This window comes from Oppia nitens, unplaced genomic scaffold (genome assembly GCF_028296485.1).
Source record: "Oppia nitens isolate AA-2021 unplaced genomic scaffold, nextdenovo-longstitch-racon4-pilon3 scaffold17_pilon_pilon_pilon, whole genome shotgun sequence".
In the NCBI taxonomy this organism is placed as follows: domain Eukaryota; kingdom Metazoa; phylum Arthropoda; class Arachnida; order Sarcoptiformes; family Oppiidae; genus Oppia; species Oppia nitens.
The window spans coordinates 305,145-367,107 of record NW_026533196.1 but is presented as its reverse complement, the minus strand read 5'-3'; the positions used below and the strand labels follow the sequence as shown (position 1 = coordinate 367,107).

At 28.0% G+C, this 61,963-nt stretch overlaps 8 protein-coding genes across 14 annotated transcripts in view; 2 read left to right on the top strand and 6 right to left on the bottom strand.

Moving 5' to 3' along the window:
- LOC128965621 (transcription factor Sp9-like) overlaps positions 1-7,162 on the top strand; it is a 9,349-nt gene extending 2,187 nt beyond the window's left edge. The window contains exons 2-3 of the mRNA XM_054312353.1: positions 5,460-6,814; positions 7,077-7,162. Coding sequence (XP_054168328.1) covers positions 5,460-6,814; positions 7,077-7,098 — 1,377 coding nt within the window. The 3' untranslated portion in view covers positions 7,099-7,162. The remainder of the gene's footprint in view (positions 1-5,459; positions 6,815-7,076) is intronic.
- Positions 7,163-21,122: 13,960 nt separating this feature from the next.
- On the bottom strand, positions 21,123-26,672 carry LOC128965632 (DNA topoisomerase 2-alpha-like). Its single transcript, XM_054312370.1, has 4 exons — positions 26,101-26,672; positions 25,873-26,027; positions 21,411-25,791; positions 21,123-21,337 (listed from the first exon to the last, which is right to left on the bottom strand). Exons 1-4 carry the CDS (start codon positions 26,290-26,292, stop codon positions 21,221-21,223), a joined length of 4,845 nt encoding a protein of 1,614 aa, XP_054168345.1. The 5' UTR covers positions 26,293-26,672; the 3' UTR covers positions 21,123-21,220.
- An 826-nt stretch (positions 26,673-27,498) lies between these two features.
- Positions 27,499-31,933, bottom strand: LOC128965446 (homeobox protein 2-like). Of its 3 annotated transcripts, XM_054312147.1 has the most exons (7): positions 31,873-31,933; positions 30,038-31,403; positions 29,792-29,935; positions 29,334-29,729; positions 28,955-29,269; positions 27,959-28,134; positions 27,499-27,895 (listed from the first exon to the last, which is right to left on the bottom strand). In XM_054312147.1, the coding sequence occupies exons 2-7, from the start codon at positions 31,151-31,153 to the stop codon at positions 27,649-27,651; spliced, it is 2,394 nt and encodes a 797-aa protein (XP_054168122.1). In that variant the 5' UTR covers positions 31,154-31,403; positions 31,873-31,933; the 3' UTR covers positions 27,499-27,648. The 3 variants fall into 3 exon arrangements, with proteins under 3 accessions (XP_054168122.1, XP_054168121.1, XP_054168123.1); XM_054312146.1 differs by lacking the exon at positions 31,873-31,933 and having other exon boundaries at positions 30,038-31,549; XM_054312148.1 differs by lacking the exons at positions 29,792-29,935; positions 31,873-31,933 and having other exon boundaries at positions 30,038-31,549.
- Positions 31,934-35,696: 3,763 nt separating this feature from the next.
- Positions 35,697-36,568, bottom strand: LOC128965448 (mitochondrial import inner membrane translocase subunit TIM14-like). The gene is made up of 5 exons (XM_054312149.1): positions 36,403-36,568; positions 36,285-36,333; positions 36,110-36,177; positions 35,882-36,035; positions 35,697-35,824 (listed from the first exon to the last, which is right to left on the bottom strand). The coding sequence occupies exons 1-5, from the start codon at positions 36,403-36,405 to the stop codon at positions 35,751-35,753; spliced, it is 348 nt and encodes a 115-aa protein (XP_054168124.1). The 5' UTR covers positions 36,406-36,568; the 3' UTR covers positions 35,697-35,750.
- A 990-nt stretch (positions 36,569-37,558) lies between these two features.
- On the bottom strand, positions 37,559-45,648 carry LOC128965445 (sodium bicarbonate cotransporter 3-like). 5 transcript variants are annotated; one of them, XM_054312144.1, is made up of 22 exons: positions 45,590-45,648; positions 44,217-44,320; positions 42,940-43,116; positions 42,755-42,881; positions 42,522-42,682; positions 42,201-42,401; positions 41,982-42,086; positions 41,572-41,717; positions 41,317-41,504; positions 41,179-41,236; positions 40,932-41,009; positions 40,683-40,852; positions 40,444-40,618; positions 40,195-40,328; positions 39,952-40,129; positions 39,477-39,884; positions 39,237-39,401; positions 38,811-39,131; positions 38,566-38,742; positions 38,139-38,500; positions 37,866-38,052; positions 37,559-37,603 (listed from the first exon to the last, which is right to left on the bottom strand). In XM_054312144.1, exons 2-22 carry the CDS (start codon positions 44,311-44,313, stop codon positions 37,592-37,594), a joined length of 3,627 nt encoding a protein of 1,208 aa, XP_054168119.1. In that variant the 5' UTR covers positions 44,314-44,320; positions 45,590-45,648; the 3' UTR covers positions 37,559-37,591. The 5 variants fall into 5 exon arrangements, with proteins under 5 accessions (XP_054168119.1, XP_054168115.1, XP_054168116.1 ...); XM_054312140.1 differs by lacking the exon at positions 45,590-45,648 and adding an exon at positions 44,884-45,230; XM_054312141.1 differs by lacking the exon at positions 45,590-45,648 and adding an exon at positions 44,575-44,877.
- Positions 45,649-46,726: 1,078 nt separating this feature from the next.
- On the bottom strand, positions 46,727-49,704 carry LOC128965359 (putative uncharacterized protein DDB_G0282133). The gene is made up of 3 exons (XM_054312033.1): positions 47,571-49,704; positions 47,423-47,512; positions 46,727-47,352 (listed from the first exon to the last, which is right to left on the bottom strand). Exons 1-3 carry the CDS (start codon positions 49,652-49,654, stop codon positions 46,758-46,760), a joined length of 2,769 nt encoding a protein of 922 aa, XP_054168008.1. The 5' UTR covers positions 49,655-49,704; the 3' UTR covers positions 46,727-46,757.
- A 1,822-nt stretch (positions 49,705-51,526) lies between these two features.
- LOC128965480 (chitin synthase chs-2-like) lies at positions 51,527-57,345 on the top strand. Its single transcript, XM_054312186.1, has 9 exons — positions 51,527-51,599; positions 52,201-52,621; positions 52,695-54,048; positions 54,142-54,404; positions 54,461-54,684; positions 54,756-54,857; positions 54,930-55,054; positions 55,124-56,647; positions 56,714-57,345. The coding sequence occupies exons 2-9, from the start codon at positions 52,385-52,387 to the stop codon at positions 57,343-57,345; spliced, it is 4,461 nt and encodes a 1,486-aa protein (XP_054168161.1). The 5' UTR covers positions 51,527-51,599; positions 52,201-52,384.
- A 69-nt stretch (positions 57,346-57,414) lies between these two features.
- Positions 57,415-59,020, bottom strand: LOC128965626 (zinc finger CCCH domain-containing protein 15-like). Its single transcript, XM_054312360.1, has 4 exons — positions 58,769-59,020; positions 58,608-58,703; positions 58,186-58,549; positions 57,415-58,114 (listed from the first exon to the last, which is right to left on the bottom strand). The coding sequence occupies exons 1-4, from the start codon at positions 58,841-58,843 to the stop codon at positions 57,447-57,449; spliced, it is 1,203 nt and encodes a 400-aa protein (XP_054168335.1). The 5' UTR covers positions 58,844-59,020; the 3' UTR covers positions 57,415-57,446.
- Positions 59,021-61,963: the final 2,943 nt, after the last annotated feature.

Sequence of the window (61,963 nt, the reverse complement as noted above, 5' to 3'; positions counted from 1 at the left end):
TGGCACTTCATAACCAAATTGTAATCAGATATGAGACGATTGTGTTAAAAGAGATGTAATTCAAAACCAAATGGTTTGATGGTTTGACTCTCTTTTGGTTATATCGTTCAAAGTTTTTATTGAACATAAAATGCATTGCTTTATGTTATGGTACTATATATTGATATTAATACAGATTAAATGCATTACACGTCGACTATTAATAGATAATGAAGAATTGTTTGATAATTTGATAATTTATTAATAATTTATTAATTGTGTGTCACATGAGTTAACATGTATTACAATGATGTGAATTCATGTTTAATGTAAGTGATGTACACATGAAATGACTCTTTCACTAGAAATAGAGGGCTTGTGGTCGCTCACAGAGAGGCCTGTCGTCACAGTCGAGTGATTCCCTACAGTCCGGGGCTCAGGCATCCCATCCATCCTGAGACCAACAAGCCTTACATTGCTCTACACTGTCCTCCAATGCTAACTATATTAGTAAATGTTTTCAAATGTCTTAACGATATGTTGTCTAAAATACTTTACGATTATAAGCAATGAGTGAATACTAGAATTATGAAGTTTAAGGCCAACTCATAACAGTGTGAACATCACAACAGCTGCTCATATGTTGCCGTCAAACATGATTTTTCTTCAATTATCAACATTTACTAGAAATGTGCCATTTTTTACACCATTATATGTTTTAATACACTTTACTATTAAATATGAATAATTTATCATTGACTCAACGGTTGCCTCAAATGTTTAACTCAGGAATTAAAATAGCAATTGATGTGAATTTTTTATCATAAGCTTTATATTGAAAATTTCAAGAAATAAGGGGTCAGTCGTGTAAACAATTTGCATATAAGGTGTATATACTTTGTATATATATTGTTTGGATGTATTGACCATTTTATGGAATTCATTGACAACACATTCACACGATTTAACAGTGAAATAGTTGTGTATACAAGACATTTAAGGTCTGTAACTATTGTAAGCACTGGTAGTAAGTAGTGGTCATTTTTGGTGATCGAGGGGTAGTCACATAGTATTTGGTTATTTATGAAACAAACTAACAATTGATGTTAAAGACAAATCTTAAACCTATAGCCATTGGTAACACGTTTAATGTTTAATGCTTAACATCAATACTAAAGTCAGTGAAAAGGTTTAGGAAATGGGAGACCAGTATTGAGGGGATTCCGACTTCGAAGAATACCAGTGCTGGCAATAGGCTTGACGTGTGTGTGAAAAATGCTTGCTTTTCATATGATGTATACATAGATGAGTGTATATCATAGCAAATGATGGTTTTGTTCGCAGCCGAGCCTAAAGACGGCTTCTTTGCCTCCCTTTTCAACTACAGTACCAATACATAGCTTTATGCGAGTCATACACAATGTATTGCTGTACAGTATGTATGCATATATACTCACTTTATGTGATTATATGAGAGAATACAAGAAAGTTTAGGCAAGACTTTCCTGTTGTTATTCAGTGAGTGTTAGTGTTGGTTATGGTAGAGAACAACTGCTGTGCAATGGTTTGGTTAGATTGTAGTGTAGTATAGCATAGTATAGTGTACAGTAGTGTCCAAAGCCGAAAACGGGACAATCACTGCACTCACTGCAGGGGACGGCGTATGCTTACAAATGCTTAAACTACGGCTAAGCCATAGCCGGCTAAAGAGCTAAAAAGGATAAAAAGAAATCATTGAATAGACAATACATGTTCTCACTGTTAGCACATTTATAGCACTACACAAACCATTAGTCTATAAGACTGAAAAACGAGAGAAAAGTACAGATTTGGTGCACTGTTTGCAGTGTTTGCATCAAAATCTCTCAGTCTTTCACTATTTACAGTCATTCATAGTGTTGTACTCTTTATTGGTTTGTCCCTCAATGCCAGTCCTGCAGAGGCAACACATTTCAATAGATGAGGTGTTTAGCCGTTTTGATGCTTTTGGATGTGCGGTGTTGTCGTACATATGTTTGGCCCTAAGGAGGCAATCAATGATCATTGAATCACTTCTATCACCTGTACTATACTTAATGCCAAATGTAGTCCACAATTCATAGCAACCACTATATTGTGCAATGAATGCCAAGTATACAAATCTATTGACAATTCATTGCTATACATTGTAAAGCCATTCAAATGATTTACTAAATTTTTACGACTTTTTTGCCACTATTTTGCATTGAATTTTATATTTTATGTCAAAACTTGTTTTTATTTCTGACGCAAACAATTAATTTTTGTGAATAATAGATAATTTGTTATTTCTAATATATATATATATATATATATATATATATATATATATATATATATATATACGAACCATAGAATTAATGGTAATCAAGATAATGATAGATGTGTTCAGCGAATATAGTCAAGTAATTTTTGGACAAATGTTTGAGTAACGCCCGTCCATTTGGGAACTGGACGTCCAAACAATGTAATATATGAGCTCTTTGTAGTAGGAGATGATCACTATATGGCACCGATTCACTGCAAACCGTGTCTTCAATCAGTTTAAAAGTTTGAAACTAAGAACTAATGTTAAGCACTGATAGATGAGCTCTCAAAATATTGTTAGTGACCTTCATATTGACAGATGGCTTATATGGCTTACGGGTTAACTCCAAATAATTGGATTCACTTTTTTTTGACTTATATTATAGTAAACCAAACATCACTCTATTATATCCCACTTTCATAGCATTCATACTCTTAAACTTATTATTTGTCAGTGACTTTGTTATAGATTAATATAAAGTCGACTTATATATTAATATTAATATTTACTATTTCGTAATTTAATTTTTAATCTAAACATTTATCAGTGATAATCAAAAATAAATTGTTTGAGTTATATTGATATAACTTATATATTTATTACTGTATGATTAGTATTACTATCATTGACAATATTATAAGGAGCAAAATCTGATAAATATTGATGACAATTATTGTAAAAATGTATGCCTATTATCAATAGCTGGTGATTGGTATCAATTTAGTGGTACTGTAGTATTGAATATATGCTTACAATGTTTGCAGTTATGCTAAGCTCGTCAATAGGGCTTGACTTTGGCCTAAAGGCAGAGAAACAATAGGTGTAAAAGTGAAAGCGTTTCAAACTATCCTTTCTTGTGGTGATAAATCTGATAATCCTCTGACCCGTCGTTTAAGTCAATAATACAAGTATTGGTTAAACATTTGCCGTAAATTTGGATGAATGACTTTAAGTGACACCCAATGGTGAAAATGCTAGACATGTTAGCTATCAGTGGTTAAGATCTTAGATGTGAAGTAGGATGAAGTCAACACTTAAAGTAGTGAAAGCAATGATCAAAATGCAGATTTACTTAGTATGATATGCTATGCAATACTATAACAATTGACAACAAAGCCATACATGTCATGCATAGCACAGTTAGGCCCTCGTCTTTTGAATCCATTGATCTCTTTTTGGCGTTCAAAGTAAAGAAGGCGGTTATGGGTGTTGTCGTTGTGACCATCCATATGATGGGATGGACGGGGATGTACTGCTGTACTGCTCTACTCTATTCGCTTCTGTATCTAATTTCAGCGCTTTTACACATCATTTCATATTTTCCATAATATATATATATATATATATTTCAATTTGCTTTTCATTCAGATTTCATTATCAATTTTTTTTATTGTTATTATTTTTGTAACATTTTAAAAACATTTCACTTTTAATATATTTATAAATACAGACTTTCATACAAATATCTCTTAAATTTTAAAACACGAACAGACCTCACATGAAGTGATTCCCTATTTTTTTATACAAATAGTTAAATATTTGATATATAATATAATGTTTAGCAACTCTGATCCCTAAGGCTCTGAAAATTCACTCAAACTATGAGTTAATTATTTCTATATTTACAAGTTTAACATTACCACTAAATTTACTAAATATAATACAATTTAATTAATTGAAAATGTTTTTTATATTAATTTTTTGTTATACTAAATTCACTACAAGGTTTTATTTATTTCTAATAACGTAATATTTTATAATTATATATTATACTATATTTTAATTTTTGTAATTTATAACATATCATATTGTATAATAAATACACTGTACTATATTATACAATTTGTGTAATTTATACTGTACTGTACAAATGTATGTTTACATTTATACTATATTATATTTACAGTGTAAACATCTAAACAAATATTTGAGAAATTAATTTTATTTATTTTATCAATTGATATTATCTATATTTTGATATTTAAAAAATTAAATTACTAATTGATTCACTTGTTTAAAATTATTGTTTAACTTTTCAAAAATGAAGCAAATTTTCTAAAGAGAGTCACAATTATTACATACAATAAAGCAGTGGTTAATTAAGAAATATTTATTCATATAAATGTTATTTTTAAAATAGTAGATTTTAAAATAGTAGATTTTAAAATAGTAGGTAATCCATAAGCGATTCATAAAAAATGAATTCAAAATAAAGTAATTAAAAACATTAATTAAAGAAATATCTAATTTTGATTTCACTTTCTTTATAAGCATTAAAATAGTTTTTGTTAAATTTATATACAAATACAAAATGTATATAATATACTGTATAAACTATATTCATGAAATTATATCAATTATTATGAAAATTTATTTACTTTACATTCATTTATGCCATAAGTGAAACTAATGATGAAATTATGCAAAAAAGATAATAAAATAGATTTCCATAAGAAAAGTAAAAGACATTATTTCACTAGAATTTGTGAAATATAATAAAAATAGAAAATATGTGTAAAAGTATAGCATAATTGTCACAATATATGTTTTATTGAGTGGCGGCACTCCACCCGAAAACTTGATCTCATTTGGGGTGTGGTATTTCAGGTACTGTTGGCTAATATATAAAATATAACATAATATAAAACTATAGAAACATAGATTGAGTGCAACAAACAGTTGGTGATCTCCTCCCAAACTAAAACATTGTATTATATATGACTTATGATTCTACTTTATGATTCATTTATTGAATATACAGTATATATATACTGTACTTATAGTATATGATATACAATACATTTGTAACATATTTGAGTTTTATCAATATTATACAAAAATTGTTATTACTTTAGTCTTCTAAAAGATACAGTCGGAGCTTATTTTAAATATGAAGTTAGCATTGACACCATGTGTACAATACATTATTATTTTGATTATAAATAACATTAAATACTTGATTTCACCATTTGTTTGTCATACAAATATTCTTTGTCAGTATATTTATAAACAATAAACACATAATATATATAAATAGAAATAATTTGTAGTACTAATAGAAAAGCTATGATATTTTAGTGAAAGTAATGACCAAAAGTGCAATTTGCGGACATTTGGCTAATTCTAGAGTTTGGTTTGTTTGATGTATTATTAGGAACACCCGCGACTTGGAGGCAACCCATTGGCAATGTTAACAGCACAGTGTAACAAATTGGCCAGTAAGACACCCCCACCTCTGGCTGATGCCGCTGTAGGCAAAGGGTTTCATCCCTGGAAAAAGGGTAGTTCTGGTGGCGCTTTAGGTACTTCTGGTTCACCACCGAACTCGACGACGCCGGCATCGACTCTACCTCAAAGAGTTCCTACAATAGCTAATAATACTACGACAACCAGTCTGACGAGTTATACACACCAGCGCCCGGTTGCCGTCACCACCAACTGTGGCAACACCTCATATTCAAGTGACAACCTTTTCTATCCTGGAACTGCTGTTACGTCATGTGCCGAAAGTGGACAAACAGCCTTCTTGGGAAAAATGCATAGCGAGTCAACTCATTTGGGCTCAATGTATCCAAGAGTTGGTGTCAGTGCTCATCCATATGAGAACTGGCCATTCAATATGAATTCTGGTCATCCAACTATCAAACCAGAAGTCACATCAGTGAATACACTTAACTCAAGCACGTGGTGGGATGTGCACGCACAGGCCGCCAGTGCTGCCGTAGCCGGTAATTGGCTTCATGACATGTCTGGTGCTACACCAGCTCTTCACTCTCAACTTCAAACCAATTACGCGGGTTCTGCTGATTATGGACTCGGATCGTCATTAGCAGCGGCCACAACTCCAGCACATTTGTTGTCTTCAGGACAGCACTTACTACAGGACACATACAAAATGTTGCCATCAGCACAAAGTGTGGGCGCCTCACCATTTGGTCTTTCGCAACCAGCTCTTCCTCAGGTGCCATCTCCTCGATCGCAACGCCGCTATACGGGTCGCGCCACATGTGACTGTCCCAACTGTCAAGAAGCGGAACGATTAGGTCCCGCCGGTGCACATCTTCGCAAGAAAAATATTCACAGTTGTCATATACCTGGTTGTGGTAAAGTATATGGCAAAACATCCCATCTGAAAGCACATCTTCGCTGGCATACTGGGGAACGACCTTTTGTTTGCAATTGGCTTTTTTGTGGCAAACGATTTACACGTTCTGATGAACTTCAACGACATCTAAGAACTCATACGGGAGAGAAACGATTTGCTTGTCCCGTATGTAACAAAAGATTCATGAGATCAGACCATCTAAGCAAACACGTCAAGACTCATAATGGCAACGCACCCGACGGTAAAAAAGGTAGTAGTAGTGACTCTGAAAACAGTCAAAGCGAACCTTCTGTCAACTCTAATAGCAATGGACCGCAGGGTAACACTCAACCATTGGGTCCGCCGCAGACTAACCACAACCAGCACATGACTGGTCACGACAACGCTCAACAACACGACACTAAGTATGACTTTTCATAGTTATCTATCACTACATGATTTCAATAGATTTTTTAAATAGTAAAAAATTAGATTAACTAAATAATATTAGAAATCAATTATGATAGTACTGTATAAAATTTTATCATCAAAATAGTTTAGCAAAAAATTATTTCAACTTGTTTTAAGCAATTTAGTAATTAAAAAAATATTATAGTGTTTCATTAAATTATGTGATTTATAATTAGTTAAATGATTACTAATAATTATCATTTATTTTCTACATAGAGTTGCCAAACTATGGACTTAAAGTCATCAAAACATTAGATCGAATTAATTTTAACTCATCTAAAAACTCATGAAATCATTGAAATCATGCAAATACTCAAAACATATTATTATTATTATAAGTATATTTTAAAAATTTATATCTTTTATTTTAAAAACATTAATTGTAAATTCATTTTTAGATCATTTTTTTGGTCAAATGTGAAATTATTGTATTAAATGTTTGTTTGCATAATATGTTTAATTTAATGATTTTTTAAAAATAAATAAAATTGTAAATAATGTCCTTTTTCACAATAATTATATAATTAATATAATACAATATGTGTCGCGTTTTATTATTGTGGCCAAACAAACAAATAATTGTGTTATCATTTGTTTGCTGTTAAGGGTCTATTTGTACATATTTTGCTTTATTCAAATATTAATAAATTATATAAAATATTATTTCAAGTGTGTACTTATTTAATCTATATTTCAATTAATAAGATTTTAGATTATTTATCAACTTTATGTAAATTAAGTGAAAATAAATATTTAATAACTATTTAAAGGTAAGTAAAAATAATTAAGTAATTACTATTAAAAAACATTAGATAACAAAAACAAAAAATTAATATATTTAAAGTATTATAAAATTACTTTAAATATTTATATAAAGTATTATATTTAAAAGTGATTTATAAATTTACTTCTTAACATTATATATAATTTATATATACAGTATATATATAAAGTTTAGAGTATAATATTATGTATAAAATATTAGTGTATATTAAAATATAGAGTTGAAAATTAAACAAAAATAAAATCCTTGAAATGTTGCTTAAAATTAGATAAAACCTAAAAAACAATTTGTGTCCATTTTTATCAACAAAATTGAGTGTATATTGAGTTTAAAATGAATTTTTATAAAATTATTTTTTCAGTGTAACACATTTATTAATATTTATAAATTATAATATATTATAGTAGAGTAGAAGTTACTTTATTTTTTAAACAAAAATTTTAAATTACGCTAAAATCATATTTATTATTATAGTAACAAAAATTTTTACCAAAAGAAATAGAATTTTTAATAAAATAATAATCAAAATAAATTCAAACATTGCTTTTAATTGAATTGTGAATTCATGAGTAAAATTTTTAAAATTAATTCTTCAAAATATAAACATTAATAGTTTGATCATAAAAAACATAAATATTTATATATAAATAAATATATATTTATATATATTTATTTAATTACAAAAATAATAAGTTTAAAATTAAAAATAACTATATCTACAACTTTTCAATAATATTGACTAAAAATCTGGTAAAATATATATTTTTTGATTAATGAACAATAAAATTTTGAGAACATAATTTGTATTTGATATACAATTGAATATTCAAATGCAAAAAAATGTCATTTATTAAAACAATGCCATACATAAGGAAACATTATTTTTTAGATATACAGTACTCCTGACTATATCTTAAAACTAATGACACGTTTAATAAGCCGGGTCTGTAGTACCTGTGTTACGGTGTTATGCTATGCTTAGCTTGTATTTAAGCAGAAAGAGGAAAACTAAAGGGAACGGGCATTAAGACAACTACCTCCCGGATACCTACTATTGTTTGCATGCAATCCAATCATCAGCGGCAACGTCGACGACATTTTATGTTTAGCGCATAGTTTAGTTCAATTTCGTCCATCATTTTGCAGATTTTTCTGCTGATTATGTGTTCATTTTGTGTACATTTCAAATATATTTATATAGAAATGTTGCACTTTTTATGCAAACCAATGGCAAACATATAATACAGACAAAGAATATGATATATGTTTAGTGAAATATACAGATATTGTGGCACACAATACAATTCAATACAATTTTTTTTATTTATAATTCATATATACATAACATCTACAATAGTATAGGTTTTATTTTTGTCAGTATATTTAAAAATACAGAGAGAGAGAGAGAGAGAGAGAGAGAGAGAGAGAGAGAAAGAGAGAGAGAGCAGTCATATAATTTGCTTTTTGATCATTAGATGCGGCAGACAATAGACATTTGGTCGCCAATCCATTGCCTGTGAATTCGTTCAATTGTTTCAACACATTATACCCTAATAATACAGTACACTATTGAATGTGCCATTCAATTACTACCAAATAATACAATATAATACAATATAATACGATATATAGATTATATAGAGTAATATATAGCCAATTGTATGACCAATTGCGAGACATTTGCAGTCAAAATCAACTTTTATATACCATTACTGACTCAATAACATCTATTGAGGTAAACATAAAACTTAAATAACACACATATTATAACATTTCATATCATATCATAGCTTTCATTTTGTATGTCATTTGTTTTGTTAACTATTTTTATCACAAAGAATATATAATTTATATTATCATATACTGGATAAATATATTTAAAAACAATTTATTGATTTAGAGATTTTAAAAAAATAATGTACTTAAACATTATTAAAGTATTGACATTTATAACCTGTATTATATATATATATACAGTAATATACTGAATATAGTATATGTGTAAATAAAGTTATATAAATTTTGTTTGTTTAAAAATTTGTTTAAGACATAAATTGATTATATAAACAAAACTATCAAAAATATTGTGCATACATTACATATACAATATAATCAAATTATTATATAGTTTTGCACTAATTATTAGCAACAATGAGACGGATCCGCGTCAATGATGTTTGTGATGTCAATGTTATTGAACATTAAAATAGCATAAAAGCAAATATAGACACAAAATTGTATTACCTGTGAATTTTGTATATAATTTAAATTAATTTTCACACAACATAATCATAATCATAATGTAAATTCTTAGCATTCAATTGAAAATTAAATTGAAAGTAAATTTTTGATGCATAAAATTGTAACAAAAATGATGCATTCAAAAAATCATTTAATAAATGTGACGTTTATATGAAATTATTATTATTTTTACTTAGAGTCAATTGGCGTCTAAATAATAATTGTTTGAAAAGTGGCAGAAATATTGTATTTAAAGAAATATTTTAATGACAAAACATTATAGTCCGCCCCCACACACCCCCACACACCCTGTCCTCCTCCACACACCCTTTAGTCCATCATTTGAATAGATGTCAGTTCTAGTGAATCGTTTTTTTATTTTCTTTGCTGTTAAGCAACTTATGAGTAGATAACTCATTGAAAGTCATATATATATATATTGGAGAGGAATATGCGCTCAGAAAAGTCGTTAATATCAATATACAAGTGTTTGTGTTGTGTTTGGTCTCCAAATCGTAAAACGCCTTAATAATAGTTATAAAAATTCATCAAAACTGCTTCACTTACATTACTATCAGTACTACAAAATTTACTACTACTACTACTACTACTACCTGTACCTCAACATTATATAATGGCAACATTATTATACATCACTAATCTTATTTTTGACTAAACATTATTCATTCATTATACCAAAAAGTCACACAATATACTTACAGACAAATTTTAATTAAATATATAACTTTCCAATATTTTACGTTTTATTATACAATAAATAATTACATTAATTATCAATACAAATGTACAAATGACAAATTATATATTTTGTATTATTATTTAAGGCAATATTGATTTTTTAAATATAACTACAATTTTCATATAATTACAATATTGTGTTATTCTCGATATAAAGTTTATATTGCTTATTATAAACTTATTACAGTAAATATATTTGTTAAGAAAATATATTGATAAATATTTGTTATCATAAATTAAATATAATTAAAAATTAAAAACATTCTATCATTATTTTCATCAAACATAAAACTTACTGAAAAATATATTAATAGTATAATATACCCTATATGCTAAAATAAAAATTAATTATATTTAGATACATTGTTGTTATTATTATTATTAGTGTCAATTTAAAGTAGTATCATATAAGTTAAGGGCATATATTATGTTTTTTTTTTATAAATGACTTTTAAACAAAGTTAGCATTTTGACTGACTTTATATATACTGTAATATGAAATGTCTAAACATGAACTCCAATATAAGATATACTGTAAGTAAGAAAACTGAGAAATTCTTGAAAAATCTTAACTATTGTTTGTCTTAATAAAGTCTGGAAGTGATTACATGTAAATATGGCACTAATACTGGTATTTGACGCCTTCTCCTCTCATAAGATGTTTAATATGACATTTGTTTTGAGTTGACTGTTCATACCGTTCATTGTCTTCACATTCCAGTCTCTCATCACATGTATATCTGATCCAACATTTGAATTGCAGCCGTTTTTTTACTCAACAATCAGTATTTGCTTGGTTTGTGTTAAAGATAGAGAACTGTTTGCTGTGACACACGGCTGACACAACTTTCATGACTTGATGTCTTAGCATCACATCATCACACCATCAAATGGAGACATCCCTTCACTCGACTTACAAGAGCGGAGTTCCGCATTTGCACCGACACTATCTGTCTCACACTTTCACAGTTTTGGTCTACTTTTATGACAAAAACAGACTTTTGTCATATATATAATACATAAAACAATTTCACACTATATTTCTAAGCTATCGTTGAAACTCATTTACATCTGCTTTTAATTTAGAGAAAAAATAACTGAAATGCAAATCAAAATAAAAGCTACGCTAATATGCAATGAGTTTATTATATATGAAAACCAATAATTGAGATCTAAAAATAAAACGCTTAAAATAAAATATATTTTGGATCTAATTTAAAATACAATAAAATTTTAAATCTTGTTGAAGTTTAAAAATATTTTGTAATTTATTGTCATATGTATGGCTCGGGTGGCTGTAAACACATTGTCTATAAAATTTCAAATGTATTACAAAATGAGTTGAATTTCAAATGAATTCCCAATACTCTGGTGTGAAGTTAGTGTGAATTTAATGTAAATTTAAAACGCGGTTTGCCTTTGATCTCAACAGTATATTATAGATGAGATGATCACTCAGTTTTTATGCCCTTTATTTCATTTAATTTCAATTTTTATTTGAAAAGCTCTTTGAAATCAACTACTCTTCTATCGCTTCAATTGCCATAACATTGGCTTTAAAAGTGTTACTCATATGTCTCGTAAAGCAAACATTGGGTAATATCATACATATAACTCTCACTTTCAGTTCACTCATACAATACTGTATTCAATTCAATTCAATATAAATAAAATAAAGTTTAAAATTAAGAGAGAATTTTCAATAGAGTTGATAAAATAACAGTAATCATTGATAATAATCAAAATTATTATTTGCAAAGTGTGTCCATAATATTGTGTAAAAAGGCTTTGGGTATAAAAATTAATTTTTATTTTATTTGTTAGAAATGACAGCACAGGCAGTAAAGGTCAGACACGATGCCATCCCTCTCACTATCGCATCCACGCCTCAATCTTTTAAAATCATCAAATGTTACTTTTATATGATTTGTTTAAAAAGAGGTTTAATTGTAAAGTTAACAAAAGTCTAGCACTGGTAAACAAAACATAGAAAACATATAATATATATATAAACTGTATTAACATATATTCTGCGAACTATAATAATAATATCCATTAATGGGAAAAGTTTTTTGTTTTTCACTTTTATTATTATTATTTACAAGAATAATATTTTAAAAATATTTTAAATGAGTTTATGTTTGTGTTGGCTATAAATTTATAACTCAAATATTAATTATAAAGATAAGTGTTATTGTGTTGACTCAACAATTCATTTATAATTTTTAAATTTTTTGTTTATTTTTCTGTAAGATAATATTAATTGTATAGTACTACTATATATTTCCACTAAAATATCTTAACTAATTTGCCAATAAAATTAATTGTTTGTTTTTTGTATAAACTCGCTTACCTTAAAATTTAAAAATAATTGTTAGTTTATAATCCAAATACTTATATTTGAAAATAACTTAATTTACTATTAGATGTAATGCTACCTGGAGCATTTGAAAACATTGACATTTATTTATAACTTTTACATAAAACACTTATTGAATGATAAAAATATAGTGAAAAAGTCATTGTTATGAAGCGATTGCAAGTAAATCATCAAATGGTATGAATTGAATTATTTGGTAAAATCTTTGAAACACATGGAGAAAGATATGTATTGACTATGTATTGGACTATTGGGACAGTCAGACACATACTGTATAAGGTTTGTTCAATAGTGGGATATATTGATGCAAAAAATTGGTTGTATTTTGCAATCGCACCGTAAATGATATATTACAACAAAATATTTGTTCTGACATATTATTGAAAAAACTTGAGGTCCAACACCATTGCAACCTATTCTTCAATATAATGGTTTGAAGGCTAACCCTCCTATTGAAAGTTAGTCATGTATTAACACTGTTTTGCAACACACAGTTAAATAAGAGACCAAATATATTGAACAAAAATATGCCAAAAACTGACTCCTAATACGTTTGGCTGACTTAGTCTACTCGAGACTTTGTCCCCACTATTGATAAAAAGACAAAATTTCAGGTAAATTAGCTCTCTATGAGTGCCGCTGAAAGTGATGGAGTGTTACTGTGGAACACACTGTGAGAGCACAGCTGCCCTTCCGTATCAACTAATGGTGCGCCCAATACTTCATCACTGATCCACATGATAGACAACCTCTATATCACTATATATTTTACTTATTTGATTTTAAATGCACTGTATATAACTATGTTTAAGAAACAAACTTAATGTTTGGATCACTCTTTTAGATTTTAATCATGTTATGCAAACAGCATGCGGTCCATCACTTATTGTCACATAATATGATATACCACTACTATATAGTATAAGTACATTCATATATCACTGACTAATACATACATTACATCAAATGATTCGTAGCTTAGAAACCAAACATTGCAATCAATATCCAAATTAATGTCCAATTAATGTCCAAATTGGCTCAATTCAGTTGTCCCTACATTTGCATGATTTACAATAATTCACTAAATAACTATTCAATTTAAAAAATAGGAATATATTATACTATCACTAAAAATCATTTGAATATATAGTATTAACAAACTAATCATAAGATTATTTTTTCATTTTAAATTTGCTATCATTAATGTATTGATGTTTATATTGGATTTGTTTTACCAATGAATTTTAATTGAGATTTAATATAATGCTTATATCATTGCATTATTCAATGACTCATAAATATATCATTTTTATTAAACACACGACCAATTTGTTAGAAAACAGCAAATATTGTTTAATAATAACAAATAAAGTATAGTTTAAATGATAATTTTACAACTTTGCTATATTTACATTATATTATTGATAAAAATTGTTATACTAAGTTAGCATTGCTAACCCATTTTTAGATAAATATTAGTTATATTTAAAAATTCAAAAGTAAATCCATTTGTATAATAATTCTACTCTTAAATTATTGTTATTATAAACTTAAAGTTCTGATAATAAAAATAAACGTAGGGTTTGTTTGTATGAGAGATGTCATCAAAATGATTGCTTTTATGAACTGAAGGGTCGGTATATTTGAAGTAATACTGATATTAAAATAATGATGAGTCAAGAAATGGAGTCTGAATGACATCTCAAGTGAAATACCAAAAAGAGCCGGATCTTTGTCTGGTATTCAAAATGAAAATCACATTTGTTTGTATGCATAGTAAGTGTGTTTGGATTAGTGTCGCAGAACGTGATCTAAAGGAGGGTTAGATTTTTGGCTTCTCTATCATTTTCCTTAACTTTACTATACAATTGACTTAATGCCCAAAAAATATTGTTTAAATGACCAAAAAGTATATATATATATATATATATGAAAAGTACAGTATATGAACCCCAAAGTCAAGATAACCTGTCATTAGAAGTGAAACCTCAAAAACCACGAATATATATAGTCATTCATTACAGCGCTAAAAGTGCTTCTATTGGACTACCCGTCCCGTCTCTATCCAGTCCTCTCTATATTCATCCTGTTTTCATAGATTTTCTTTTAGAGTCAAACCACTGATATCAACACAAATATAATTTTCTATTGCTATTCATTGAAAAATCGTGTTATTTATAAAAGCGAGAAACGTCTCAAACAGTATTTGAAGTAAATTTTATTTTTAGTATTAATAACATATGCATAATAGGACAGCACCTCATAATATGCAAATGCCAACCAAATCATGCCTTAGAGCTAGAAATTAGATTATTTCAAGTTTGGCGTCATTTGTATCATTGGTTTGCCTAAAGTTTGTCTCAATTTAGTGCCGCTCTTCGCTCGTCATTTCAATTGATGTTAATTGTGGCCAAAAGTATAGCCCAAAGTCGACATCAGTGAACATCACTGGCATATAATGCATACACTAATGAAGGCCTACTGTATATTCAACTTATAAATCGGTTGCCAAAGAGCCCCAAATTGGTCAGACGTCGCCAACACGGGATTCAACCACTCATTTGCAGAAACAACACTCACACCAACCATTCAACTGATATTTTCTAACCTAATCTATTGATTTAATATCTTTTTATGCAGATATTAGTCATTAAAAAGACGAATAATATTCAAATTTGTAACAAAAATGTCTAAATTATTGCTCTAAGCTGTGATTTTTATACAAATAATAATTTATAGATATATCTATGTTTTTTAGCATTTGATTTAATTATTTTTGTATATTTCATTTACATTTTATAAATTATCTTTAAAAACACTTTTGAAAATTACAAAAACAAAATACTTACATAAATATATACATATGCTATAAATTTATGATAATTAACTGTAATGAAAAACATGAAATAAAAGTTATATAACTATTGAAATAAATGTGTAAACAAAGATAACATGTAATCTTATGTCAGAAATTACTAGATTTGATAATATTTGTGATGAAAAATACATTTATTTAAAACGATAAACATTTTCAGATATTATATTTTAGTATATTTTATATGCCATGATGTTATAAAATCTATAGTACAGGTATATACAGTATAATGTAAGTGTGTTTTACTACTCCATTATTATAATTAACTGACTGTCCCTTTAATTTGTTTTATTTCAATACTATGGGAAAAGTAGTTTCGTTTTTTTAGTTCTCAACTTTAAAATTAGTGGTTTCTTTCATAGCATTTATTTTCAACACAATATATATATATAAATATAATATACATTATATGTGGAACTGTAGACCAGCACAGCTCAGCATCCAAGGCCTCTCCGGTGTCTCTCTTTTGACAACAATTTGAGGAAAAACCAAAAAATCATTCAATTGTCTGATATATGTAGTCAATGGTTGAGCGAACCCTCAAAACTCCATTATTATCCTCCAATGCATTACATTTACATTCAATATATTATATCAGTTTTTTGCCTCTAAATTCACTGTTATTATTATTAAACCACAAACTGATATCTCAGCTATAGGTTAGTTATTTTTTATTTAATATTATATATTTTGTTACTTTATAAAAGATACTCAAATAAAAGTATGATATTTTGTACAATTATTTTATATTTTTAATATTACTGCACTTTCTGTCAAATTTTTTATTTTTAATATTAATTTAAAATATATATATATATATATATATACCGGTAGACTTTATAATATATAATATAAAGTTTTTGAATCATGAAAATTTTGAATTAATAATATGTAGACAAAATTATTTCAAATATTGTATATTTGTTTTTTTACATTTATAGTTTTTGTTTTTCTATATATGAAATAAAAACTAAATAGTTTTATAAAAAGCTTAAAGCTTTCAAATATGTTTGATATGAAATATTTATATACTATTATACCATATATTTAGTCAAACATTGTTTCACTAATGAGAAATGTGATGTAATAGTGATTTATAAAGTAATGGTCGTTAAAAATGGTATACAATTATGAGAAACCAACGGCTTATGTCTTTCCTAATCAAACTCTAGAGTAGTATTGCCATCAAATTAAGCACATATTCTGCTTGACTTTCATTTCCTTAAATATCATTTCAAGTGTTTTTTATTAAAGCAATTATTTTCGCATTTATTTTGGGACAACTTTGAACTGAAATCAAAGAATTCAAAGTTTCAAATGAGTTATTATATGCCGATTATCTCATATCTGAATATGTTTTTTCTTAAACCAACTTTTGTCTAATTCATTGTTCGCGTTATTTGTTTGTCACACAATTATATGCTTCCACACCATTGTCTGCAACCAATTAAATCTCATTCAAAAATTAATTACTTCTTCAAAAAATGTCTTTAAACTCATGTCTTTACAGATCAGTTGTTTATCAAACATAAATCAGTCAAATCTATAGCATCACAACAAATAAATAAAAAAATATCATATTAAACAATAAGTCAATATAATTTATATACTGTATTATAGCAATGTAAATACAATAGCAATAATATATCTTAGAATTTATAGTATTATAATATAAATTTATATAACAATTTCAAATGATAGGAATAATATGTTTTATATGTTATATAAATCTCAAATATTTGTCTCCAATGATTGTGTGTTTGGTCTGCAAACTCAATAACTAACGAATGGAAGCAGTATTTGAATATTTTGTGTAAATTTTATTTATTTAAATGAGAATTATATGCAAATCAATGAATGGTTTTGTATAGTAATGTAAAGGCAATGCAGAGGTGCGCCCATTATTTTAATGAGACTCTCCGTACTGTTACACAACTGAATATAAATTATTACATTTTATTAAATTTATTATTAAACTAAAGTTTTTTAATCTCAATTGATTTTGAATTTAATTGCATATAATATTCAAAAATTATTGATTAGTTTTTTAATATCATTGTATGGAATGTCACTTAACATGATATCAAATATAGCAATATTTCTTATATATGTTTATCTTAATTATATTTATTTTATTATTAGTTATTTTAATCACAACTAAATGCATAATAATATTTTTCTATTTAAATTTATTTTATTATTTTAATATTATATTTTTTATTTGTGAGCTATAAATAATATGTATAATATTATATTATAACTTGATATTTTAAAAAGATTAATAGAAAATCATTATAGCAATTATATAATGTTATCTAATTGTTATTATTTATTTAATATATGATAAGCATATAATAAATAAAACAAAGAATATACTTTGTTATATAATAAACTATAAATTTAATGTTATGTTTATATAATTAGTACTGAATTTTATAAAAATGTAATATTTTGTATTTCATTATATTTATTATTTAAATTGTTTTATTGTTAATTTAATTTTAAAAATTATATACCTTATGTGTGCATTGAAATTGTTGCTATTATTGTTTTCAAACATATAATAAATTTATTTTTTGTTTAATTTTGCAATTCATAACTTATTCAGAAATAAAAATATTTATTATTTTTAACATTTTTGCTCATAAAACTAAAAAATAATGATCTTAATTGATTTATTTATCTCATAAATTAACATGATATAAATTATTAATTTAATTATCTTACTTAAAGTATAGTTTAAATAATAGATTTATAAAGACATATATGCTTTAATAAATGTGTAAATAATAATTATCATAAATGTACAATAATTGTCATTAAGCTTAATATTTATGCAATAATCTAGATAATCATCTAAATATTCTAAATTAAAATTTTTAAATATATAATTTAATATATAATTTAATATATAATTTAATATATAATTTAATATATAATTTAATATATAATTTAATATATAATTTAATATATAATTTAATATATAATTTAATATACAATTTAATATACAATATTATAATTTGCAGTATTTGTTGAATATTTTTTTTAAAGGTTTGAATTAATTTGTAAAATGTTAAATAAAGTTAAAATGACAATAAAAAAAATAATTTTAGTCATAGATTATATTAAAATTGTTAAGGAATGTGGATTATGTAATCATTTAAGGTTTATAACAAATTATCAAAAATATTCATTATTTATGTTGTTATCTATTTTAAAAAAATTGTAAGTAAAGTAAAATTGTATACTTTATATAGTATTAAAAGCCATATTTTACCATAAATTGAATAATAAAGAGTTGATTAATAGAGTAAAGCATAAGAAAATAATAGTATCTTTTCTAATATTAAATTATTATGAATTTGATACATAAATTTGTAGTATTATATTGATTAGCATTAGTGAACACCTCCTTAATTACGAGTGGTGTCTACTTTGTAATGATCGATGGCATCACTCGGGGTCTACCATTGGGAGCGTGTATGCAATGGGCGGCAAAATGGGTAGAGTATGCAGACATTGAGTGCACCTCAATATCACTATTATTGCTATTATTATTATTATTAGCTCATAATTGACTGCAAAAATTGAATACAACTCTCAACGTTATATCAAATTTTTTATAGCAATATCACAAACATATAAAGTTTACATAATTTGACAGAAAGTTAAAATAATTAAAGATATGTTACACTAATAACAGATTGATTATGCTATCTGTCATATATTATACTTAAAAACTCTACTAATTTGAATAAAATTGTTTTGAAACTTATATAAACAATATATAATAATATTTATATGTTATTTGTTATTAAATACATTGAACTACTATATAAATTTCCTACTGAATATTATTTGATAATAAAATTTAAATTATAGACATACAAAAATAGTCAATATATTGCATAATAATGTATATAAGAAAAATAGTTTACAATAACAAATGTAATTCAAATAATTAATCTATAAAAAATGCAAATCAAATTAATGCAAATTTATAAATAATTAAAAACAAAAAAATAAGTTTCAAAATAATTCAATTGAAAACATTTCACATGCACTTTGAATATGAATTATATATTATATATTATGTATAGTTTATTAGTATAAGTAGTTTTCTTAATCATAATACTGTATCATAAAAGTAATGACCAACAAAAAAATTATATTGACTTCAAATCAGTTAAGCATAACAGCAATTAACACTATCTTTTTAAATAATAATTGTTTGTTTTATTTTCTTATATCATATTAACTTTGTTTGGATTCAGTTTTTTATGTGAAAATCTAAGTTATAATTTTCAAAATTTTATTTATATTACAATTTTCAAATTAGTTCATACTTTTTTAGCAATTTAGTCATCAAACTTGTTAGAAAAACAAAACAATAAAAACTTTTGTTTGCCAATAAAATATTTTAATAAATTAACAATTCTTGAATTATGAGTTTACAAATATGTATAAAACATTAAAAACAAAATAACAATATAAAAGCTGATAAAAAATTGTGAGCAATCAAAATGTACTTAAGTGTTAATACATATACTGTACATAAAAAATAAAATAAATGCTCAAAGAGTTGTATAATTATTAAAATCATTAGCATTTTTGTTGTTTATTGACTTAAAATAATCAAAAGAGAGATGAGTTAGTGTAAGGGTTAGTGTATGTAATGAATTGAGTGAATGTAGTGATTGTCATCTTATTGATGGATTTGCTGGCAATTAATTGAGCGAATAGTTAGTAATAGTGTTTCAACGCATCGATGGCACAGACCTTATCTGTCTGTCTGTCAATTCATAACTCAATGATTGTCTAAAATAACACTTTTAAAGCTTAAATGAGCTCTAATTCTAGCAATAATTAGTAGTTATAACTTGACTCCAATAATAAGCTTAAATATCTTATAATTTGTTAGTTTTAACTTTTAAATGTTTATAAACTTTTTTTTAGATCATTTATGTTGTTATTAACAATATATTATTTGGTTTTTATACACAAAAACAATTTTATTGAATTTAATTTATACATAAAATGTCAAAATGTGATTAATTAATAATAAGCAAAAAATAATAAGTTATTTATAATAATTAACAAATATAGGAAATAAATATGATTTTTATTTTGTCAGAAAAAAATGAATGTAAATTATAAATAAGTCAATTAAATAAAAGAAATGATTGTATTTATATTACAAAATGTTTTTTTGAGATTACGCTAAAAATGAATAAAAATAAACTTAAAATTTTTTAAAAAGTAGTATTTGCAGTACAAAAGTTTATATTAAAAGAATTATTAATATATTATTATTGTATGGTTTAATCATCGGAGTCGTCACCGAAATTATATTTAACGGGTTGTCGCACTCGACCTGACTTTTCTCTTAATTCGGGAGGTATTTCAAAACCATCTATCATTTCGACACCCTTTTTGGACTAAATAATAATACAATTTATTATTAAATACTGATATAAAACAAATATAATTATTTGTAATTAATTTAAATACCTTTTTCTTTTTCGGTTTCTCTTCTTCCGATTCTTCAGTATCTGTTGTTTTCTTCTTCTTTTTAGATTTTGACGCCTTTTTATTGTTTTTTGGCTTAGATTTTGACGAATCGTTATCAGAATCATAAGCTTTTTTCGAAGCTTTCGTGGCTTTTAGTTTAGGTTTGGTTTCCAAATCTAATTCAAACTCTTTATCTGAATCAGAATCAAAAGCTTTCTTCGACGCCTTCGTCGGTTTATTTTCAAATATTGTCTCCAATTCTTGTTTTTTGTCATTTTCTCTCTCATAGCTATCATCGCTATCGATATGATTGTTATTAATTCCATTTTTAGATTCTTTAATACCATTTTGATTATCATTTAATTTATCATTTTTGGTAAAAAGTGAGTCAAAGAGTTCTTCACTCGTCCTTTTGTTAGAAACTGTTTTAGTGGTTGAAGTGCTAAACAAGTCGTCATCGCTGTCCACAAAAGCACTCTTCTTAATGATTGTATTTTTTAACTCTTCTTTCTTTTGATCACTGATTGAATTCAATGAAACAAAATCTTCTTTATTTATGTCTTCGGTTATTGTTTTTGGTTTAGAGACAATGCGAGTACTAGTATTAGAAGGTATGTATTCACTTTTATCTTCATCATCACTGTCTTCATGGAAATCATAATCTTGTTCGTCATCAGACTCTGAGTCAGACCACGGACTCTTCTTTTTCTTTTTCTTGTCTTCTCCTTTCTTCTTCTTCTTATTTGTCTCACTCTTCTCATTCTTCTCACTCTTTTTCGTTTGTTTCTTCTTAATCGGCTTTTCATTGTTGAGATCTTCACTTAAATCAGTAATAAGTGATGATTTAATGGTTTTACTTTTACCTCTCTTTTCATCAATAATTTGTGGCGAAACGCCGATTCTCTCTGATAGGGATCGTCCCAAGTCGTCATCACTTTCGCTGTCTTTTTCATTGTTTGTCTTTTTCTTTTCAATTGCTTTTTTAATTGCTTTATCACTTTTCTTATAGATCTCGAAATCAATTTTTGGTTCAATTCTTTCGGCAAAATCTGAAGGTTTGGCTTCATAGCTGAGTCTTGAGGTTGATTTTGTGGTACCACCTCTTGACTTATTTGTTCCCGATTTGGCCGACTTTATAGGTTTCGACGAGACCTGTCGTTCATTGTCTTCGACTCGATCTAATTCTTCTAAAAAGTCTGTCAAATCTTTTTCCCAAAGCATTTCAGCAGTCATTCTCTTTAAATCTTCTAATTCTTGTTTTTTGGTATCTCTTTCTTTAAGTAGTCGTTCTATGTTTTCCCTCAACATTGAACTCATTTTCATATCAAACAAGTAGTCGTAGTTATACTTCTTTAATGTGTCATCATTTCTGTCATCATATGAAAAATAGTCGTTTTCATCATCACTTGGTTCGGCGTCGTCGCCGTCTTTGTATTTCTTTTCCCAGCTTTTCACTGGATCTGAATCATATCGTTTATCAATTAATTGTCGAATAAAATCTTTTTTCTTAATGTTTTCTAATCGAATGGTTCCATCATTCTTCTCGAGTATAAATTTGGCCATATTTTCCAACTTTAGAGCTTCGGCTTCGAGTTTTCCTTCATAATAAGCTTTTCGTTTTGCATAAAATTCAAGTCTAACCGGAAAGTATTCTTCAATTATCTCTTCTGGTGAATCGTAACGCTTAAGACATCCATTGTGATCAAACAACACCATTGATGTAGTAGATAGTGTTGATTGTAATTTAAATGTCTTGTGAATTCCGGTGTCCAATGATTTTTTAAGATTCGCTTCCAAAAGATTGACTATAAATTTAACAGTCGATTCCGTGTGATATTCTTTGTATTCATTTATAAATGATGGAGTTTTCTCAGTTCCGTGAAGTAATACCTCTAAAGTCGATTCTTTATATGTTTGAGTCCATACCCTAACCGGAAGCTCTGTTATCTCAAATGATTTATCATTCAAAATGCCAACCTCTCCATTAATAACATATTTTTGTGAATCAATTTGAATAATATTTCCGCGAAAATTTTTAAACCACGGCTGCATTGTTTCAGTTGATTCTCCTCTAATCATTCTTCTTAAGTTTTGAACAATTTCTCTTGGATTGTAATTCGGAATCTTAGTGCTCCAACCCGTTCCGATACCTTCAGCGCCATTCACTAAAACCATTGGCAAAATCGGTACATAATATTCGGGTTCAATCTTAAGATTGTCATCCATAAGAGTATTAAGTAGCGGATCGTCTAATGCTGGGAATATTTTACGAGCCAATGGACTCAACATTGTAAAGATATATCGAGGACTGGCGGCATCTTTGCCTCCCTGCAGACGAGTACCAAATTGTCCAATTGGTTGCAAAAGATTAATGTTATTACTGCCGACAAAGTTTTGCGCTAAGTTTATAATGGTTGACATGAGTGATGCTTCTCCGTGATGATAGGCACTGTGCTCACCAACACTACCGGCCAGTTGTGCCACTTTAACCTCTCGTTTGTCATTTCTTTTAAAACATGTAAACAACACTTTTCTTTGTCCTGGTTTAAGGCCATCCATTAATGAAGGAATGGATCGCTCGTTATCCATATTACTAAATAAAATCAGCTCTTTGTTGACGAAGTCTTTATATGAAACACTTCTAGTATTGCTCTCATATAAGTAAACTTCGGGTAAACCTAACTCTCGTCTCTTTTTTCTCTCTTCCATACTATTTGTTAGCCAATCCTTTCGCTGTTCAACCAATTTCTTACTGAATGCCAACTTAACTGCTAAGTCATCATCAGTACCGGAATATTTGAATTTAATTCTATGTCTTATCATATCTGAAAAGTATTCTTTAGCCTCATTGGCAGTGGAAGTGCCCAAACCCTTATAGTATTTGATTTTCCAATTATTCCAATTAGACGTTTCTTTCTTCCATTCTTCAAATTCTGGTAAACTATAAAAAGACTTGACTTCACTACCTTTTGACACTTTGACAATTGGAGTAATAAATTCCTCTAAAAAGTTTAGCTCAAGAAGTTTTGGCCAATTGTGATGAATAAAATTAATGAGTAGACCTTTAATATGTGACCCGTCTTGATCCTGATCAGTCATTATCATCAATTTGCCGTAACGTAATGTTTTCAAATCATCAATACTTGCGTATTGTTTTTTATACTGAAGACCTAAAATCTTAATCAAATTATTGATTTCTTGATTCTCCAGAATTTGTTTATGAGTCGCTTCTCTAACATTAAGCATTTTTCCTCTTAGAGGAAATACACCGTATTTGTCGCGACCTATAACTCCCAGACCTGCGACAACTAAAGATTTTGCTGAATCTCCTTCAGTGAGAATTAATGTACAATCAATTGAGTGTTTAGTTCCGGCATCGTTGGCGTCTTCCAGTTTGGGAATACCTTTCAATTTTGACTGTTTTTTTGAGTGACATTGTTTGGAAAGTTCAGTCTGTGCTTTGAATCGAACCCAAGTCATCACTGACTCAACGATTCCTGTTTTATTGACAGCATTAAAGAATTTATCTGAAGGAACACATTTGGAACCAAAACTCTTTTGTTGTAAAGTCATTGTCTCTTTGGTTTGCGAATCAAATGTCGGGTTTTCAATGAGACAATTGACAAAAATCCACAAATGATTTTTAATTTGAAACGGTTTGATATTAATTCCGGCTTTGTTTTTCTTTTTAATAATATCAACCATTTTGTGCACAATTTGATCGGCAATATAATCAATATGTTTACCACCTCTTGTGGTGGCAATACTGTTGACAAAACTAATTTGTTGTAATCCTTTATCGCTGACAGTGCAGGCAATCTCCCATCGGTCGCTCACCTGTTCGTACGCCATCTTCAATGGATTTCCAGTATCATCTTCTTTGTCTTTAATGAACTGTTCGACATAGTCTTTAAAGCCCATAACTGGAAGTCGTTTACCATTTAAAAATACTTTAACACCTTTAGTACTGCCGGCCACGTCATAAGCCCGTCGAGAGAACAAAGCAACGATATCTTTGTCGAGTTGAGTCATTCCGAACTTTGAGAGATCCGGAGAAAATGTGATTCGTGTGAAATCTTCTCCCGAAGACGTCGTTATTTTTGGGTCTTTTGTGTTCATCATGTTATCCGTCCAGATCTGAGAGAATGCCTTCTTATACTCTTTAAAACTCGTTTCCACTTTAAATTTGGTACTAAATATATTGCACAGTTTGGCTCCATAACCGTTGCGACCGCCGACCACTTTCTTTTCGTTGTCATCATAGTTGGATGAGGTCAGCAAATGACCGAATATAAGGGTCGGAACAAACATTTTCTCTTCTTTGTGTTCAATCACAGGAATGCCTTTTCCGTTATTGAAAATTGTTATTTCATTTTTCTCACTATTTTGGGTCACAATTAGTATCAATCAATACATTAATAAATTGATTCATATTTTAGGATCCAATTTGTTGAACACTTACGGATCAATATCAACGCGAATGCAATTCATGCCTTTGTCTCGTTGTTTATTATCGGCCGCATTGACCAACACTTCATCAAATATCTTGTAAATTCCGGGAACGTATGAAATCTCTTTCAATTGCATCCCTTGTTCTTCATCAAAGACCCACATTTGCTGTTGTTGTCAAAGACATTGATTATTATAATTTAATTTTAATACAAATTCAATATAAAACTAATGTTAAAACCTTTGTCTCCTTCTCGACGGAACCGATGTAAGTATCAGGTCTGAGAAGGATGTGTTCCAACTGAGTCTTCTTCTGGTATATCCTTTCAATGGATAACTTTCCGCAATCCTTCTTCTTCTTTGTTTTAGCCGATGGTTTTATTTTCGTCTCAAACGAGTCGTCTGTATCACTGCTGTTCTCGTCTGAAGACATGACTACTGATTATGTGATAACCAAAGTCAACAGTCAGTAATAGTTGAAGAGTTAAGTGATGTCCAGAATCAGTGATTCATTGAAGTGTCCGATCGGTTGCCGGCGTTTCACACGTCGGCCACAATTTGTGGCAAAAGTACCGCCATTTTTATCACAATCGCTGTCAACACAATGGCATCACTTGTGAACACATCCAATAGCACGTCATCTGTCATCAACTTTGTTAACTATAAGCACCGGTAGTTTTCATCATATTTTAGTTTTTTGTATACAGTTTGAAGACTACTGTGTCCACCACTTCCACGCTTTGACCACTCATTCAAGTAATAGATGTCTTTTGTATACCTAATGCAGACAAATGTCAATATATTGACATTATTTCAGTTATGACATCAAAAAGTCATTTACTGTATAATTATCAATGAAATAATTAAAATGTTAATTAAATTATTTATTGATTCAATAATTAGTTAAATAATAATTTTGTTTAATTTTAACAAATATAAAAATATAGTTTATTTTTTGTATATATTTTTTATAATTTATAGAAATTTAAATAAAATATTATTATTATTAACGATATACTAAAATAGTGCAAAATTTAAACTCAATTATTCATATCAAATAAAATATGAATTAGAGTTAAAATTAAGTGCAAAAATTGTTTGTCAAATATATAATCAAATATATTAAATGACTATTAAAATCATATGTTTTAATAATTACTAATAATCTCATTTATAATGTAATATAAAATATTTTGGTTCAGCTCTTTTGCTATAATTTTAATTTATATAATAATAGTATTTCATCAAATTATTTTATTTAAGTTAATTTAAGATAGTTGATTGATTTTTATTATTCAATTTTATATTTTTACTATTTTTATAGAAATCAGTATTATAGCAAAAAACTGAACTTGTTAATATAATTAATAAATATAAATTTTATATAAATTATATTTTATCCAAAATAGAATATATTAATTAAAATATATAAATATATTAATTAAAACAATAAAATCAATTTTGGTGCAAAAATACCCTTAAAATAACAATTTGTGTAACAATTAACAAAACTTTTTTTTATATACGACTATAAAATAGTTTCAGATCTTTTGTGCAATCAATCTATTAATGATTTAAATTAAGTGAAAACTGTGTTTAAAATTATAATTACAGTCAAATGCCAATTATGGCACTCATGTGATGGCAATTATTATGCATTAATGGATATTATGGCAAAAATGAAGCCTTAATACAATTTAATACTGTAATTAAGTTAACAACTATATAATGATATCTCTTGAATAAATTTAATAAATAAGGCGTTTATATATTAAAAACATTTAACAGTTTAATCGACAAATGACTCCATTGGAGGAAACTCTTCAGCGACTGAATAATCGGAAAGCAATCCATTTTCACATCTCTTTTGCCAATAAGTGGCTCTCTTTAGTATCGATGGACTATATTTTCGATCATTATTTGCATGAATGAGATTATTCTTATGACATGCGATACCATTACCAGTGGTATCGTTGACCACATTTGAAGACAAATTTCCATTACTCGATATAATACTACTGTCATCTGAAGTATATCTGATACCAAATTATAATAGATATTAAAATGAATACATCTATTAAACTATTGATTAAACAAACCCATCATTAGTAGGACTGCAAGGAGTTGAAGGACTACTGGATTCGCTTTCAACGAAATTAACATTTCTGTTATTATGGCTATTGATATCCATTCTGTTGAGTTGACTTCGCGGGACATTCAACTGTGACCGCTGACGGAACTCTCTGGTCATACTTCTTGCGGTAAGACTGTGTACCTATTAGTCAGGAAATTAACATTTATTATAATTTATAAATAAAACATTCATTTAATAATATGATTATTGCATTCAAATATATATATATTTTAACTCTAATTAATACTAATATTTTTATAGCATTTATTTTTATAAAATCAAGAATTCGTTAATGAAAACAACAAAACATAATTAACTATATGTTTGTAAATATATAGCTATTTTTAACTTATATTTCGGTTAAAGTTAATTAAAAATAAAATAAAATACTTGTGGTGTCAAATGAAATATTTAATTGATTAGCTTTAACACCTGTAATTGTTTTTGTTTGTTAGTTAATTCATGTATTACAGTAATTGTTTTCTATGTATATTGTAATTATGTAATTAACTGTTTCTTGTTATATAAATAAACAAATTTAACATTCCTTAAGATTATTTTTAAGATAAATATTTAGATATGGATATACTTTAATTATGTTATGCTATGCTTTTATATTAACTTATTAAGTGCGATATCACGGCATGCAATTAATTTTTGGACAAATGTTTTTATATTAAAATTATTACCGTATTATACATTATATTAATGTTTACTAAGTTATCAAAATATATGAAATTATTAAAAATTAATTGAATCGTAAAATTATGTAAATTTAAATACAGTAGATATACTGTACAACAAAATATTTAACCTAAAATACGTAAATAATTTGATACTTTTTTAATTATATGGCAATTTAATTATGCAGCAAATATTTAAAATTTAAATATTTGAGGCATATTTTTAAAAGCCTTGCGGTAATTGTTAAAAAACATAAATAGAAAAAATAAATACAAACCGTGAAATTATTAGATTGTGAAGTATTTTTAGAGATGTGGTTGAGTTTAATATCTGTGAAACTGTTTTTTCTTTTAATATCAAACAGTTTTGGTGTCCTATGATTTCGTTGGTCACTAAACGAGAACTTGTTGACCAAATCTTTAACCGACGGTATGTTTTTTTGATCACAATCTGAATAAATGAGTTCACTCTCCGTTTCTGCCGATGTCTTGCCATTTGATGTGATTGAAGACATCTGTGATGACATATCTTCAGATGATTTTCTAGTTTGTTGTTTTGCAGGTAATTCAAAATATTTTGAATTTGAATATTCCTAATAAAAAATATAAACATTTTGGTAAAACTTTTAAAGATTCAAAATTAAAAATATTTCATACATTTTCATCAAATGATCTCAAAGTTTCTTCTTTATTATTATTATTATTTAATTGTTTCACATAATAGTCTTTCTTATATCGATTTACATCCTTAGAAGTAGAAGACAAAAAAGAAATGTTGTCTTCATTTTCATCTAAGTTATCATTATTATTATTATCTTCATTATTATCATCTGATTTTTCAATGGATGACTCGTTTGCTAAACTTAATGATATACTTCTTTGTTGAATTCGAGAATTAAGATTTTCAATTGAATACGGATTGTCCTTCCAATCGATGTCTGGATTTTCCCATTTTTTATGTTCCCTCTCAGCAATAGCACAAGACATTTGTGGTGCCAATGGCTCAGGTATGTCACCGGTCTCATCATTATTGGGTTGATTATCGTGATTATCCTAAAAGATATACATTAAATATAAATGATATAAATAGATGGTATTTGTTTGGAGTGAAGTACCTGAGCTCTTGAGAAGTAATGTCTAATATTTTGCAATTCAGCGACTCTTTCACTCCAAGTTCGCTGAATAACTTTTGGACGCGATTTTTGTTTGTCATGCTTTGGATTAGTAGTTATTTTATTGGCGTCTGATTTAATAACAGCCTTTAAATCATGCATTTAGTTAAACACCAAAACCGTTAATTGGTTTAGATTTCAGGCAAAACATCACAAAATAATTAAAATATAACTGAAATCACTGCTTACCTCACAATTAACAATATTTTGTTGTCTAATATTTTTCAATTTAATCGGCATTTTATTAGTTAAAAAATTAATATTTTTGACTTCAAGAACAAAGTCACACCATTGATAGCCAAAGCTGTTGTATGCAACACATGAATACTGATCACTGAAGTTGGGACTGGTATTCATAATTTCGAGGATAGACTCCTCTCCGCTCTGAAAAATATGAAAATCTTTGTCTGAATTTAGAATAACGTCGTTTTTAAACCACGAATAAAGCAGAGGTTTGGACCCTTTGGCGCGACAGCAGAATTGCACAGTTATTCCCGAGTGAACACTGGCGTCACCGGGTCTTAGCACCAGATATGGGTCACTCTTATCATCGCTTGAAGTATTTCTTAACTCTTTTGGCAGATAATTAGGCACTTTTGTAACCGTTTTCACGATTGGCTTCTCCTCCTTATTGACTGTTGTTTCGGTGGGTTTTGTGTTATTATTATACTCTTTAGTAGTAGTGTTGACTACTTTGCAAATGACAACTATTTTTCTTTCATTACATTCATTATCAAATGATTTGGTTTGCGATTCACTTTTGTTGGTATCATTGGTGTCAATGGTTGTCACGTCGTTGTTAACATTACTTTCATTAATCACATCGTCTTCAGTATCACTTTCGTCGTCAGAAAACTCAAGAGATCCGACAGAATTGTGTTCCGACAGATCCGACAATTCGTCGATATCTTTATTGCCAACCAATGTTCGCAACTTATCGATTGGATTCGGGACTAACATACAAACGGGTAGTTCGGCTAAAATCATAGCCATATATCCATACATTATATTTGACTTATTATCATATCGTTTGCCTTTCTTGAAAAGCCAGTTCTCCTCCCAGTTCTGGCATTCAATACATTTGATACCACTTTCATGTGTCAGATCGCTATCATTATTGAGCAAAAGGTCTTCATAGTTGATATCAATGATATCGACACCGGCCTCAGGAAATGGCACTTTAATAGGTTTATCATTGAAGTTGAGTGACCGATAAGGATGATAGTGTTGGTCGTCATCGTCTTCATCGGAATAGGACTCAGTGGTTGTGGTAGTGATTTCTTCGACTGAATTGATTCGCCACATATCGTGTCGATGTTTGGCATCTAATTGATGGCTTCGGGAGTATTAGGAAACAGTGGTTAAAATGTGTAATCATATGACTGATCCCTCATAACATTGTTCAGCTCATGGATCTAAAAGACATCGTTGTTCGGACTGTTCTTTTGATACAACAACTCATAGCTCGCAGCCATTTATTTACAGTTAATGAGAGCCAGTCCTACCTGTGCCTCAGCCACCAGTCCCTCATAAACTCCAACCCAGTGTTCAATACCTGTTAGTAATACATATAATACTAATAATACTTGAAATATAAGGCTTAATATTAAACCCTAAACTCAAATAAAATATTGAAAAAACTTTTCAAAACAAGTCTTTTACAGGAATTGAAAGGTATTGTAGTTTTACTACCAAACCAAAGGTTATCCTAATTTTATATAATACATGTATTATACAGTATATATATATATATATTATATACCGGTATGTTATATACAGTAAATAAGTTACTGTATTATCATATTATAGATATTAATGTATAATAATTTGAAATTCACTCTAAATGTCAAACATTTAAACATTTTATACGATATGTCTTTAGGGATCAAAAAATTAATGTAAAGAATGTGACGTTCAGTTAGACCTCCAATGAAATTGTCATAAATTATCGCAAACTTGCATTAAATTTACATTACTGTGTAGTCACTTATAGTTACTATAATTAAAGCAATTAAAAACCTTACCATAAAATTGTTATTTATTATAAAACAGAAAAAACAAAGTTTATAAAGTACTTTATTAATACTACAATAAAAAATGAATTAATTTTTTTATAGTATTATAATGTACTTAACGTATGAATATATTTCAAATGACAATAACTTATGGCATATACAGTACTTTTTAAGTCATTTGTTATAAATTTGGATTATTTGGATAAATTCAAACACATTTATATTAATAAAATGATAGCACAGCTTAATAATAACATGTGGATATAAAGTACAGTATTATGCATTACATATTTAATTCATAAAATTATTTTTAAAATAATTAATATTATAAGTATACACACATTAAAAGTTTGAAATACTTATATTTAGTAGTATATTGTTATTCTGTTATAATAATAGATGTTCTATAATAACACTTACTATAAGGAAACTAATTATATATAAACGTAGTCAACAAATAATTAGTAAAAAATTTCCTTCAATGAAAATATTACAAAATAAGATTATACAGGTATTAATACAATAACAATTGATTAATTTAGATATTCACAGACAATACCAGTATAGGGGTATCTAAAAATAATAATAACTTAAGTTTTTTTATCATTTATTTGAATAGTTGATAATTGTAACAATATATAATGATAAATTAGTCAAATTAAAATACAGTAATCACTAAATATAAAAAACAAATACTGGATTATAAATAAAACAAAACAAAATATAAGCAAACGTATTATTTAATTATTAATGTGTTTTATAATATTTAAACGCAATTAACGTTGAATCATAAAATAAAAATACATTATATATATAACAATGTCGTGAAATTGTGTTATTTAATAAAAATATCGTTTATCATGTACTGTATGCTATAAAATATGTACAGTACTGTATAAATATTTATTTATAAAAGTTAAAACTTATCACATTATTAATTTATAATACCTGTAGTTATTAAATGTTAATATAATGTTAGTAATATAATTTTTATAAAAATAATTATAAAAATAATGATTAGAAATATTGTTTGATGTAAATAATAAAATTGATAATCAGTAATAAAACTATTAATATTTGAATTATTTTTTGATAACTTAAAATATAATAAATAAACTAAAATACAGTGTTGTACAATGTCTTTCATAAGTAGCGTTATAATTGAAAAGCTATGAGTTAATCATCAAATAATTTTAATATTGTTCTAATGCTTTATTATTTGATAATTTAATATAAATATATTTTAATTATAATATAATTATTTTTAAGTCAATTGTTATTATATTTAAAATCATTAATTAATAAAAATAAAATTATGAAAAGTAATTTATAATTATTATAAATATTTATATTTTGTCTTATGTACAGTATATACACTGTATATACAGTAGTTTTTAAGATTATTAACAAAAATAAATAATGCAATTACTTGAATATGAAAATTTTGATATAGTTTTTAAAATCATATTATGTTAAATGTTTGTTTAGTTATTTATTATGTAATAATAAGTCAAAATTTAATTTTGACTCACTTATATAAACAACATATATTGAATAATATCTATAATTTATTGTCTTTATTAGTAAATTTGTAATTTAATATTAAAAAGTAAAAGTGAAATTTATTTTAAAAAGTTATAAAATTTAGTCTTTTTAAGAAAGAATTTGTGAAAAACTCTGTATTTGATTGTAAATATATTATATAAACTTTTGTTTGATATTGTGTTTTAAATTGAATAATAGTCACGAAAGTAATGCATCAATGATTTGTTTGATGAATATATAAAGCAATTTATTCACGAAATACTTTTACGGCTAAAACAATATTGAATTTTCCTTTTGTTTATTTTACTGTATATCCCGACCAAACAATTGTGTATTATTTTATTAAAAAAATAATATTTGACAGACAGATAATAGTCCGATAATTAATAATTTTACATATTTATACAGTATATAAAATTTGAATTATAATACAGTATAATATAATCCATACTTAACTATTGTGAACTAAACCAAATACTACAGTATTTAATAAACATTATTATCATTAAAGATGATATCATAATATCAAAACAAATTATACTAATTACTAAAATAATAAATAGTAATCATTACACAGATTTTTAAGATTTTTGTAATTAGGTTTTTCACGAAATCAATGATAACAACTTAAAACAAGGTTTTAACTATAAATCAAATTTGAAAATAGTGTTAGAAATTCCTGAAATATATAAAAATTGTTAAATGAAATTAAAGTACAGTTTGTTATAAAATTTAAAACTCATTTCGTGCTGACATTCATTTAACTTCTTCCTGAGATTTCAAAGTTTTATATTAAGTATAAAATATTTTTTAAAATTTATTTCATTTATTATATATTTAAAATACAGTATATACGTATTTATATTATACAATATAATGAATATTATTTCTATTAAACTAACAATAAATATCAATATATTGTATGATATTAAATGAAATAATATTTAAGATTGTCTAAAATATAAATTTAATAATTTTACAAATTATAAATTGTTATTATACTCTACGGTTTAATAATTATCATCTGAACAATAATTTATAATTTCGTTTTAAATAATCATATTATTTATATAAATGTTATATAGATTTTATTCAGACTAAACTACTATAATGTATTGTATATTATATAAATATATACAATATTTCAATAATAATCTCTATTATTATAAAAACAAAATCTTTAAATAGACTTTTAATTTAAATGCTTAATACGTGCTCTTTATTGAAATCTGTTTGATAATAAATTATCCTTGAAATTGAATTATTTAAATGATTTTCAAATAACTTATTTTTATAAAATAAATTGCTTATGAATTTTTCCAGTATCTAATGTAAATGATTTATCAAATAAAACATCAAATATTTGTCATTTATATTTTGAAAATAATTACAGTAAGTTTTTAAATTAAACTATTGTATTTGTAAAATTTCAATTAACATGAATGACATTTAAAAAAAATTTATCATAATTTACATCAAATGTTATAAATGCAATTCATATAATTTTGAGTCGTATAGTTTGAATGCAAATCCAGTATAAAATATATGATTATTAAAATTTAATTTTTTAATTATTATATCAATATTTAATACAGTATTAATAAATAGCTGAAATCTACCGGTAATGATGTTAATGACTAATTAAATACCGTAAATGTCAAATACAACGTTAATGGGGAAAAAAATAATAATTTAACTTTACTATTTGTACTTTACTAATTAATTTAAGCTTAATTTTATAATTAATATTATATCAATTGTCAATTTAGTACATCTCTGTATTTTTATTTAATTAGGTTTAGCTTTCGTTAGCAAACATTAGCTTAGAATAGGTAACACTTTTCACACTATTATACGGCAAATATATTTAAGTCAATAACCATACATCAGGTAATTAATACATCTAATAAATTTTTTAATTATAAAACTAAGTTTTAATTAACTAACTAAGTAAACAAAATTTAATTTTATAATTTTTTGTTGTTTTTCAGTTATGATAGTATTTTAATAAACATTTACCGTTACATACCGTAACTCTGTAGTAAATAATGTTCAAATAATACCTACCGGTAAAATATATTTGAATTTATTTTTCATTATACTTAATCAATGGATATTTAAATTAATAACATTTTAAACAATCAGTATTTCTAATATAAACACATTTTCTTTGAATAATTATTAAAAGCAAACTAAACAGTATTACTGTAGTTATAAAAATTTATTTTATTTAATAAAAGCGCCTAAATTAATATATATATGATATATATATATATATATATTATAATTTATATACAATGATATCTAAATAATAATTTATAAACTCAATGATAATAATGTCCTCATTTTACGGATCGGTTGGATTCAAGCAGATCTTTTGCTTCGTTAATCTTGGCGGCTAAATATGGTGATCCACCTGAAGATAATCAATAATAGTATAGATCTGACAAATAAGACAATTAAGTGGTAATACCTTTGTCGGGATGATTCAAAAGCATAATCCGTTTGTGAGCCTCTTTTATCTTTGTCTTAGTAGCCGACGGACTGATTCCCAGCACAAGACCGGCCTCTCGTCGACTCATTTTGGATTCAAAGCCTCCCTTATAGTACTTACTATTTGTAAACGACTGAACACATCAATCAATATATATATCAAAAACAATTAATAAATCATTTTGTAATCAAAAGTGTCTTCACTGACTCCAGAAGTAGGCAAAGATTTGTTCAACATTTCAGTCAAACCTCGTGATCGCCGTAATATCGCTCTTCCTTTTAGTTAATAATTTATTACAACAAATAGCAATTAAATTAATCATTAAAATAATAATTAAAATAAATGTAATAATGATCTTTGGATCAAATAATGTGATTATTACCTCCAAAGCCTATGGCGGCCAAAGCCAGACCAGCCGTAATGTATGTCGACTGAAGATAAACAATATCATTGTTTACATACAGTTTATGTAAATATCATGTATTAATATATATATATACCATTTAATTGGTGATAATCTTAATTATCTCCTCAATGGTTATGGAAAATGTGTTTCAAAACAAACATTGATAAGAAAAGTGATGTAATTATTAATACACTGTTTGTTAGTACAGTATTACAAAACAATTACTATTAATATATTTCAATACAATGTTTGTAATCAATGTTTATCCCAATAGTTGGCGTCAATAGTGTTGAGATCAACATAACAAACGTAATCACAATATGTCTAATGTTTGTAACATTGAATACAAAGTTTGAAATTTTTTAAACTATCAAATAATGTAAAAAAAGTTTAATAAAATACAATTTTATTGGATTTTTTTTTTTGGAAATAATAAATACAATACAATAGAAATAAATAAACTTGATAACTTTTTAATTTTTATCTTGGATTATATATATTTAATTGAATGAAAAATACCTATGGATTAGATTATATTTTTGGAAAAAAAACATTATTTTAATTCATTTATTGAGCGATACATTTAATGATTTCCAATAATTACTATTTTAAATACAAATTTTGTAATCAAAAACTTATGTCAAGACTTGATTACAAATAATCATCGATTATATCATTGATATTTGTGATGACCATCACAACAGTCACATCATAATATCACTTGATTTGATGACATATCATCATTGTCTCTACAATTATCAACATTTGAAATATAAGCATTTAATTATGTGAATAAATAAATTGAAATTTTAAAATATCATTGATATTTATATCAAACAACTAATGGTTTGATTTGGCAATTGATGTGACAATGATTTGAATTTAATTTAGACAATGATTTAATGATTTATTATGACAATAAAATAAATGATATACTAATTATTATCATTTTAGTTAATTAATTAATTTAACTAAAATGAAATCTAAAATAAATGAATTCAATGAATGAGTGGTCAGACCAGTGAAGAGTTGGACACTTGTCTGCCATTTGATGTCAAAAGTAGTGATGATTTTTGTTGATTGCGATGAATGTCTTAATGTCTTTCAAATCTATATCTAAGATGAGTTGAGATAACCATTAAAGCGTTGAATTACTTGATTTAAAATTGATTTTTTTTAATGATTTTTTTAGATTTTTAAAAACTATTATTAATTTTTTTAAGAAAAGATTCATTTTTTATAAATTATTTTCTAATTATTTGTTTCGAAAGATTGTTTCATATTTACTGAAATATCTAAAAATGAATGAAAAAATTGATTATTAAATAATTAATTGAATTAATAAAAAATATTTGATTTATCATTTATAATGCTTTCATAAAATGAATTGTAATTTATTAAAAACTATTTATCAATAATAAAATTTTTATACTAATAATTGATGTATTTTTTAAATATTTTGCTTAACTAATTGATTATATTATTGTTTTATTATTTGGTAATTTAAAATACGATAATATAATCATTGGTTTACTGTATGTCATATTGAATTCATACAGAGGTTTCATTTCTATCATCTTTCGGTGAATTATGATTTGAGGCCACAATCGACGGTACGGGTGTCGGAGCGTCCACTCTAATGGTTATTCCGCAGTCCTCTTCGTCGTCCTCTTCTCTCATTGTGGACAGTCTTTTCTGTTCCTCTTCTGTTTTCGCATCCTTTTTGTTTCCTCTTTTCTTATTTCTTATATGTAATCAAATTAAACAAATTCTCGTATTTTAATTGCATTGAAATTATGTGAATATAATTAAATTAAAGTCAATACATACCCGCTGTTACTTTTAGTACTTTTGCTTAGTTTTTGCAAACTTTGGTCGACAATTGACTTCCAGGCACCGCTTTTAGCCAACTGTTCAGTAATATTGATAGTACACGGCTTATCCTCTTCATCGTTAAAGTTTTCCATAGGAATCTTCAATATATTTCCATTAGCCAAAGGTATGGCTACATTACCAGAGCTGGCATTAGGTATGAGTGCTCCGCTTCTCATCTCTTTTTCGGCCTCTTTTTCTCTTTTTTCTTCTTCTCTCTTTTGTTTTGTGTGTTCTGGCATTATATCATCCAAAAGTTTTAACTCATTTCTTGTAAAAAACAGATCCAATAGTTTGCGAATGAATATTATAACGACCAGCTGTTGACATAATATTATGTTATTAATTAAAATTATAAAAATAAAAAATATTGTTAAAAACAAACCATAAGAGGGAATCCAATGGCTGTCTTCTTGTATGACTTGACGCACCACAAGATTACAAAGCATATCAATTGTATAACCGTAAAGACATGAACTTTGAATGTCGGGACGTGTCTCAAGAATGTATAGTCTGGTTGATACTTCTGTGGCATAAACATTATGAGAATCCGGTCGAAAAACTGTCAATTAATAAATCATAAATTAATTATTGTTATCAAAACTTTAAAAATCTTTTTATTAAAATTACTTGTGAACCCTTTAGAGATGACGTTCCCATATAGAAGAAGACACCAAAGAGGACAGGCATCGGAATCTTTTGTAAAACTTTGGTGAAAAACACTGACATACCAATCAAAGTGAAGATACAAATATGAGTGACACGATTCTCGCGAACGCCCAAAAACTGTGGTTTTTCTCCCGGAGCCGAGCACTCGGACTCCATTTTTAAAGAGTTGACATGGGTCATTGACAATACAGTTGCCGCTACAAACCAGGGCAAACCCATTATTGAACAAATTGCTATTAATATACACAATACAAACAGATCCAAATGATAACCGCCTCCTTTCTATATAAAAGATCAAAAGTTTACATTTAATATACATTTGATTTTATTATAAATACAAAATTATTAAATATATTGTTTATATTAAATCAATTAAATTTCTTATACTTTAAGCTTATATTCCTTTCTATTGATTATAACAGCTGTGATCTGTTGATCCATAAATATAAGGATTGTCGCCAAAAGCGCTGGTAATGGTGTTAATACAAGTATATACCAGGGATTCTTGTGGTGAATCCACGGTACTATCCAACCTCTGTCATCACGAGTGGGCTATTTTGACAATCATTTCAGTGAATTAGTCATATATTATATGTTTTTGTAAATGATATAAAAATTAAGACATACATTGAATTTGTCCGGAACAAACAGTTTTGGTGTATTTACTCCAATCATAAAATCAATGGATGTCATCGCACCGATAGCTATGGGAACTGAAAAATCACTAACAATTTGGCGCAATTTAGTCGGGAAGAATGTGGACGTCTTAAACTCCTTAAGCATAAATGAGATGACATAAGTGCCCGCAAACAATATGGCCGACAGCAGGAAGACATCGGGAACATAGTTAGGTACCGAACAGCCAATGCCTATCGGCTCTCCTCCACTAGACTTACACTTCTTGATCTCAGTCTCATTGTGTGACACTTCTTGAATCAAATACTCGGTTTGATTGTTAAACGAACAAAAACACGAATAGTTTAATATTTGATTAGGATTTGGATTTATAGGATATTCGTTGCGTATTTGGATGAGCTTTTAATTTATATGAATAAAGATTATAATAATCACTAATTTTATCATTATTTTATATTTATCTTACGTTGTCTATGGCTTTATAGATGAATATAACGCTTATAAGTGTTGCAAAGTTTTCTTCAGTGAAACGGGTTATGTAACAGACGAGAGCACTGGCGTCGACGGCTACCATCACCAGAAGGATTACAGCCATCGATAGACCGATCCATAAGCGGATGTTTAGGTAATGGAAATCATGTGTTCTATACATTTAAGTTAATTATAAATTAAATTTATACAACAATTAATTGAATGATGAGTTAATTGCCTGCAAAAATCGTAAAGAATTGTCTCAAATATAAGCACCGGACCAGTGCTTCCCAATATAGTAAGCGGTTGTCCACTGAAAAAGCCGTATAAAAGACCGCAAATCAGTCCACTCATCAAACTTTCCATTGTTGCCTTATTTGAGTTAAACAATTTGTTTTTAAGCATTTGAATCATTGGGTTTTTAAAAGCTATTTTGTTGAGTGTCTGAGACAATGTATTTTGTTTTTTAGTTCAATCAATCGCTTACAATATTATTTCCAGTCGCATCTCCTAACAGACCACCAAATGTTATAATAGGCGTCAAACACGCGAAGTATAAGAAAAATATTGATGCGATTGATTGTAGAACTAAGGCATCTCTAAAATCGGACCAATACCACGGAAGTTTGCGACGGACATCGTTAATCAAACCACCAAATAATCTATATATATATATATATATAACAATCAATGTTAATATAAATTATGAAAATATAATTACCATACCTTCCGGTTCGCTTAAGACCCATAGCCTCCCGTTCGCGTTCCTCTTCGTCTTCTTCATCGAGTTTGTGCTCCTGTTGTCCGTCGTGTTTCTTACGTGATTCTTGTGATGGCAATTGTTGTGGCGGCTCTATCCTAATGTTTGGGTCCCAAGCACCGGGAGGTAATATTGTCTATATTTTTTTGTAAAAGATTTAATGTATTAATTGTAATCATCTTATGTATATACTGTATATTAATGAGACAACTGACCACTGCGTCTAAAAACTCGTCGACTCCGGCTAACAAGTCTTCTCTATTTTTTGCTTTGTAAGCCACGTCATGGAAAACCTATAGATAATTATAATTTAGGAAAAACATTGCTTTAAATAAATAAAATAACTTAAAGTAAGCAAAAATAATTAGAATTGATTTTATTTATAAAATTAAAATCTTATTTATAGTAAAATACAAATTGTAAACGCAATCTATTAAATAAAATTAATATAAAAATAATTACTTCATCAGACATTAGAGTAGCCATAGCTCGACCCACTTCATGATATCGACCCGGAATGCTATCATTAAAGTTTAATTAATGTTTTCTAAGTTTTGTAAATTTTTTTTATTACTTATAAAGACAATAAACAACATATACCTGTGCGGTCCAAGAAGTATAAACAGAAACCTTGTTGGCACCGGTACTTCAGTTAAATCGCCCAAATGACAGGCTTGACTGAGCCGAACAAACCCCGATATCGTGTGTTCGAGAAAATCAATTTCTCCGACAAGAATATTGTCCGCTTCAGAACCGGGAGGTATTTTACGCATAAATGCCTGATTGAGCTATCAATCAAATGCAATCATCAATTATTGTCAATTAAATTAAAATGTTTAATAAATTAATTTATACTTTGTGTTGCAAATCAGTACTGGAACTGGCATTTGTATCAGCTAACAACTGTCCCGTTGAAGCTGAGTTGCCGGCCTGATTGCCGGCGTGAAGGTGTAGGGATGTGACACTTGGACTGGTGGGTATACCATCATGATTGTTGCCCGCTATATAACAATATATAATCATTATTATCTAAATTAAACTAAATATTTCAATTTCAACTCATTTTCCTACAAGTTAATAATCAACTACAGGTAATCAATTGTTATTTTATTACAGCCATTGGCAATGTTTGTCAAATTAGTTAAATATTATAACATTGCTATTATTTTAATGAGTGGATAAAAATTTTATATAATTAGTTTGTAATCGTTGGGACACTAATTCATTCAAACAGCCATAGAGTAACTGATTTGTATTTTCAAGACCTGGTTTATCCAAATTAAGTCCTAAAGTACTTTGAAATGAGAACTTCCTGAATGGGTTCCACTCAGATGGTGGTGAAGAACTTTCACCCACTTTGTCCAATAAATCTATTATTTCCAACATTTTGTTATTTTTGTTATTATTACCTCTCAAATATTGTTTATTATATTAACCCATAAAATGTTTTTCCCAAAAATAAATTGTAATAATATGTGACTTACTGTGAGAGCCGAACATACTTTTGCTGGAATTACGGCCGATGTCTGCGAGGGATCTGATTAACGGAAGTCTGTTCTTACTATCACTTTTGTCGTGTCTTTTCTCGTGTTGGTGTCGATGACGACGAAGTAATGCTTCCTTTACTTTATTTTTAATATCAATCGACAGTTGACCACAATTTACCATATTTTCTAAAACTAAGTCTATTTTTATAAAAAAAATCATGAATTCAATATTAATACTTTATATAATAGTAGTATAGTATTAATATAAGTACTTTTAGCAAATTATAAAATTAATTAATTAATTAAATGAATTCATGCCTGCTATTTGATCTAAACTGCTTCCCTCTAAATCAAGCATAACTGTGCCATTTAATATACAGCTCCTGAGTTCAAATAGTGAATGCAATGATATAGTGGCCACATGTGGTTTAGACCATCTATCGCCACCTTCTTCTACATCTTCTTCAAATTTAATCCATCTTTTAATTAATTTAATTAAAAATTATAATTTAGTAAATAATAATAATAATAATAATAATTCAATTTAAAACCTGGCCGTCTCTCTCCATTCCACATCTTCGCCATTAATGCATAGTTCCTCTAATTCACTGAATAGTGGATGTGATTCATGAGTGCCATCCATGTCGTCTTCACCCAATATAAACTGAACCCTATCCGCTAATATAAGACAATCAAAATCAATTTAATCCAACAAAATAAGACTTTTTATTAATACCCGGTCTTATATGCTTCAAGTTGTCATCATTAGGGGTACCATCATTTGGTTCATCCCTTTCATCTTTCTTTTTATTGCCATTTTTGTGATGTTTGTGTCGCCGATGGTGTCCTCTTCGGCGATATGTAGTTGGCATTTGAAAACCATACGTACAATAGACTGTAAGTGCTCTGTGACCTACAGGTTCATAGTTTGTCGGTTAAGAGTTTTATGTTACTATTATATTCAATATCTTCTATTCTAAGCTAATATATTATTATATTGTATTAATATATCTCACTCTCTAAATATATGAAACTATTAATATATGTAAACATTTGATATTTTTGGATCAAATATAAGCTCATAATTGTTTGCTAAATATAAATATAACGTCTTATTTAATGAAAATTTATTTATTATTTAATATATTTATTCAGAAAAAATTAAATGTAAATAACTAAATCATACTTTTAATAATAAAATTTATTTATTCATTTTTCTTAAATATTAGTTTTGTTTTACATATTGTTTGTATATATACTGTATATATTTATATTGTTGTTTAACTTAATATAAATTAAAATTTATCAATAAATCACTTAAAATTTTAAGAGTTAGATGTAAATGAAATACAGTTGTAATGAATTACAGGAAAAATGATTCTTATATTTAATGTTTTATAAGCTTTGTTAAACATTTCTAACAGTAAAACCTCTAATATTTCAACAATTATTATAAACTAAGATAAATGGCTCAAAATGCAAAAAAAATAAATCTAAAAAATATGTTTCCTTTAATTTAAATAAATAAGTTGTTATTTTTGTTATGTTAAGTCATAAAATAAATTAAAACTCTTATGTTTTGCTATATTATGAAATAAGTCTAATTTTTAAAATGTTTTGTCATCACTATATTAGGACTCGTTTATGTTTGTGACTTAATGTGTTAAATATTATAAAATATTTTAATAGTTTAATATACTGAATAAAATATATTTACAAAAAATATGATTTACAATTATATTGATTTGTAATGCAAGTGATGTTAAAGTATATGTTGTAATACATGTAAGTGCTTGTGATATATGTTGTATGACTTTAGATATAGAAAGCTTGAAATTAATGTAATATAAAAAATCAATAATCGATCAATTCTTGCCATTTATTCTGGACTAATAAATCTTAATTAAAATATTTCAAATAATTCATTCAGATCTATAAATTAATACTAATTATTTTACTGTAAATCAAGTATTTTAATTTTCAATATTATAAATCAATATAAAAGTATCAAACCTTCGAAATCTTTGTCAGTATAGCTGGGATGTGATGTAAGAGCACCGGGATCTTTGGCCACCTCATCACTATCGGGTCCGCGTTGTTTAGATTCCATCAATGAACTATATGTTAGACATTAGTGAGTTAAACAGTCAATAAATAGATGAAATAAATGAATTGAAATCATTGATAATATTGTAAATATGGTATTAAATAGTGATGTGTTGTGACAGCACATCATATGAAAGGAAAGGACGCAACGCTACCCAAAGCTAATGTAAACTCATATATCAATCCTTTTGATTTGATGGCCCAAAGCATTGGAAAAACAGGTGTGAATGTCACTAACATTGCTTATATACATATGTGAGCTCACATTTAACATAACATAGATTTATATGTGATATAAATCCAGTCAATTCCCAATCATATGCCAAACCAGTGTTCAAGTCATATAACCGGAGCTCCATTTCATGTGTTTCTCAATAACGAGTGTTTTTTAAATGTAATGTTTGGCCATATTCTCAATAAATAGTCATATTCTGGCAGAGAATGTATGAAATAATTTTGGGATTCATATCATAGGATAAACGTCTAGCGCTTAGCTTAGGGTTGGCATCAAATGCGTCCTCTCATTGATTACTATTTGAAAACCGCTTTTATTTCAATACAAAACTTATCATACATTTCAATGAGTTTTATAAGTCGTTCACTAAATATTAACAGTTATTGACATTTTCACTAAATGTACAGTACTTCTAATGGGAGACATGGCTTGTAATGGTTTGGATCAAATCCACTTAACAATCAAAAGAATATCAATGACAATAACAACTAAATGCTGTAAAATTGTCATAAAATTAATTGTCATTAACGGTAATCATTAATATTTGGTTCACTCAATGATCGGCGCAAAACACTTACACATACTGTACATACAGTGCTATAGATTTGAGTGAATCAATGATTCAGTGAAACAGTGTTAGCAATGATGTGATGCTTCGTCTAAAGCATTCAATTGACGCAAACATTGCACTCAATGAATGGCATCTCAGCATCAAAACTAAGTCAACCTCTCATTGTCTGCTATGGCTGTCCTGCGCTCAACCCATCCCTTATATCTCAGCATCTCTGGCGCATACATTGCCTCTACTACTGCACCGGCATATTATATACCAAGTTATATACAATACATATAACTGTATTTTCAATTCAATTATTCAATCATTTATCAACTACTTTGACCTTTTCATGCATTCACACAAATTAGTTGTCATTTATATGGTTTAAATCAATTGGACTCATTTTTTAGACCCAAATTAATTATCATTTATTTAATTATTAATATTTCAATAAATTATAAACAAATCAAAATAAATATAAATACATACAATTTAGTTAATGTCTTTAATTGCAATCCATATTTTGTTCATTTAAAATTAAATACATTATTACATTAACTTAATATATAAATCGACAATAGTGTTACTAAAATTTTTGGCCACAAATATAACCACTTTTATTATAAATAAAATTAATTTATTATTGAAATCTTTTTTTAAATAAATAATTATTTTGGTCAATAAAATAAAAATCTAATTTCAATTATAATTGATAGATATTTTAAATAATCAAAAATTGTTTCTTTTTTGTTAATAATTTGTTGGTTAATAATTGTATTAAATAATGACCAAAATTTGAAGTAACACTATCTCGATTGGCACATAAGTAAAAAATACTATAAAATCAATTATGATTTCGCTTATATAGCAAACAAATTCAATGATATAAAAATTATATTATAAATTAATAAAATCTATTTTAAATCACAGACAATAAAGTTTTGTTGTGTTACAGAATAAGAATTACTTGATTAATAAGTAATACAATTGTTTGAATAGTTTAGATTTTGGGTCATAAAATACAGCTTAAAGTAAATGTCAAAATTGTGAAATTGTATTTTATATATACTTTATATTGTATATCAAGAAATATCAATCCATTTAATTTATAATTTATAAAATATATTTAAAATGTTGTCAAAACAACACATTTATGTTATAAGTGAGATATGCATAAGAAATATATGTAAAAATTGAGAGCACATAATTAAAAATAATAATACAGTAATACTAAGTTATACACCAAACCGACATTATTTTATGTTTGAAAAAACTTGTAGACTAGATGTACTTTAGCTTAATAACGATTATCATCATTAATGATTCATTAATTATGCAAATATTAGATATAAAAGTACGCTTTAAAAAAGGTTTGTATATAAAATTGAAGCAAAAAATAGATTAATCATTAGAAAATTTGTTGAATTGTATAAAATATACATATAAATGAAAATACTAATATATAAACTCATATAAAAAAATATTCTTAAAAAATTAGAAAACATGGCTTATTATATTATTAGACATGCATTACTGTAATTAAAATTATTGTAAATAGTAATACTATGTAATGTAATTTTTAAATACAATTAAATCAATGTATATATATATTTGTGTGTAAAGGATAGCATATATTATTATTATTATTTAATCGTATTTATAGACGATTATACTGTCCGACCTCTTTTCGGGAACTATTGATTGCACATTCATTTTGTTTCAACAGAACCAATGCTTCCTCCAATTGTTTTTGTAATTCACATATTTTCTGTTCATATTTTTGTTTAAGTTTTATGAGTTCTTTATTAAGACATGAATTCTTTGATTCATAATCTTGTAATTTGTTTCTTAAAATAATAATTTCAGTCAAATCTTCAGCTTTGGATGCATTTGTATCATCTGTTGTCGGATAAATTGATTCATTAAGTAAATCACTGCATTGAAAGTTTGAATCAAATGCTGAGTCAAATTCATTTGAATTTAACTCTTCATCGTCTTTGGCTTCAATGGTTGGCGAATCAGAAGAGTTGTACGAATCCTTTTGCGAGTCAAATCCATTTTCAGTGCAATGATCTGATTGTAGTGATTGTGATATCAATTGGGCGATTTCACTGTTGGCATTGTCCCTTTCGCGACCAATGAGAAACCTAACGAGACCACTGGTTGACCGCAAAACTGACGCCGCATAAGACTGAGTGACGCCAACCAAAGAATTTCCATCCACTTCTATAATCTGATCGTTAACTTTGATGCTAACAAAACAAATATTTATATACAATTACGGTAATATAAAAATTTATTTTTAATTTAATGTTTAACTACCGTTTGTCCAGATCTGCGGCACCAGTTTCGGTGATTGTTTTGACAAAAATTCCTAACTTTTCAATGCCTGCATCCGCGCCAACTCCCATACTGTCGTATTAAACAAAAGTTGTCTCAAAAAAAGTCTAATTTAATAATTAAAACAAACCCAATAATACTAAGTCCAAGACCGTCGGGTCCTTTCATAAGTTCTACCGGAAAGACATCCATTCTTTCGATACGTTTTTCTAATTCATATTCAGCTGATGCTACCACAGGATCCACGTCTTCATTACGTCGGTCATAGTCTTCAACGGAATGTGTAGAATAGACTCTCATAGGACCGGAACTAAAGCGGACTTTTGCCTTCTTTCGCGGCGGAACCGGACATAACAGCATTGAAACACAGTCTTCATTCTCATCGTCGCTATTTTCGGGCAGACCGGGTGTTTCAAAGTAAAAGTGGCCGTCAGATAATAAATGGTATTCTACTTCACCCAAAGTAATACTGGTTTCACTAATATTAGTCATTAAACTGCTGTGACTGTCGGCGGTCACTGATATATCGGCACTACTAATACTTTCAATAGATTGGTCTCCATTTATATTAGTTTTACAATCCATGGGCCTTCCATTTGTTACTTCAATGTGTCCAACATTTGGATGTCTATTGTTTTTTATATCACTTGAATTGTCACATTCGATATCTTCTACTTTATTTGATTTCAGTTGAGACTCATCCGTCTCAGAGCTTAATACGGACTCCATTTCTCTTTGGAGCTGTTCATCGGTAAACAAGTCTTGCCATGACTTTCTGCTCAATAGTTTTTGTGCCTCTTCATCGGTCATCATTTCGACGTCATTAAAACATTCATCAAAATTCAAAATGTCGGGAATGCCTGATGTGTCACAACTATTTAGATCTGGAAGACTGTGACAACTGAGTTGCATGTGATCCACTTTACTCTGATTGTCCGATATCTCCAAAATAATTTTGTCAATCAATTCCTCTCTCGACTCTTTTGTAAATAAATTATTGCTTAGCTTTTCAAATGAATCAGTGGTTTTGGCATTGCATGCATTGTTCGGGTAAGTCCTACGTTTCGGTACGTTATCGTGTTGTTTGACATATTCCGGTACAGATTGTTGTGATGTTATTGAACGTCTCAGTGGAACGGGAGGCGCATCTTTGCATACTTCTATTTGATCGACACTTCGCGATAAATTGGATGATCTTTTCATACCATTGTCTGTCACTCGACCATTGCTTGTATTATTATCTTTCAACTCTTTTTTGTATTGATTATCAATTAATGATTGATTATCAATCAACTCATGAGAATTTATAGTGTTAACAGAAGAAACTCGGTTACGATTATTATAGATTTCATTGACAGACTTACAACTATTAACTTTGTTATTTGTCACACCATTTGATTCAATTGTCTTATCAGTATTATAAGACTGGCATAAACTTTTGGCACTAACTAAACCATCATTTGTATTAATTGTCGGTTCTTTGTCTTTAGTCTTGATCTCAAGTTTTTCGAAAATTGCTTTCGCGTTATTAAATCTCAAGACTCGGCTTTCTGTACGACGAATGGCTGGACCGACGACCCCTTTATGAGCCGTAGAGGTTGTGTCCATTTTTGTAACATTATTATTATTATTATTATTATTATTGGACTCAATCTTTTTGGACACGACTGATGTTTTTGAAGTATTTATTGCATTGTTTTGATGAACGGATTCACCGTTGCTTTTGTGAAATTGATTTCCATTATTGAGTTTTTCATTATTTCCATTAGTTATTAATTGAGTTTTATTTTGAAGACATTTTTGATTTGAGTTTAGATTTAAATTATTAGATTTGACTATTGATTCAGTGATTAGTAATGAGTTGTTTGACTTAAGATCCACTGTCTGAATGTGATTATTATTATTACCATTATTGTTGCCATTTGTTGATACATTGCTTTTTGTAGTCGCAGGTGATAATGATTGAAAAAGATTTGCAATTTGACTCACTTTTGAACCCAATTTGCGACCACTCTTCAGATCATTTGCAACACTATTGGCCACCGATGAAGTCATAGTCTCTTTACGTGTATCGGCACTGGACTTGTCCTCGAAATTCATTTTTAAAGAGTCGATTACTGGTCGCCGATCAGGTGGTGGTGGCCTCACATCCTGCCAACCCGTGCGGGTACGACTGGCCGCCAATATCTCTGCCCTTACGTTAGACATTGTCATCAATTGTCAGCAAATATTGTGCAAAAAAATTGTATTATTTGTTGAGTTATTATGTCATATAAGTTATATAATAATTTTACATTAAATGTAAGCTAATTAATAAAATATTAATATATGTATAATATTACTGTAAAATATGATATCTTTGATAATTATAATAATAAATATATTAAATAAATTAAATACATTAAATACATGCAATTAATGCTTAAATAAATACACAATTAATTTTAAAGCACTTTAATAGCACCACAACTACAGTATATTGTATTGAAATCACTGCTTAAACACTCACTCACTCATTGTTATTATAATTATTAATTTTATTGTATTATTATTATTATTATTATTATTATTATTATTATTATTATTATTATTATTATATACTATATTAATATAAATATAATTTAATATAATTTTTCCTCAAACATAACGGATTGTATTTGATATGATATATGCATTGATTGAAGTGATGCTCAATATATGATGACATCAATTATGATATATTGATGCGAGTGATGACAATTGGGATGTAATTGTTGTGACAGTTAGTGTTTGTCATACAATGTTGTCAATCGATGGCATCAATTGATGACAACAATTATAATTTCTTGGGTATCACTTGTTGTGGACATCCGTTTTGGTGACCGAAAGGGTCAATGAATTATGTGTTGAAAAGCATTAGAAACACAATGAGTGAAGAGATTGTGTTTTGCATTCAATTCAATCAATACATTGCAAGTCATATATCGTGGGCTCACAAGTGCTCACAACCTCTCAATCACTGCTAATCCAAGCTATGGTCGCATCTATTCATTGGATAACAACAATGTAGTGCACAGTTGTCTCCAATGGTGTCGACACCTAAGCCTTGACTGACAACACAACTGTACAGCCAATGCTTCGATAGACCGGTTCGATGGCAATGGTATGCAATAGAGTACAGTATAATACTGTATATAATATACATTGCATTCAATTACCGTTTTCACTCACATTTTGCTTCTCGTATATAGTATTTAAAGTTCAGGTGTACTCTAATAATATTTTCTCAAATTAATTAAAAAATATAATAAAATGTATAATTCGACTAATTTTACGGTAATTTAAGTTTAATAAAATAATTATCTAAACTTTATAAAAACTTTAATAAATTTATTTCTATCATTAATTATTTCTAATTAATAAAAATTATTTGTTTACTATCTTTATTTAATTTTAATATTTTATAAATAAAACATTAAATTATATTTGATATAATATTATTTAATTAACATAATTTTTAATTTACACAAATTAGACACTTTAATTTTATAGTAATACAATTTGAGTCAAAACGGTACAATAATTACAATGCATGCAATGCCATAGCTTTAAGAAATAAAAAAAATCTAAAAAAAGTTGCAAAAAAGTTACCCAGAATTAGGTCATTACGTGGTATAATGAGATACATTCATATCTTATACAGGCTTACAATACCTTACCATCTATTTAATGGTCACAACCAGTGGAGAAACATTTTTCTCAAATTAATTGCTTTATATTTGATTTTCGCCACAATTAGCTGTGATTTTTAGTTAAAATCATTTACACTAAGAGTTTGTTTAGTTTTTTTTTATAAAAGTAATTATTAGTTTTGAAGAGTTGTTTTCTAGAGTCAGTGAGCTCTTCCTAATGTCTTTATGTAAAACATTGAGAGCCAACACAACTACCTGTGAATCTATAGTGTAGTTCCAGAAATGGCATTCATATGAGTTTTTGACACATTTTTTAAATATAATAAAACTCATTATGTATTGACTTGATTTGGTATTTGTTATATATTTTGAGCTAATAATGCATTTGAAGACAATATGACAGCCATGAGAGACAACTTCGATGACATCGAACTTTATGACGACGACAACGACGAGAAGACACCGCTTACTAATGATATATATAACAGGTTTGTCACTAATTTGCTATAAAAATCATATCAAATAATATTATTTTATTTAAAAATTTATATAAATCATAGTTAATATATTTAAAAAAAAATTCTAACTCTTTTATTAACTTTATTCAAATAACAGTTATATATTATGTTAGCTTACAATAGAATAAATTATATAATATAGTAATGCTTTTATATAAGTTAATGCTTAAAGTAATGATCAAATGATTAAAATATTACAATAATCAATAATGTGGGGCAAAATGTTACCGGTTGTGGAAAATTGTGTTTTTTATCAGTTATTATTGTTTTAAATATGACAGATATAGTATATTATAAGTTATAATTTATAACTAACTTTTTATATTTAAAATTAGTACAATAGAAAAACAATATAAAACAATTATTATAATATAAATATAATTTCACGGATAAACATTTAAATGTTGAAAAAACAATATAACATCTTAATTATTATCGTATAATTGCTAAGTAAATCCAAGTTAGGCAGTCATACCATATAATGCATTATTTTAATTATATAATAACATATTAAATGGAAATTATAGTTCATTCGTAAAACTAAATTGAAATTTACAAAAACTATTGATAGAAGTATTAGCGAACAAACTAAAGGATGGGATGTGTTTGTGGTGACTCCCAGTGATGATGAAGACGAGACATTAAGCTCGAAATGGATCGAAATAATACTGAAATTTTTAAAAGTCATTACATATATCATCACTTTTTTCATTGTCTTGTCGTGTGCTGTGCTCTCCAAAGGCATTGTCCTGTTTATGACATCTATTATAAGAGCCAACAGAACCGTTTCGGTGTGTAATCACGCCATACCCGGTCTCGATAGGGATAAGAAATATTTGGCAGTCTTTCAATACGATGATCCCGAACGTGTTGTATGGATTTGGAGCTTATTCTTCATACTCATTGTGCCAGAAATTATGACATTATTTAGGAGTTCCAGAATATGTACTTTCAAATCATATAGAATTCCAGATAAAAGCACTTTTATTACAGTAATTATTTATTTATTTAATATTCATATAAATTGTTATAAAGTTTATTAATAGTTAAATGAAATGAAATTAGGTATTTATTATGGAGTCATTGCATACAATTGGTTTGGTTATGTTAGTGTTTGTAATATTGCCATCAATGGATGTGGTCAAGGGTGCAATGCTGACCAACTGTCTCTGCTTTACACCGGCATTACTATCGATGCTTTCGAGACATTCCGGAGAAACAAAGAGAGCATTCAAAACAATACTCGACTTTCTATGTGTTTCAATACAATTGACAGCATTTATCATTTGGCCGATTGTGGCCAAACAAGAGCGCAATCCGATGGCATCTTTAATACCATTTGTGTGTTTTCTGGTATCACTCGGTTGGTGGGAAAACTATGTCGACAGGAATGCATCGCTAAGTTTTATTAGAAATATCGCACAAATTAAGCAAAAATTACATAAAACCAGATATTTTACGTTTATATTTATATCGATTTGGAAAATCATTTTGATATTTATTTTTATGATGCTTTCAATATATATGACGGACGGAACTGTTAGACCTATATTTAGTAAATTTAATGAAGCATTTGGTTCGCATAAAATTATGATTCAAAGAGATAGGTCTGACTTGATATCACTGGCAAATACGGATCAATATGTTGGCATTGAAGCCGAATCAATAGATATCAACTCTCGTCCATCGATACCGATTTGGTTTATTTTGGCACAAATAATGACGAGTTGGGTGTGTTATGTGGTGGCAAAGTTTGCCTGCAAGATATGTATACAAGGATTTAGTTTTGCTTTTCCCATAAGTCTAACAGTTCCGGTCGCTATATCAGCACTTATTGCCTTTTGTGGCATACATTTCGACAATAAATGCAAAATATCCGACTTTTTTATACCCAAGTATTTGTTTTGGTATTGTAATGAAGAACCTTTTATAAGGGATGAACCATTCTTTAATGTCCACGCAATTATGTGGCTGTTATGGTTACTGTCCCAGACCTGGATAGCTATTCATATATGGGCGCCAAAGTGCGAAAGATTGGCCACAACTGAGAAATTATTTGTAAATCCTATGTATTGCGGAGCAATTATTGACCAATCAATTGCTTTTAATAGAAGACGTGATGACGAAGAAGAAATTAAGAGCGAAGATATTAACTTAGATGCCGAGGGAACGACACTTCAGGACCCATCACAACATTATGAAACTATTTCCGAGAATATGGACGACAAGAAAAAGTCATCGACATATAGTAGTGACCAAATTGTACGCATCTATGCGTGCGCTACGATGTGGCACGAGACCGCTCAAGAGATGATTCAAATGCTTAAATCAGTTATGAGAATGGATGAAGACCAGAGTGCCAGAAGAAATGCACAAAAATATCTTCGTATTGTTGATCCCGACTATTATGAATTTGAAGGTTACTTTTTAATCAATTGATACTGTTTTTGTAATTTCAATATTAATAATATTATACTGTATATACTGTATATAATTTTATTTGAACCGATAGTTCACATATTCTTTGACGATGCGTTTGAATTATGCGATGAAAACGATGAGGATATGGTTGTCAACCGGTTTGTTAAGCAATTAGTTGAAGTGATAGATACGGCGGCCAGTAATGTGCATCAATGCAACATTAAGCTTAAGCTACCGACCAAAATCCCGACGCCATACGGGGGACGACTTGAATGGAAAATGCCCGGACAGAACAAATTGATTGCTCACCTCAAAGACAAAGCCAAAATCAGACACAGAAAGAGATGGAGTCAAGTAAGACATCTATTTTTTTTGTCTATTTATTTAAATTCATTATTTGGTACTTTAAGGTGATGTACATGTATTATCTTCTGGGACACCGACTCATGGAATTACCAATAGATGTGAATAGAAAGGCAATAATGGCTGAGAATACATATCTTTTGACTTTAGATGGAGACATCAATTTCAGGCCACACGCCGTCCAACTATTGGTTGATTTAATGAAAAAGAACCGAAATCTTGGCGCCGCTTGCGGTCGTATTCATCCCGTGGGTACGGGATTTATGACGTGGTCAGTCACTCATATTTTTATTATTATGTTAACAATGTTGGTAACAATTAACCAAATGATCTGAAAAATAGGTATCAAAAATTTGAATATGCAATCGGACATTGGCTTCAAAAGGCAACCGAACATATGATTGGTTGTGTATTGTGTAGTCCCGGTTGCTTCTCATTGTTCAGGTATTACCACATTTATAATTAAAAAATATAAAATTAAATATTTTTTAATAGTAATATATTGTTTTAATTTAGAGCTAAAGCTTTAATGGATGATAATGTTATGCGAAGATATACTGCACGTTCAGATGAGGCCTTACATTATGTACAGTACGATCAGGGAGAGGATCGTTGGCTCTGTACTCTTCTTCTTCAAAGAGGTTTGTTATAAATATAATTTAATTACCGATAATTTAAAATAAATTAAAAATATTTTGATTATTCAAAAGGATATCGCGTTGAATATTCAGCCGCTTCTGATGCTTATACTCAATGTCCCGAAGGTTTTGGAGAATTTTATACTCAACGGCGTCGTTGGGCTCCATCAACAATGGCTAATATAATGGACTTATTAGGAGATTATAAGAAAACTGTTAAAGTTAATGACAATATATCGCTGCCATATATTATATATCAGGGAATGTTAATGATCGGTACAATACTAGGTCCGGGAACTATATTTCTTATGCTTGTCGGTGCTCTGGTCGCTGCCTTTCGTATATCAAATTGGGACTCATTTTATTATAATATTATGCCAATCATCGCATTTATATTGATTTGTTTTGTGGCCAAAAATGAGGTCCAAATATTTGTGGCCCAAATACTCAGTGCTGCTTATTGTCTATTAATGATGGCTGTCTTTGTGGGTCAAGCTATTCAAATGACTGAAGACGGTATTGGTTCTCCTTCTGCCATATTTTTTATGTCACTAACGGGTAGTTTCATTGTTGCCGGTCTTCTGCATCCACAAGAAATAGGATGTTTAGCGCCACTATTGTTATATTTTTTGAGTATTCCGTGTATGTATTTGTTGCTTATAATCTATTCATTAATCAACTTAAATGTCGTCACTTGGGGTACTCGTGAGGTTCAAACTAAGAAAACAAAGAAAGAATTACAAGAAGAGAAAAAGGCGACCGAAGAACTTAAAAAAAAGAATTTACTCGGATTTCTCAATGTTGGCGATAATCGTAAAGAAGAGGGAAGTATTACATTTAATTTGGCAAATCTTTTCAAATGCATGTTTTGCACGTATCCAAAACCTAATGAAGAAGCCGTACATTTGGTCAAAATACAGGATCAATTGGATTCAATTACAAATAAATTAAGTACTTTGGAAAAAGCAATTGATCCAAATGCTCAGTCAAAGAGAACATCTATTGGAAGAACTGCCAGATTTTCAGACAATCTTTCGACTGTAACTGAAAATGAAGAGGAAGAAGAAGAGGAGGAGGAGTTTGGTTCTGAAACTTCTGAAACTAATTTGGATGAAAAAGAATCTGAAGGAAAGCATGATAGGGATGACCTATTGAATCCTTATTGGATTGAAGACAAAGACTTGAAAAATGGAGAAGTGGCTTATTTGCATCCATCAGAGATTCAGTTCTGGAAAGACCTGATTGGAAAATATTTGTATCCAATCGACCAAAACAAAGAACATCAGGAAAGAGTTGCCAATGATCTCAAAGAACTCCGAAACCGAGTAGTGTTTGCATTCTTTATGTTAAACGCTCTCTTCGTTTTAGTTGTCTTTTTACTTCAGCTTAATAAAGAGATACTTCATGTCGATTGGCCTCTTGGTGTCAGAGAAAATATTACCATTAATCCGGATACTAATGAATATATAGTGGATAAGGAATACTTGGAATTGGAACCAATAGGTTTGGTATTTGTCGTATTCTTCGGAAGCATTCTTGTCATACAATTTGTTGGAATGCTTTTCCATCGCTTCGGAACTCTTTCACATATATTAGGTTTGATTAAAGCATTCAATTACCGGTATATTAAAACAAAAACTTAATATTTAACTCAATTGATAGCTTCGGTTGAATTGACACTCTGTTCGCCTAAAGTTGAAGACGTTAGTGAAGATGATTTCATTGATAAGAATGCCGTCCAAATTGCTCGACAATTACAAAGACTTCGAGGACTCGATGATTCAGATGATAAGAGTGATGAATACGGAAATCGGGTCGAAAAGAGGAAAACAATATTTAATTTAGAAAAACGTCTTCAACAACACCGACGAATTGGAACATTAGACGTGGCTTTTAGAAAACGTTTCCTCAATTTGTCGAATAACATGCCCTCTGGAACACCTATTTTGGGAGGAATTCGAAACAAAGAGCAGATTATGGCTCTTGAAAGAAGAAGAAATACATTAATAGCCGGTGAGGGACACACTCGACTCGGTATGCAAACACTCGGTGCCAAAAACGAGTTCGTCCGTAATAACCCCAACAGATCTACTTTGGACTCGAAACGGCCGCGCAATGGCATTGATATAAATGGTAGTCTACAGGGACATCCAAATAGGGCTTATATTCAAGACTCAGATGAAGACGAAACAATGAATGATAGGCCCATTAACTTAAATATTTATAGTCCCGGTTCCCGACTGAGTGCCAACAGTTCGGTTGGCAAACGTCAGAGTTTGAGTCATAATTTATAAATTTTTTTTGTTTTCAACAAATTTAATCAGTTTTTGTTTTGTTTTTTTACAAATTTTATGAACAAATTTCTTAAAAATAATTAATTAAAATATTATTTCATTTATTTTTCTAACGACAATGAATTTATTTCTTCGTCCAATTCATCTAAATCTTCGCAATCAAAAAGTGATTCATCAATTGGTTCGTTAACTATACAGGTGTTGGATTCGGCTTCACCTCCTTCTGCCATTGATTTAGTCGGTTCTGTGTTTGTATGAAATTCTCTTGTCGTACATTGAGTTCCCGTTCCATCCGCTGCTTTGACATCAACTAAAAGATTTTCAATATTAATTTCTCTGTAAACCAGATTATCTTCTTCATCACTGTCATCATTTGTGTGGACATAAGCGTCTTCTCCTTCCTCCATGTCTTCATCTAAAGCTAAATCTGGATTAAAAGTAAACATTTCTCGACCGCTGAGTCCAACATTTTTGCCGGCTTTATATTCGGCGCGTTTCCGTTCGCTCTCTTTTTTATCACTTTCAGACCTCTCATCGATTTTCTTTCGTTTCCACTCCAGAAACGACTCTAAAGTTATTTTTGTTAAATTGTATCCAAGCTTTGCTCTCTCTATTTCAACCAATTCTTCAATAGTGATGTCATCTTTCTTTTCCTGTTTCTTCTTATCCTTATTTAGCACAAATCCTGGCGGAAGACAATGTCTGTAATGACATTTATCGCCACCATTAGGACAATCCCAAAACCAGCCGTATTTATTTGTTTCCAGAGCTATTGGAATACAATCGATAATAGATCTAATAATAGATCTAATAATAAGATAATATAAATAATAATCAGACCGTCAATGAAATGTTTGCAAATGATGTCAGTCGACGGTAACTTCTTTTCCCTTTCTCCGTGTTTTTTCTCGACAACTTCTTTAAGTTTTTCTTCGTCCCAATTCTCCATATTGTCTTCATTCCTTACATCGACGTAAAAACTCTTCTTCTCGCTCTTGCGTTCGACAGACACGTCGTGACTAAACTTACATTTGTCTCCTTTACCGCATTGACCGGACTTGAAGAATGCGCACAAAACAGACTTAGGATCGACTCCTTTCTCAACTTTCTGAGTCGTCACCGGACGGAACAATTGGTTCATTTCATCCGTCAGTTTCTTCTTTTCTTCCTTTTTAACCACCGCTTGATTTGGTTGTATATCAGTCTATTAGATAATAAGACAATTGATTCATATGGTGATTGTGACCATAAAAAATATATACCTTTTTCTGTCCCATTTGTTTGACCTGATTGTTCACTTGTTGAATAAATTTCTGTTGTTTAGTTCCCTTCTTATTCTTTATACCAAATGTTTTGTCCTAAAAAAATGAAGAATCAATTAGTGGTTAAAAAAATGTGATCCAATTAAGTGATAATCAAATACTTCGACAATTTTCTCCTTCTTCTTTTGTTCCGTTTTCTTCGACGGCTGATTAGTTGATACCTTCTTCGGTGGCATTGTTGGTATTGATGGTTACAATCCGTTTCAAATCAAGTGATAGTATATATGAAAACAAAGTCTTTGATTACTTCTTCAAAGTAATTATAAAAACAAATCAATTATTTGTCTTCACTTTAACAACACATCCAAAACATTTCAATTTATAACACAAATGACGTCAAAATCATTTGATACACATTTGAACCCCATTTGTATTATTTGACAGTAAATATGTATACAATGTGTGCAATCATTGACCCCCTGTTGTCAATACATTTGTATACTTTATATGTTATAGAATACAATGTGTTGGTTCACTGTATATATAGTGTGTAATAATATTAACAATACTTTTTATACTGTATTATATAGCCATCACTTATATCACTGTTATTATTGGCAATACATTAAAGTTTTGTAACACTAGAGTGAGTTATATTATACTGTATTAAAAACTATAGATACTAGAGAGCGAAAAGTTTCGGACCCGTACCTGACCCGTACCTGACCCGTACCTGACCCGTACCTGATCTGATACCTAAAATCTCGGACTCGGACCTGACCTAACATAGGGTACAAATTTACCTGACCTGACCTGATCTGACTATATCTGTCCGAAAATAATTTTATCAAAAAACAATTTTATTCATACTATACACTCAACAAATTTGTCCACAAATTAATTTTAATTACTCGGGATTAACGATAGCTGATCGTAGATCTAACTTAGATACTAATAAAGTTAATATTTTATTATTTATTAAATCAAAATATCTTTTCTAATATTTTATGTTTAATTTATACAAATATTTCATAAATAATAATTTAATAAATTTTGTGTTTGATTTTCATATTTTGTAATAATTGTCGTTTAAATAATGAATAAAAAAATTTCGGACCTGACCTGACCCGACCAAAAAATTTGGTGTTCGGACCCATACCTGACCTGACCTGAGCCCTAACTTTTACCTGACCTGACCTAAAAAAATCAGTTCAGTTTTCAGTCTCTAACAGGTCTGTAATTTTTTTATATTTATATTATAATTAGGGTTGACTCAAATTCCATCCCTAGTTTTATTATCCATAGTTCCTTATGTTTCTGTTCCCTGAGAATTTTGGGGAATTTATTTTCTATTTCTACCACATTTGAACCCTAAATAATATTTTAATATAATATAATATTTCTAAAATTTAAGGAATTTATTGATATTTTCCTATTTTCTGTGAATTTCCTCGCATTTACATGAATTTACATTTTTCATAATTTTATTTTGATTCCCATTAGACCTATTGAGCCTATATTTGGATTTTGTTTTTTTTAATTAACTCATTTGAATAGGAATTTACTGTCAGAATTAAAATATAATTTTAAATTCAGATTCAAACTGAAGATTTAAAAAATTAGTAAAAATAAGAATATTTGGAAACAATTGTCACATTTGTTAAGGAATTTATGAATAATTATAATCAATATTACAATGTTTGACAATACAAGACATTATATATTAATTAAATAAACAATTTTTTATTATATTTACAATTATATCCATTGTTTTGACACCACAATTGACTCCATCACTCATTTGGATATTTACCTCATTATTCAATACAAATATTTCTAATATAATATAATAATCAATGTATAATATAATAGACATGATTGAAATATTTCTAAACAAAATTAAAAATGCTATTCAGGAGTTGGTCTGGAAATGCTAGGCATAGCATTTTTAACTAGTTATCTATAAAATAATTAAAACCTATTTTAACAGATATAGACTATTTTATTATTAGTATTTCTCTGATCAATGATTAAAAATTTTAGATTCACTTTAATTATATTTATTTGCTATACTTGTTTTGTAAATAACATTGTAATTTAATATTTAATAAAATAGATTCAAATGACATTTACTGACTTATGTATAATTTATAATAAACTTTTTGTTTATATAATTGAAAAATAATTAAAATCTTATAAAATTTAATTATAAATATAATATACATAAAATAAAATAGAATTAGTAATTTAAATAGTAATTTAATTTTATAAAATAATTTTACACACATAATATACATACTATATAGTATATAGACATTACATTTATACAAATTTGATTTCTATATATAAAATAAAATAAAATTGATTTAATTTACAAATGTAGTCATTATCTTATAATTGAAGTGGAATTTCTGTTTCTTTAGATAAACATTTTTTATTATAACTTTTATATTTTAAATATATTTATTGCTTAAATTTATCTTTATTTACAATCATTATTATGTTACACGATATGCCCATTATTTTTATTTTTATTTAACAAATTGATATAAAAGTTGATCAATTTTGATTTATTTATCATAAGTTAAAAAATTGTAATGCTTTTTCTAATTTATAAATAAAATGAATAAAAAATTTGTTAATTTATCTTTTTTAAATTAAAAAAAAAATTAAATCAATTGATGATAATTTATGATAATTACAAAATGTTTTATTTATTTTTATTTAATATTTTATTTAACTTACAAATACTTATGTAAACTATTTTTCAAAGTATTGACATAATATAAATTAAATATCATTTTTGACACATTCTGTAACAAAACATATAAGAAGGGAAAGAGAGAGAGAGAGAGAGAGAGAGAGAGGAGAGGGAGAGGGAGAGAGAGAGAGAGAGAGAGAGAGAGAGAGAGAGRGAGAGAGAGAGAGAGAGAGAGAGAGCACTGTAAGAACTGTTATGAATGGCAAGAAAGTGGTCGACACTACAAAACAAGAATTTAAATTTTGCTGTCAATTAAATCTGCGGTTGTGTTCGTCATTATTGAAGTAAATGGCATTTTGTTTGATGCCATACACCACTCATTTGCCAGACATACCTTTCCTCTCTTTCTTGATATAGATTTGAAGCATTGATAAGACATATATAAAATTAGTGTTAAGTCAGTAGGAAATTAGTGGTGAATAGCATTACCAGATTTTAATTGAATAAATCCATACAATTTTAATATTCTTTAGATTACTCAATTAGATTTTTTTTTTGATAAATTATGATAAATAATAATTTTTTAAAATTAATCAATGCTTAATTAATATATTATTATACAGTATATTATTCTTATTTAACATAATTTATTAAA

What these genes read in the sequence shown, in the direction of transcription:
- LOC128965632 (XM_054312370.1), bottom strand. Translation starts at nt 26,292, where the DNA reads ATGTCTTCAGACGAGAACAGCAGTGATACAGACGACTCGTTTGAGACG. An exon ending in ATTCGCGTTGATATTGATCC is followed by an intron (nt 25,792 to 25,872) that starts GTAAGTGTTCAA and finishes GACCCAAAATAG; the next exon opens with TGAGAAAAATGAAATAACAA. An exon ending in AGAAACCGAAAAAGAAAAAG is followed by an intron (nt 21,338 to 21,410) that starts GTATTTAAATTA and finishes ATTATTATTTAG; the next exon opens with TCCAAAAAGGGTGTCGAAAT.
- LOC128965446 (XM_054312147.1), bottom strand. Translation starts at nt 31,153, where the DNA reads ATGTGGCGAATCAATTCAGTCGAAGAAATCACTACCACAACCACTGAG. An exon ending in CACAATCTAATAATTTCACG is followed by an intron (nt 28,135 to 28,954) that starts GTTTGTATTTAT and finishes CCTGACTAATAG; the next exon opens with GTACACAGTCTTACCGCAAG. An exon ending in TGCAGTCCTACTAATGATGG is followed by an intron (nt 27,896 to 27,958) that starts GTTTGTTTAATC and finishes ATTTGGTATCAG; the next exon opens with ATATACTTCAGATGACAGTA.
- LOC128965448 (XM_054312149.1), bottom strand. An exon ending in AATCTTTGCCTACTTCTGGA is followed by an intron (nt 36,036 to 36,109) that starts GTCAGTGAAGAC and finishes TGATGTGTTCAG; the next exon opens with TCGTTTACAAATAGTAAGTA. An exon ending in TTTGAATCATCCCGACAAAG is followed by an intron (nt 35,825 to 35,881) that starts GTATTACCACTT and finishes GATTATCTTCAG; the next exon opens with GTGGATCACCATATTTAGCC.
- LOC128965445 (XM_054312144.1), bottom strand. Translation starts at nt 44,313, where the DNA reads ATGGAATCTAAACAACGCGGACCCGATAGTGATGAGGTGGCCAAAGAT. An exon ending in ACGAGTTTTTAGACGCAGTG is followed by an intron (nt 40,853 to 40,931) that starts GTCAGTTGTCTC and finishes AAAAAAATATAG; the next exon opens with ACAATATTACCTCCCGGTGC. An exon ending in CCATTGGATTCCCTCTTATG is followed by an intron (nt 38,501 to 38,565) that starts GTTTGTTTTTAA and finishes TTATGTCAACAG; the next exon opens with CTGGTCGTTATAATATTCAT.
- LOC128965359 (XM_054312033.1), bottom strand. Translation starts at nt 49,654, where the DNA reads ATGACAATGTCTAACGTAAGGGCAGAGATATTGGCGGCCAGTCGTACC. An exon ending in CTTGGACTTAGTATTATTGG is followed by an intron (nt 47,513 to 47,570) that starts GTTTGTTTTAAT and finishes TTAATACGACAG; the next exon opens with TATGGGAGTTGGCGCGGATG. An exon ending in GCCGCAGATCTGGACAAACG is followed by an intron (nt 47,353 to 47,422) that starts GTAGTTAAACAT and finishes TTGTTTTGTTAG; the next exon opens with CATCAAAGTTAACGATCAGA.
- LOC128965480 (XM_054312186.1), top strand. Translation starts at nt 52,385, where the DNA reads ATGACATCTATTATAAGAGCCAACAGAACCGTTTCGGTGTGTAATCAC. An exon ending in GGTTGCTTCTCATTGTTCAG is followed by an intron (nt 54,858 to 54,929) that starts GTATTACCACAT and finishes GTTTTAATTTAG; the next exon opens with AGCTAAAGCTTTAATGGATG. An exon ending in TACTCTTCTTCTTCAAAGAG is followed by an intron (nt 55,055 to 55,123) that starts GTTTGTTATAAA and finishes ATTATTCAAAAG; the next exon opens with GATATCGCGTTGAATATTCA.
- LOC128965626 (XM_054312360.1), bottom strand. Translation starts at nt 58,843, where the DNA reads ATGCCACCGAAGAAGGTATCAACTAATCAGCCGTCGAAGAAAACGGAA. An exon ending in AGAAGGAGAAAATTGTCGAA is followed by an intron (nt 58,704 to 58,768) that starts GTATTTGATTAT and finishes TCATTTTTTTAG; the next exon opens with GACAAAACATTTGGTATAAA. An exon ending in TTGCAAACATTTCATTGACG is followed by an intron (nt 58,115 to 58,185) that starts GTCTGATTATTA and finishes GTATTCCAATAG; the next exon opens with CTCTGGAAACAAATAAATAC.